We start from the raw sequence: 60,948 nt of genomic DNA on the forward strand, positions 1-60,948 counted from the left end.
CAACAACAGGTCTGTACATGAGGTCACAGTAGCAGATTCAGTGCAACTTAGTTGTTAGCATGAAGAGGCTGGATGCCCCTAGTGTGAGCTAAAGAATTTTCTAGAGTCTCCTGTCCAGAGTGTGCTTGAGCAGTTTAGACTGTTGTGGCTTTGGAGTCAATGAGAGAAAGAGAGACTCACATTGTAGAGACTGTCAGAGAGAACCCCTGCATGCCACATAACATAAGTTTACCTCCTAGCTGAGTGGCACTCAACACAAGAAAACGTAAACTGAGCCAGTGCCATCCCACAGCAAGAGCTGGCTGTGGCTAACGGCTGGCCTCCTACTGCAACAGCGGGGATCGGTGAGAACACTGTCAACCTCTTAAATTCCACAATCAATGTAGATCATGGCATGTAAAGGGTTCCTAGAAGGAGCGCTCTCTCTCTCTGTGATGTCGTTGACCATCTGCTATGTAATCGTGGAGGGACGATGAGTTGCCATGGCAACCGGACACCAGATAATATCGTCCGGGCCTGCCATGGCTTATTATTGCTATTGTATGTGATAATGCATTGTAGTACAAAAGCACTGCAATGCATTATTACAGTAATCATAACTTTTCTGGTTGAAGTCCCCTACAGGATTATAAAAAATGTACAAAAATAAATTAGCAAAAATACCGCCTTTTTGCACACTTTCTACTCCTAGTATAAAAGAAGTTATGCAAAAGAAACAAAACACATATTTGGTATCAACATATCCATAACAACCTGTACAATAAATTGAACACATTTATTATACTGCATGGCAAAAATTGTGAAAAAAACAACTGACCCAAAATGCTTTTCTTATTAATTTTGCCTCTCAAAAATATGCAATAAAATTGATCAAAAAAGCTGTATGTAACCCAATAAAAACTACAGCTCGTCACACAAAAAAAAGCCCTTACAGACCTCTGTTGATAGAAAAATAAAATAGTTATGGGACTTTGAATGGAGCGATGCAAATAAAAATAATAATTTCCACCAAAAAGAGTTTTTATTAAGCAAAAGTGGAAAAGCTTAAAAAAAAAAAAAAAAAAATGGTAACGTTGTAATTGTTATGTTCAATGGAAAATATTTATTATGTCATTTATGCTTTATGATTAACACTACAAAAAAAAAGAAAAATTACAGAATTTTTTAGAGAAAAATTTTTTTTAGAGACAAAATTAGAGAAGTTTTTTCTCCCTGCCCTCCATAAAAAAATACTATAAGTTTTACAATGCATTACATGGACGCAAAAAATGTTACCAATTAAAACTACAGTTTTTCACATAAAAAACAAGCCCTAATATGACTATGTAGACGAGAAAAACAAATGAGTTTTGAAAAGTGAAGATGAAACTACCAAAGATTGCATCAGTATCCAGTAAAAGTTAACTGTAGATGTACCACTAAAAAGGGATTTTTGATAGGATACGTCTTCATAACATCACTCCTGCCAGCAGGTCTGTTAATTACTAGAGATGAGCGAGCGTACTCGGATAAGCACTACTCGCTCGAGTAATTTGCTTTATCCGAGTACCGCTGTGCTCGGGGCTAAAGATTCGGGTGCCGGCACGGAGCGGGGAGCTGCAGGGGAGAGCGGGGAGGAACGGAGGTAAGATCTTTCTCTCCTTCTCTCCCGCCCGCTCTCCCCTGCTCCCCGCTGCGACTCACCTGTCAGCCGCAGCGGCACCCGAATCTTTAGCCCCGAGCACAGCGATACTCGGATAAAGCCAATTACTCGAGCGAGTAGTGCTTATCCGAGTACGCTCGCTCATCTCTATTAATTACCTAACAAGTCCTCTTTTCGCCTGTTTTTATTGAGGCCAGCAACACCTATGTTCGATGGTAGGAAGTTCGACCCTGGCTGCTGCTTTATACCACAGTCTTTGATTAAGAGTCCATAGAATTCCACATGGTCATTCTGCCATTGAAGCCACAATGATGACTCTCTCTCTCTTGTGCAGTTCAGCATACCTTTCATCCCCAATCATCAGTGCCCTTTCACAGTCTATATTCAGCCCCAAAGTCATCATGGACGTTTTGTTGTCTGGATTCATCTCCATGATCATCAAGGCACTTTCGCCATTACTATTCAGCACCTGTGGTCATCAAAACCCTTTTCAGTCCTTCTAGCTGGTCCTCAATCTTTGACCCCCCCCCCAGTCCTTGGGGCTTCCTTAGTGCACTGCTATCAGTGGCCACCACTGGCTGTAGGCCTCAATCACTGCTGCTTTGTCTGTTACTGATACTGCATCACCAACTTTTGTGGCACAGTTCTTCAGCTTTTTTAAACACCTACCCTAGTGTCTTCTAGCTCGATCTCTTGGGGACGGAGCTTAGCCCTGTTCACTTTCCCTGGGGGCCATCTTCACAGTGCTGAAACCCTAGCTGCATCACTGAGGTGGGGCTCCTCTTGTGGTGCTCCATAGTGCTTCAAGGCTCTCTGCTTCTTGCTGCTGTCCATGCATGGGAGTGGGGCTTTTACCTGGTGCTCCCAGAGCCTCCTCTCTTCCTTCCTTCCTTGGCTGTGTAACTTGGCCAGAGGAGGGAACTCTACTTGGCAAACTTAGCACCTGAATTCATATTGCTGACAAGTGCCACCCTCACCTTGTGTTCAGCCATTTTCTACTCTCCCCATCACCCTCCCAGGCAGGTCCCAGATTTGTGAAGGCAGAAGACCCACTGCTGGCTGTAAGGGGAAGCGGTATTAGTGTATCTTGACGCCACCAGGAAGTCCTAGTGGAGTCAAGATTGACAGGGGGTGAGACCCACTGTACTTGATTGGCTGCTGAAGTGGTTGGCCTCCAGGTCCTGGAAGCATACTAAGCATATCTTTGCAAGGCATACAGCAGTGGTTTCATCTGCAAGAGGCTTCCCGGCTTGCGCCCCAGAAGTAGGGAGGCCACTCAGTAATTATGAAGCGCACTGGAAATTCGGCAGCAGGGACTGCAAAGCTGCTTTACCAGTGACTACCGACAAACGGTGGCCTTCCTGTGGACTGCCTCTGCATTGCAAGCGGGGGCGCGGCGGTCATGCAGCAGTGAGGCGGCGGCCGACACCGACCTCACAGCACACAGCCAGTGGCCAGGACAGAGTCTCCACATGGACCGCGCGTGGCGTTGCCAGATACGACATTAGACGACATAGACAGCGGCTGGGAGCTGGGCAGCGGCGTTCAAACAGCACACAGGCGGTGCCCGTCAGTGACCTGAGACTACTGAGGCAGCGGGCGGGATGCAGCTGGGACTACGGGGGGACGGGGGATGGTGCAGGCACGTGCTGTAGTCACACTGCGGTCTTCAGCATGTGGATGACTTTCGCTGGCCCATGCACGATGCGGGTGAGGGTAACTTTGCTCATGTAAGCTGATAGCATCTTCTACACTTGACCCAATCGGGAGCTAGAGATGTGACAGGGGCGTTTTCCCTGTCAAACCCCTAGCTTCCCGTGGCGTCAAGATACACTAATAGCAGGGGAAGCATGGATCAGCACTTCCATCTTATACATTTGAATCCGAAGCTCATTTCAATCTCCAGTGTGCGTGCAGCGAGTCCACAGTGAAATGGATGGGGGACACTGGACCCCTATTCTCAGGATCAGCAGGAGTCTCAGCGGTAAGACCCCTTCCAATCATACTTTTATCATCCATCCTAGAGATAGTTGATAAAAATATATTGTGGAACACCATTTTAAAAAAAACTGAGAATATAAGCGACAGTATTTTACCCTGCGAGGGCAGTTGAGCTGGATATCTGTTGCAAGTGATGAACTTAGAATTACTTTACCAAAAGACTTTTTTAGTACAAAGAGTTTATTGTGCAGTTCAAAGACTGAATTTAAGTCTGAACTGACCATTAAGCCGATACACGGTTAGGCCTCAGTCAGACGGGCGTTTTTATGTGCGCATGTTTTGTGCGTTTGCGATTCGCATCTATATAGAACCAATGCTTTTCAATGGCAGCAGTCACAAGTCCGAATTTTACATGTGCATAAAATTCACATCTAGAAAAGATAGAACATATGGGTGGCAATGGACGTGGTAACATGTTTTGTTTTACGTGCGTAGTGCGATCTTTTTTACGCACGAATAAACACGCGAAGAAACACCCTTCTGACTGAGCCCTTAGGTTTCTTTCACACGAGCGCATATCGTCCAGCCTTTTTCACATCCGGTCAATGTACACTGTGATCTGATGCATTGGATTCCAATGCATCAGATCACATGGACATATTACTGAGACGTAAAAGCGCCCGGCAAGACCAATATAGCGCCAGGCGTTTTTACATTGGGCCCAAAAGATAGTCCTGGAACTATCTTTTGGGCCGGAATACGTCTGCAGCTGCATGGACTCCTATGGGAGCCCATAGCAGCAGCCGTAGGTGGGAGGGAGTTTAGCAACGTGGCTGCTAAACTGCTTCCCTCTGCTCTCCTTCCCCCTGTCTAGGCTCACCTCTCGTCTCCTCTCCGCTCTTTCTGTACAATGGAAGAGGGCAGGGGGGCGGAGCTAAGCGCCAGCCCATCCAGCCTCCCCCCATTGATGGCTATGGACAAGGGGCGGTTTAAGGGTGGAGCTAAGCTGCCACCTTTTCCCCTCCCCTTGTCCATAGCCATCAATGGGAGGAGGCGGGGCGGGCCGCCGCTTAGCTCCGCTCCGCCCCTTTCCATTGCAAAGGACGAGCGGGGAGGAGACAAGAGGTGAGCATGAGATGGTAAGGGAGGGGAAATGGGTGATGGCATGGTGAGCTCGGTGCATATGCACCGAGACCCATGCCAGGTGAACGGGCACACAAACGTTAGATTTGTGCGCCCGTTCATGAGCCTTTATGCCCCAGATGGAAGTGTATGTTGGCTGGAAGTGAAAACGCCGGCCAATATGCGCTCGTGTGAAAGAAGCCTAATGCATATCAGGCACCATCTTAAAATGTAGCTTTCACTTTCACAGCAATCCTATGATGCATCAGCACATCATTAGCTAGAGGCTGTACCATTTTTGCCTGCTGCGTGGACTGTTTAATTATCATTACCTTCTACAGTATATCCACCTAAATAGTGGTCAGGAGGATGAGCTGTGATCTCTTCCATTAAAACTGTGAGACAGGATCTGTGTGACCATCATCAGTAACTGTGACAGGAGTTTCTGTGTACCCCTCTAGTCAGTTTATGTGGTAGGGTCCATGTAATAGCCTCATACATAATGAGAAACTGACTAGAAACTGAACACATAACCCCAAGTAAACCTGAGCTGGTCAGAACTGAAAAAACTTGACCATCTGAGGAAAATGAGGCTGGATGTTCTAGATAGAAAAGAATAACTAACCAAGGTAATACTAGCTCACCTATATGTACTGAGGGATAGCGACATAATAAAGGGAAAAATACATTTTAATGAAGTGGAATTTTAAAGTGACCGTACCCCTATTCAACTCCCCAAAAAAGAATGTTATAACTTGATGCCTTGTGAGCTTCATCTCTTAACTCCTGCATGTTGTGTTTTGTGTGAAGTTATTTATCCCTTGTGATTTTTGAAAACCTCACATAACCCTGATCTTCCTAAATTTCTCTTCGCCTTTAGGTATTCAGAATGAGAAGAGCATTTCATGGGCTCACCTCCTCTTCCACAGTCTGGTGTGTGTCCTGTACTCTATACTCTTGCTCTATATAGTCCGTGACCTTAGGATGTTAAAAGAATTCTCATAAAGAGGACGGAAAAGAAAAAGGCTTCTGATATGAAGGAGGAAGAGTCAGCTCACACTAGTGCAAACCCTTTACAACTACTGGTGGAAATGCAGGACATAACAGTTTAAGCTTTACCGCTAGCAGCAACTAGCCTCTTGACATCATAGTCATGTCACAGTCAACGAGCCACCAGAAATCCACTATCGGGACACATGTGGTCTGCAGGCTGTATGTTGTGCAGCCCTGGTCTATTTCATGTATAGACTTATGTTCATCCTATAATCCTCTCCATCTATTGTATTTTAATTTCAGACCTATGTTCTACCTATTAGCTGGTTTTTATTCATAATCTTCTTCATTTTGTTCCATTCCCGCCCCTCCTTTCTTTTTTGCTCCACTCTTTAACTCCCCTTATATATCCTCTTGTTTCACTATTTTGTCATTTTTACTAATACTCTGTCATGTATTTTACTCCTGTAGAGCACTATCCCAGCCAAATTGATAAAGAGGCTCTGACCTCGAAATGCGTTTTTTTAGTGCTGGTTTCAAATTAATTTCAATAAAATTTGTTTTATCTTACATTTGCCTTGCACATGTATTTTGGGGAGTTGCACCCATACCAGTTTTTTTCCCGTCTCTTCCTATCCTGAGAATAGGCCATCAGAAGGAAATCCCCTTTATTTTAAAGCGTGTTGTACCTAAACTAATATAATGCCTGTAGTCACAATAGAAGAAAAAGGCTGTGGTATCCTGCTGCACTGTGGGTGCAGTACCTGACTGTTAGTGCTGGCCAGGGCAGATGGACAGGGAATCCCTACGTCAACCCTCTCCCGTGTCCCTACCTACTTGCCCCCCTGGGCTAGGCCCCAGGGTGACAACTGGGCGACGGTCTCTGCGATGCACTATTGTCAGGGACCCCAAGTAGGAGGGGCTGGGAGACAGACAGGTGGGAACGGTGAGCTGACTAGGACAACGATGCGCTAACCAGAGAATAGTCGAGACAACAGGCCGGGTCAAACCAAAAAGTCATGAGCGGAGTACAGGAGGACAACCTCTTGAGGATCGATTTGTGGAAAACTTTGTGGATTCTCCACGTGTCCAGTAGTGCTAGCTCGTATGCCATAGGACTAATCACTTTAGTGACAGGAAAAGGGCCCACAAATTGGGGAGCCAGCTTCAACAAAGGCACTTTTAACTTCAGGTTCTTGGAAGACAAGTACACCAACTGGCCCACAGACAAAGGTTCAGAGATAGTATGTGTACCTCAACTCCTCCTAAGCACCACATCCCTGGACTTCTCCAAGTTTCCATGCACCTTCTCCCACACATCCTGCAGGTCCTAAACCTGAGCGACTGCAGATGGATTGTTAGAGGAGCAGGGGAAGGACACCGCGAACGTGGAATTAAATCCAAAATTACAGAAAAAAGGAGACACACCAGACGTGGAATGTGTATGATTATTGATAGCAAATTCAGCCAACGCTAGATAATTGACTCAAAAAGTCTGACAATAGCTCACATACATTCTGAGGTACTGAACCAGTTCCTGGTTCATACGTTCTGTCTGCCCATTAGGGTGAAAGGCAGAGGAAAATGACAACCCGATACCGGTATTCTTACAAAAAGCCCTCCAAAACTGAGCAACAAATTGGACTCCCCAGTCGGAAACAATATCCTCAGGGACCCCATGCAGGCGCAAAAACTCCTTGATAATTATAGTGGCTAACCATATTTAGCAGTCACATGTCCTGGTCAGCAGCAACCAGGAAACAGAGTGGCTGTGCAGTAATTTTAAGCCATGGTAAAACCCCATTAAGCTGTGCTTGAGAGAGCTGAGTTGCTGCTGCCTGTGTGGGCAAGCTGCTAGAGCTCCAGAGAAAGACTGTGAGTGGAGACTGCCTGGAGTCCAGAGCCAAAAGAAAGCACCAGCATTGTGTCTCCAGGCTAGCGGGAAATCTGCACAGACAAGGATCTATGGAAATCATTGTGGACTAGCCAGAGTCAGTTGAAGTGAGTATTCCCCTGCAACATATTGTAAGTGAGGCTAGCCTCAATTTGACAATAGGTGTGCATACTTAGGAAAGGATTAAAGTTGTGTTAGCAGGCCTTCTTGAGAAGATAGAGGTCATATTGCAGACACTAATGTTGTGAAAGTTTCTAATGCTCAAACACGGGTTTTGCACTGTGTTATTAAAAGGGATGTCATAAATTAATTCAGGAACCAGCTTTTCTAAGAAACTGTATTGGAGTGTTAACTACTAATGGGAAGTTATGCCAAATACTCCATTACCGGACATTGTGTGAATCGGTGCTGTTAACAGTTGAGTATTACAGATTTTGTTCTTCTAGAATTACTTCCTATTGTGCACAAAGTTTTGTCTTTAGAATCTAGTTCTAAATTTGAAAATGTTTAATTGTGTAACCAGTTTTGCACCCCTAATGCTGCTCTATTTTTCTACTATGAGACTGTGATTTTGTGGGATCTAGAAATGCAGATCGTTTATAGAGCGTGCATTTTTTTCTTAAAGCTCACCCAATTGGAATTTTTGTAATGCTGCTGATATACTTGCTTTTCTCTATGTACATTTTTGCTATACTATTATTATTAATTTCATTTTCTGCGTTTATCAATAAATATTATACATTTTGGTTACTCCATCTGTTGCATCGTATCCTGAATCTTGCATTGTACTACCACCTGCGACATCTGAATGATGAGCCCTCATGTACTGCCCTATCATCATACCCCTGGGATTGGGGTATCTGATCCTCTGTGTCATGAGGCTTGCTTGGGGATTGCATATTAGGCTATTCCAGAGACATTACTTGAAGCTGCTGGAGTCTAATGCAAAATCTGTAACAGAGATCCCCCCAACTTTAATGCTTGGCTGATAACACAGGTATACTCATACGGGGAAAAAGGACCTAATGGGCCACCTAAGTTTCCAGGACATCAGTGCAACTGCACCCTCTGTGCCCATTGTAGTTATGCCCCTGGCCTATTCACTATTTGTTTCTAGCAGGAAGCTGGTTACCCCATGTGGTTTATTAACCCCTCATCCATGTCCTTGCAGTCAATAGGGGCTCTTTATCCCAGACATGAGTCGAGCTCTGGTGGGATATTGTTCATGGATGGACCATGTAATATGATGACTGCAGTCCGCCAGTTCTGCCTATTTCTCAGCAGAAGATTATAGGTGATATCCATAACTAGCAGTGATTGGCTGTTGGGTCAATGAACCATATCAGCCGTCGCTCCCTGTTCAGATCATATTATAGTTAGGCTCCATTTTTAGTCAAGCTCATCTCCCAGCTCCTTGTCATTTGATCTAGAGATCAACCAGAACTTAATTTGTCCTCTTACTTCTGCACTCCTTCTTTTTCTACTTTTTATTTACTGTAAAACATCTGTTCAAGGGAAAACTAAATTGCTGACTTTGTAATCAAACAAACAAATCAAGATGATTTCATCCCTTCGGCTGGTTTCATACAGACAAGAAAATACCGCAAGATGTGTGTGTTGCGAGACACACAAATCTCGCATGAATATGAACCCCATTCTACTGAATGGAGTCATATAAAATTACGACACGTCTTATCTTTTCGCGTTCATCGGAACACATTGCCCATTGTTTTCAAAGGGACTGTAAAACACATTGCACGACATGCAATGTACACGCGAGTTCAATGCAAGGTTCCCAATTGAAAACAATGGGAAACACTTGGCGATCTTCAAACACAGCTAAAAGGATCAAAGGATCGCAAATTCATAGAAATGATTGGAGACGTTTTTGCCCAAGAAATGCCTTGCATTGCTGTTGCGAGCGCAATATCGGGCCAAGTTTCTCGCTCTGATATTGCGCTCACCTATGTGTAGGTAGCTTTAAAGGGTAAAAAAAAAGTGTCTCCTGTTATTCCAGAAACTCAGCAACATCTGTCTTTGGCCATATCTGGTATTGTAGTTCTGCTACATTCACTTGAATACTGCAAAACCAGGACAGCCCATGGACCGATGTGGTACTGTTTCTGAAAAAACAGCTGATCCCTTTTTTCTAGAATTGGATCTACCACTGTAAGGACCAGGCATACAACATTTTTGAAGTTCCATCTTGACAATTTTTAACCATAAGCAAATTCACAGCTTCTTAAAAGGCCAGTGTTTCAACATGGCTTCCTCTTCTAACCTCGTTCTTTTATTTGCTGCCTACTTTTGCCTGACCTACAATTACAACTAAATTTCAACTGCCTCAATCTGTGCTTCATCTGACTATTAATATGCCCTAAGGAGATTATTCTGACGGCAACAACATGGGTATTCCTTGTGGGAAAGTCCATACCTCCTTGCAGAAGACAAGTGTGAAGCAAACACAATCCCTTAAGATCCTTTTATATGGGCCAATTATCGACCTAATGAAAAAAGGTTTGGTATGTGTTAGCCAGCAGAGCAAAATGTGATTGTTCCCAGCAAGAGAAACCAAGTAATCTTGTAGATATGATACCTTTTAATGGTAGAATTACCTATGGCAGAGTACTTTTCTAGTCACGGACACAACATAGAACACATGAAAGTTATTATAGATAATAGGCAATTTCAAATCACAAAGCCATAGAAGAATTTGGGAGTACAAATTTATAACAACGTTTGATACTTTCAACACAGAGTTAAATTCTTCAAGAGGATTCATGCTTGAATGGGAAGTATGAGAAATCTACAGCACAGATAAAACTGCTGGCCTGGTGACCCCCTAACACTAGTTCAGGGACCATAAAACCTTCACTCCCTTATCAGTGGACTATTCAAGTATTTATTTATTTCTCTACTCAACCTGTTGTGGTATTTTTTAAGTGCAAATTAATCACATCCATGTCTGTGCCTTGTCATAAGTATGTGTGTGTGTGTGTGTATATATATATATATATATATATACTTCTTTAGATCTATTTCATTATGCCTGAGGAAGGACCCTTAATAGGTTGGAAAGCTCGCTATAACATTAAGTATTTTTGTTCGCCATTAAAAGGTATCATATCTATTAGATTACTTGGTTTCTCTTGCTGGGAACAATCAAACTTATCGGGCCTGAACTTTCCTGTTCATCTGATAACCAGGCTGTGTAAAAGGACAATTAGCCGACAAAAGAACAAATGCTTGTTCATTGGCTGATTGTGTCATTAAGGTGAGCATAAACATGCTCACGGATCAGCTGCACATCTTCCTGTATACTGGGAGCTGTTGAGCTGTGCAGCTGATCAGTAAGAGCTCAAAGGGGACACACAATCATGATAACATTCGGTCATCCCTATAGAGCAAATAATCTGTTTGTCAGTCAGTGGTGATTAGCACAGGCAGATTATTTGCCCATATAAAAGGATCATTGGGCTCTGCTCCCTGGTTTAATCCATTAGCAGATCCATTTGGGCGTAGGCGGGGACGGCTTCAGGTTTATGGATGACAGAGTATCAGTTGGACCCTTTGGAGTGTGTCACGATACATGTGGCAGTAAATCTGCAACAGCGTAACCAGTGACCATATTGTAGTGGAAATCCAATATATCTATATTTTGGATAGTGGACAGTGGACCTGTTTTTATATGTTAATCATTCTGTATACCAAATGACAGTACTTTTCCATTGTTGTCTGTTTTCCTACGAATATAGATATATATTCTTTCATGTATCCAATATATCTACTTCCTCATATCTTGAAATAACCCAAGCAGTTTTACTGGAAACTTATGCAAATAACACGGGAAATTTATGCAATTAATAGTTCAAGCTGTAATATCCAATCATATCGGAGGAACCACACGTGGGTCCAAGACAACCCACTCATCTCGTCCTGCTACCACATGATGGCCAATAACAGATGACCGGAGGATGGAAAAATTTCAAGATGCTTATCCAATAATTAAACAATATGTTTTATCTATGTAATCTTTGACCTGCCCAGATGGGCAGATATGTTAAACTCTTTAAAAGAGGCTGCGCGCCCAACAATAAAGCAGAATTGAGGAAGCTTATACATGCTGAACCTGTGTCAGTGTGAAATCTTCTTATGCGCATAATCAATTCATAATTATTCTGGAAGGGTGTAAACATTCCTAATTGAGTAAGCTGTGGTTCCACAAAGGAAATCCATGACAGTTGGTGGCCCGTACGGGGAGTGGTCGATAGGATCTAGAGACAATCGGAAACAAGGCGCGGACATAGGCAACCTTGGACTTGGCGGGCCCAAAAAATCATCAGAACACGGTAAGATAAATTAATTATCTATACCTGTGTGGCTGACTCCAAGCTTGCCTATGTGCCATGTCAAGGCCGATCACTCTGGATCCGCACGACAGGTATTTTAAGTCTCGACCACTCATCAAAATCTGACATATATATATATATATATATATATATATATATAAAGAAAAGGAATGTTTGCATGCCTGTAGTCTTGAGAGCACTGGTCGACTGGCAAGGTCAATGAGTTGCCCTAAGGGGGGGTGAACCTGCGCAGGTATCCCTAGTCCGGTGAGGTTTGGCTACAAAACCTAAGACTAAGGGAACTGTCAGGGGAGTTTGAACAGGTATCGCTACTCGGGTGAGGTTTGGTTACAAAACCTAAGAGTAAGGGAACTGTCAAACGTCTGGACAGGTATCGCTACTTCGGAGAGTCTGGTAATAGACCTAGGAGAAAGGGAACTGGCAGACAGGATCCCAGGGGGCAGTGAGACTAAGCCAGCCGTACTGGTGTTCTGTCTATTTGTGTGTACGTCCCACCTCTATGTCTTGCCGGATCACTTGAGTCCAGGAGTTCTGGTCTGCTCTGCGCTATGTCGATTGGGTGTCCGCACTAAGTTTGGTATCAATATGGTGACTTTGGGGGAGCTCAGAGCCACCAGGTTGTCTAAGGAGGGTAGATTATTTAACTGTGTAGCGGCAGAAATGCTAGAGACCCTAGGGCGGGACATACTGTGTCCGGCGTCTGACACACCAAGGTCAATTCTTACACCCTCCAGAAAAGTGTGGAAGGTGTGGAGAGTCAAGTTATCATTGATTGATCAAGCAATCTTCCTGTGTGCTCAAAATGTCCTACCTGTCCTTTATATAAAGTTAGTGTGCTTGTCTGTTGTGTAGAGCTAATCCTGCTGAGTTGTTTATATAGAAATAGTCTGGTTATCTATCATATAGAATTAGTAGCAGTCCTACTCAAACTGTAAGAAGGGATTGTTGGCAATGAGAATGCATTGGCTGGGTTATAGCCAAGATTAATGCACCGTACACAGCGGCTCGCTGTGGGTTTGGACTTTATAGGTTAGATGTGCATTATTGGATCCCTTCTAGTAAAGGCAGACTGCTAAACTGTGTTCCTGTTGAGTTGTTTGCCCGTAGGCAGCAGAGAGAGAGAGAAAACTGTTACGTGACAAGGTGAGTAGGGGACAAGAGATATAAATAGATATATATATATATACGTAAGTGAATGTATACAAAGGGTTAACTGAGTTTGTTTTAGTGAGAGAGAAAGACTGCTCCCTCATTTTCCAGGAGGAAGCGATAGAAGAAAAAGCAAATTCATGTGCTGTGACAAATAACAACTACTGTTCGTATGTCTTGTTATGTAATCTAATCTTTGTTGTACGTCCTTCATACAAATGTAAGAGGTTATATGCCACTCACATCCTGTGGGGGGGCTTTTAAGAATACAAGGGTTACAAACTGTAACAAACTGCATAGCCCACCATGCCCACAAGAAAATACATCTATGTTTGCCAAGTCCCCAATGCAATTGTAACCACATACAATGTTAGGTGGTCACAGCTGTGACCGTAAAGTTAAAACATAGTAGTTATACATTAGACGTTAGAATTTCCCTGAATGTCAGTCAGAGGAAGAGAAGGCGGGCTGAAATGGCGTCGGTACCACGCATGCCAAAGACACCAGCGTTCAATATAACAGTTTAGTTGTATAATAGTTCAGTAAATAAGGAGATAGAATAATATCTCAGTCACTCAGCAACCTTTGGCACACAATATGTGAATTGCAGTACGTTACCAATCAGATGGAGATGCCTGGCATCTAAGACTACATCTGCTCCGGTCTCCGGAGGGACGACCAGGAACAAGTCTGGGACAAAACTGTTGTAAAAGTAAATTAGCCACGTTCTCCCTTATAATCCTGTTTATCTGTCTCTTCCATTCTGTGTTAGAGAAGGGAGGGGCTGTCACGGGAGGGAGAGATTTTAAAAAGAGGAAGTCACTGGTACTGCAGTCCCAGGGAAGATAAATTTGCAGACAGTATAAAAATAAATAAATTACAGGGAGTAAGAGGTAGATCTAAGTTAAGCAGAGAAGCCAAAGAATGGGAAACAAGCAGGTAACGATAAGGCCTGGTATCCACAGGAGGGACGGGGCAGTTTGACCCGTAAATTGTAAAATGTAAATTGTGTGATGCATAAGACTTTATTTGGTTGTGATGTGTATCCGAGGACTGCAAACGTTGAATGAGAAAATGAGGAAGCAAGTGACCAGCCAAATTCAGAGGGGTGGAGCTAGATGATGCAAGAATACCTAATAGGTCATCCCTCTCTTGTATAAGGAGGGGGTGAGAATCATAGATAGCCAGGAAAAGTTTTGTTTTTTTCTCCTGTCCCAAATTTGATGAGACATTGCAGGCAGGATCAGATTAAATTAATAATGAATCACATTTTAAATATGGCTGCCCGGATGGAAGGCATGTCTCTGTTATTGGCACTGATATTTTACAAGCTCTATCGGCATCCATCATCATGGCGCCAGATGGTTCGTTACGGGTTGGGACCTCAGGTATCATTTCAGAAAAACAATTTTGTAAATTAAACTGCTCTTTTGGTGGAGCTGGCTTATGTGCTTGGCCTGATAGCCGCTGCGGAAACTAAGCCTTCCACAGTTCCTGACAAATTATGAGCCACCTACAAGACAGATGTAGGGAAATTGAATGTACCCACTATGATAATATATATGAGACCCGGATACACACTCCTGGGTCAAACAGTATCCCCTTAGTGAAGAAAAAAAAAGGGGGGGTGAAGGGTTAGCCACACATGTTAGGTGCTGTGTGCTGATGATTTTGGAAAAACTGCCGACCGGCCACAATTTCACTGTTAATTTCCCTTGCAGAAGATGGCTGTAAGGCCTAGAGGCCTCCAAAGACAAACTCCAGTTCTGCAAGAAAGGTTGTTCTCCTGGATCATTGTTTAGCCAGGGAACTCGACATCTGACAGTGGAACAAAAGGCTGCTGTCCAGGCCATACCTGTACCTATATCCGTTGCCAAATTCTGCACCTTTCTGGCCTTGTTTCATACTGCCGCTCATGGAACAATTCTGGCCATGTGACGACAGTATTGACACAAAAGCACGGAGGACAACCACGGCCACTGGGATACTACTCCATGGGGTTGGATCCAGTGATTCGAGGAGCTCCCTCTTGTGTTTGTGCGGTGGCAGCAGTATAGGCAATGGTTGACAAATCTAAGTTTGGCAGATCAGCTATTTTTTAAAATTTTTAAATTCTTTGCAACAAGATTCTGATAAAAAAAACTGTTATTAGAACCCACTGTTAATAATGCATATTTTGAGTTTTCTTTTGTAGATGGTACCAGGGTGAGGATTGATGACTCCGAACCACATATGCAGAGGTCACACAACAAGATGTCCTAAACGCAGAAGCTCTGCCTCTGCATGTCTCAGTGCAAGAAGCGGAACCGAAGGCCCTCACTGGGGCGTGTAGAGTGGTAGAAGGTAAGATGGCAACCCTTTACACTGACTCCTGGTATGCATTTGGCATAGCTCATGATTACGGCCCAATATGGAAGGCCAGACAGCTTGTTATCTCAGTAGGACAGCCAATTAAAAATGGTGGAGCGGTGCAGAGTCTCATGGAGGCCCTACTACTACTACCTGGCAATGGAGAGCTCACACCGATTCCTACAATGAAGAAGCGAGAGACGACACCCTCGTCGACAGCACAGCAAAGGCAGCGGCCCTCAAGCCGTGGAAGAAAGAAGAAAAGATGCTGACAGCATGAGTCAGTGGCAAAAACTTTGGACATTGACAAAACTTTGGACATTGACAAAACTTTGGACAATGACAAAACTTTGGACATTGATATGCTAAGGACTTTACAGTTACAAGCCAATGAGAAAGGAAAGAAAAATGGGCTAAAAGATGGGAGCAACAGAACAGGACGGCGTATGGCAAACAGTCAGCAGAACTTGCCTACAGAGGTCCCTGTCCCCCATGATGGCCCAGCTGGTACACAGAATCAAAAGCAGCAATGACGTCGACACTGAACGAGAATGGGTGGCACCTGGGTTCTTTGTAGCTGCTGCATCATTTGTCCAGTTTGCATGATCTTTGCCATACGCGAGTCAGGACAGAAGTAAGGTGGCCATGTAAGACTTGCCTGCACCACTCTACCCAGTTCAGAGATTGCCAATTTGACCACATTCAGCTCACACCTGTTGGGGAGTATGAATATGTGCTTGTTGTTGCTGGAGTCTTTTTCAGGTTGGAGGCCCACCCTGATACTAAGGTAAATGAGCAGCTAACCACACAGAAGCTCATGAATGAGGTAATCTGCAGATACAGGGTACCGGAAGTGAATGAGTTAAACGAAGGTACACACTTCATAGGTGAAATAATGTGACATCATGTCTGCTCTGGGTGTATCCCTGGCCTTTTACACACTCTACCATCCTTAGAGTAGTGAAAAGGTGGAGAGACTTAGTGGCACGCTAAAAAGGGAGAAGTGGAAGAAGGAATACTCTATAACTACTTAAGTGTTTTGCACTAGAGAGAGTATTACTGACTACTCTGGAAACTACACCTGCCAGACAAATGGGCAGGGTGGAGGGAGATTTTTGAGGAACTCACTAACGGGTATTGCTCTTCCTACGGTACGATAGGAGGGGAATGGAAGTAGAATCAGGTCCAGTCCTTAGGAGACGTTTACTGGCTTTGTGGAGACATGAGGTGGAGGATCCGCCTGGAAGGTAATTGGACAGGGGAGTGTGCCTTAGTAAAGCCCTTATGGTCCTCCACATCCTGTCAGATAGCATTGAGGATAATGAGGTTACCCCCAATAGTTACTTTATCTCGATCCAACTCTGTCTGTGTTTTGTGGTTTTCTTGTCATGTTGGTCTATCCTTGTTTTCTGCATAGGTACGGCGGTTCCTTCCAGTCTTGTCACTAGGTAGTGTAGGGTCAGTGTTGGGGGCCTGGACCTGTCCACCTTCAGGGCTATCTCCAGGAAGGGAAATTGGTGTGGGTGAAGGTCAGGGAGTCCGTGCGTACCTGTGCACACTACTAGTATTGTAACCGTACACTAGAGTGAGAAGAGAGGCTCCTGGTGGTAGTTTTGACCTACACGTGTACATTGACGTCATAGGACAGCCAAGGAGGGTACCTGACGAGTTTTTTAAAAATTAGAGACCACGTTAAAGCTGGATTCGAGTCCATTTTTTCCTGATCATTATGGTAAATAAAATGTTGACTGGATTAATTATGTTTATTATAATTAGCAGCACTTTATAAATTATACTAGAGCTAACCTTTGGGACCAGTACTCGCCATGGATGAGCGGGTGGCAAAGGATCCTAGCTCAGATGGGCGTCGCTGTTGTATGTGAACTGATTTTGCTTTATTTTATCTGCAGTGCACTCTGCTCATGCCACGCAACATGCCGGCGTTACAATGCCCCCGATCCTGCTACCTTGCCGCCTCTGGAAAAGGGAAGGGGGAATAATCACCTTGTAGTTTTCCTTCCAGACTGATAGATATGATTATGCACTTACTAATGAGACAGAGGTTCAGTCATGTTGATCAGTCATTAGATAGCGCTAATTTTGCACTCTTTGTGGATGAATCGAGGTAGCGTCAAGAAGGCAGGTTCTACACAAGTTATGCAGTGTTTACCTGAAATAGTAAAAGCCGAACCTCTCCTAACCTAATATGCCTCGAGATCCCAGGTGGTAGCCTAGACTTCCACATGTACAGAGATGCCGTAAGGGTACCTATGAGGGTACCAGATGAATATAAAGCCAGAGATCAAGTTAAAGCAGAATGGTTCTGGTCCTGTGGTAATCTTTCCTACACAAATATCCCCACCAATATTCCAGGAGGGCCATGTGCACTGTCCCAGCTAAGTATCCTTATGTACCAAAGACCCGATTGCCATGAGCCCACAACCTTTGAGCCCACACCTAGGTATCAGAGGGGCATTTACAGCCTAAGCGACATTTGTGAAAGACCGCCACTCCACTGAGTTTTCAGAACATTCTACACTAGAGTTTATTCTGATAAAGAAGTTATTAATTATATTTGTCACCTTTATAGTCATCCTCATTTCTATTTGTTGTTGTTATGTACAGTGTATTCCATCCCCGATGACTACCTGTTCCACCCCGATGACTACCTGCTCCATTGTGTGCCCACCACGATCTGGGACGTCGAGGAGGGTCAATAGTTGAGAATGATATGTGGTAGTGTAGGAACACTTAGTGTAGTGAGTTCAGTGAAACAGATAGTTTCAAGGGGGGTTTGTAGTGGAAATCCAATATATCTATATTTTGGATAGTGGACAGTGGACCTGTTTTTATATGTTAAGCATTCTGTATACCAAATGACAGTACTTTTCCATTGTTGTCTGTTTTCCTATGAATATAGATATATATTCTTTCATGTATCCAATATATCTACTTCCTCATATCATGAAACTTTCCGCTTACTAAACTCTGTAAACAAAGCTAGCAGTTAGTAACTATAGCAGGGGTACATCAGACATAAGTAAGCACAGTCTGAAACTGCTACCGCAATAATAACCCAAGCAGCTTAACTGGAAACTTATGCAAATAACACGGGAAATTTATGCAATTAATAGTTCAAGCTGTAATATCCAATCATATCGGAGGAACCACAAGTGGGTCCAAGACAACACACTCATCTCGTCCTGCTACCACATGATGGCCAATAACAGATGACCGGAGGATGGAAGAATTTCAAGATGCTTATCCAATAATTAAACAATACGTTGTATCTATGTAATCTTTGACCTGCCCAGATGGGCAGATATGTTAAACTCTTTAAAAGAGGCTGCGTGCCCAACAATAAAGCAGAGTTGAGGAAGCTTATACATGCTGAACCTGTGTCAGTATGAAATCTTCTTATGCGCATAATCAATTCCTAATTAATCTGGAAGGGTGTAAACATTCCTAATTGAGTAAGCCGTGGTTCCACAAAGGAAATCCACGACAATATAACTGTAAATGCTAGCTATACACTGGTGCTTTGCATTTCATAGAAGTGATGATAGGTCCGTTATGTACAGTGATCACAGGTAATGTCCTCACTGACTGGAGTCATTCAGTTCCCTTTTCTTCTGTATCTTATGGCCCAGACTGCCATAACAACTTCTCCCGGCCACAACTTGTCTCTGCGGAATTTGACACATACATCTTTTTTGTCATCCTTGTTTTTCCAACACTTTTCCTATATTATCTAATCCTTGACACAATCCACCATTGTATAGTATCCAACATAGTAATAATGCCACCTGTGGTACCACACACAGCAGTACTATCCCTATTTTTGTGCCACTTGTAGATCACATAGTTTGCTATCATTTGATTCTGTTTTACAAGAAATGGCCCCTTTTAAAAGTAATGCTCCCATTTACCACCTTTTAGAAATAATGCCTGGCACTTTAATGTGCCTGGCAACCCTTAACCCCTTGAGTGGCACGCCCGGAAAATTTCCGGGAAGCTCCACTGCCCATAGTGATATACCCCGGAAGATTTCCGGGCTATGTATCACTATGGGAGCTGCAGAGCACAATGCCACAAGCTGTGACATTGTGCTCTGCCTGCACAGACCCACAGAGAACAAAGCAAGGGCTTTGAAAAACCAGCAGAAGATATTGCCGGCATATCGGCAATGTCCTGCTTTGTTTACAGGTTGCCATAGAGACCATCGGCTTGTCAGAAGCAAGCCGATGGTCTCTGTGGCAGGGAGAGCTGGTTGTTAGCTGTCAGAGGACAGCTAGGTACCTGCTCTTACAGCAGAGATCAGAGAAAACTTCCGATCTCTGCTGTGTTAACCCTTTACATGCTGCAGTCTATGTGACTGCAGCATGTAAAGGGCTGTCACCATCGGACCCCCGGAATGTGATCAGGGGTCCTGATGGGTCCCTGTGGAAGTCCCCTAAAGGGACAAAAAAAAAAAAAGTTAAAAAATTATTAAAAAAATAATAAAAACACTTGTCTCCCTTTACTTTGTAAAAAAATAAAAAATACAATCACACATGTGGTATCCATGCGTCGTAATGACCCAGAGAAGGAAGTTAATACATTATTTAACCCCTTAATGACATGGCCCCTTTTTTCTTTTTTTCCCATTTTTTTTTTCCTCCCCCCTGTTTAAAAAATCACAACTTGTCCCGCAAAAAACAAGCCCTCACATGGCCATGTCAATGGAAAAATGAAAAAGTTATGGCTCTTGAGACGCAACTGCAAAATTAGTTGAAATTCAATGATTAGACCATTTTAAAAAACCTGCCCTGGTGGGCACGACAGGGTGGTAGGAAACCCGCCACTCAAGGGGTTAAAGTGAAGCCATCACAGAAAGCAGTGAGCGGATGCAGGGATAACAGAACCTTAGAGGTGATGTCTTCATTTGTATACACCTGCAAAAATGTCTTCAGCCTGACACCAAGGTTAGGGTTCACTTATACAGGCGTATAGGGGCTGTGTATTATGTATGTATGTTTTACGCATGTAATACGCAGTCCTAAAAGTCTATTGATTTAAACTGTGACTTAAAACTACATCAGATTTTCACACAAGTCCTAAAAGTAGATAAAAAGAGCGAAACCAAACAAGTGAGTCAAAAATATGAGACTTCGTCATTTATTTATCAAGAAAATTATCCAATATGACATATCTGTGAGTGATAAAAGTATGTGAACCATTGCTCTCTGTTTCTGGTGTGATCCTTTTTGTGCAGCAATAACTGCATCGATATGTTTCTGGTAATTGTTGATTGGTCCTGCTCATCGGCTGGGAACAATTTTAACCCATTTCTCTGTACAAAACAGATTCAACTCTGTTACATTGGTGGGTTTCCTCCCATGAACCACTCGCTTCAGGTCCTTCCACAAAGTTTATATAGGATTAACGTCAGGAATTTGACTTGTCCATTCCAAAACTTTAATTCTATTTTTCTTTAACCCAATGATTTTTTTGGGATTTTCATTTCCACTTTTCAAAATCCCGAACTTTTTAATTTTTTTGTAGACATGGCCGTGTGAGGGCTTGTTTTTCGCATGGTGAATTGTGTAGTGGCTAGAGATGAGCGAGCACCAAAATGCTCGGGTGCTCGTTGATCGGGACGAAATTTTTGCGATGCTCGAGGGTTCGTTTCGAGTAACGAACCCCATTGAAGTCAAGCATTTTTGTATTTCGCCGATGCTCGCTAAGGTTTTCATGTGTGAAAATCTGGGCAATTCAAGAAAGTGATGGGAACGACACAGCAACGGATAGGGCAGGCGAGGGGCTACGTGTTGGGCTGCATCTCAAGTTCACAGGTCCCACTATTAAGCCACAATACCGACAAGAGTGCCCCCCCCCTCCCAACAACTTTTACTTCTGAAAAGCCCTCATTAGCAATGCATACCTTAGCTAAGCACCACACTACCTCCAACAAAGCACAATCACTGCCTGCATGACACTCCGCTGCCACTTCTCCTGGGTTACATGCTGACCAACCCCCCCCCCCCCCCCCACAGCGCACACCAAAGTGTCCCTGCGCAGCCTTCAGCTGCCCTCATGCCACACCACCCTCATGTCTATTTATAAGTGCGTCTGCCATGACGAGGAACCGCAGGCACACACTGCAGAGGGTTGGCACGGCTAGGCAGCGACCCTCTTTAAAAGGGGTGGGGCGATAGCCCACAATGCTGTACAGAAGCAATGAGAAATATAATCCTGTGCCACCGCCATCAGGAGCTGCACACGTGGGCATAGCAATGGGGAACCTATGTGCCACACACTATTCATTCTGTCAAGGTGTCTGCATGCCCCAGTCAGACCGCGGTTTTTAATTCATAGACACAGGCAGGTACAACTCCCTATTGTGAAAAATTATATGAGTGAGCCTTGTGGCCCTAAGAAAAATTGCCCGTTCGGCGTGATTACGTGAGGTTTCAGGAGGAGGAGCAGGAGGAGGAGGAGGAATATTATACACAGATTGATGAAGCAGAAATGTCCCCGTTTTGGATGGTGAGAGAGAACGATGCTTCCATCCGCGGGTGCAGCCTACGTATTGCTTAGGTATCGCTGCTGTCCGCTGGTGGAGAAGAGAAGTCTGGGGAAATCCAGGCTTTGTTCATCTTGATGAGTGTAAGCCTGTCGGCACTGTCGGTTGACAGGTGGGTACGCTTATCCGTGATGATTCCCCCAGCCACACTAAACACACTCTCTGACAAGACGCTAGCCGCAGGACAAGCAAGCACCTCCAGGGCATACAGCGCGAGTTCAGGCCACGTGTCCAGCTTCAACACCCAGTAGTTGTAGGTGGCAGAGGCGTCACGGAGGACGGTCGTGCGATCGGCTACGTACTCCCTCACCATCCTTTTACAGTGCTCCCGCCGACTCAGCTTTGACTGGGGAGCAGTGACACAGTCTTGCTGGGGAGCCATAAAGCTGGCAAAGGCCTTGGAGAATGTTCCCCTGCCTGCGCTGTACATGCTGCCTGATCTCTGCGCCTCCCCTGCTACCTGGCCCTCGGAACTGCGCCTTCGGCCACTAGCGCTGTCGGATGGGAAGTTTACCATCTGTTTGTCCACCAGCGCCCTGTGGTATAGCATCAGTCTCGAACCCCTTTCCTCTTCGGGAATGAGAGTGCAAAGGCTCTCCTTATACCGTGGATCGAGCAGTGTGTACACCCAGTAATCCGTAGTGGCCAGAATGCGTGTAACGCGAGGGTCACGAGAAAGGCATCCTAACATGAAGTCAGCCATGTGTGCCAGGGTACCTGTACGCAACACATGGCTGTCTTCACTAGGAAGATCACTTTCAGGATCCTCCTCCTCCTCCTCCTCCTCCTCCTCCTCTTCCTCCTCCTCAGGCCATACACGCTGAAAGGATGACAGGCAAGCAGCATGGGTACCGTCAGCAGTGGGCCAAGCTGTCTCTTCCCCCTCCTCCTCATCCTCCTCATGCTCCTCCTCCTCCTCCTGAACGCGCTGAGATATAGACAGGAGTGTGCTCTGACTATCCAGCGACATACTGTCTTCCCCCGGCTCTGTTTCCGAGCGCAAAGCGTCTGCCTTTATGCTTTGCAGGGAACTTCTCAAGATGCATAGCAGAGGAATGGTGATGCTAATGATTGCAGCATCGCCGCTCACCACCTGGGTAGACTCCTCAAATTTTCCAAGGACCTGGCAGATGGCTGCCAACCAGGCCCACTCTTCTGTAAATAATTGAGGAGGCTGACTCCCACTGCGCCGCGCAAGTTGGAGTTGGTATTTCACTATAGCTCTACGCTGCTCATAGAGTCTGGCCAACATGTGGAGCGTAGAGTTCCACTGTGTGGGCACGTCGCACAGCAGTCGGTGCACTGGCAGATTAAACCGATGTTGCAGGGTCCGCAGGGTGGCAGCGTGCGTGTGGGATTTGCGGAAATGTGCGCAGATCCGGCGCACCTTTCCGAGCAGGTATGACAAGTGGGGGTAGCTTTTCAGAAAGCGCTGAACCACCAAATTAAACACATGGGCCAGGCATGGCACGTGCGTGAGGCTGCTGAGCTGCAGAGCCGCCACCAGGTTACGGCCGTTGTCACACACGACCATGCCCGGTTGGAGGCTCAGCGGCGCAAGCCAGCGGTCGGTCTGCTCTGTCAGACCCTGCAGCAGTTCGTGGGCCGTGTGCCTCTTCTCTCCTAAGCTGAGTAGTTTCAGCACGGCCTGCTGACGCTTGCCCACCGCTGTGCTGCCACGCCGCGTGACACCGACTGCTGGCGACGTGCTGCTGCTGACACATCTTGATTGCGAGACAGAGGTTGCGTAGGAGGAGGAGGAGGGTGGTTTAGTGGAGGAAGCATACACCCCCGCAGATACCACCACCGAGCTGGGGCACGCAATTCGGGGGGTGGGTAGGACGTGAGTGGTCACAGGCTCTGACTCTGTCCCAGCCTCCACTAAATTAACCCAATGTGCCGTCAGGGAGATATAGTGGCCCTGCCCGCCTGTGCTTGTCCACGTGTCTGTTGTTAAGTGGACCTTGGCAGTAACCGCGTTGGTGAGGGCGCGTACAATGTTGCGGGAGACGTGGTCGTGCAGGCCTGGGACGGCACATCGGGAAAAGTAGTGGCGACTGGGAACCGAGTAGCGCGGGGCCGCCGCCGCCATCATGCTTTGAAAGCCTCCGTTTCCACAAGCCTATACGGCAGCATCTCTAGGCTGATCAATTTTGCAATGTGCACGTTTAACGCTTGAGCGTGCGGGTGCGTGGCGTCGTACTTGCGCTTGCGCTGAAACTGTGGCGCTAGCGACGTCTGGACGCTACGCTGAGAGACATTGCTGGATGGGGCCGAGGACAGCGGAGGTGAGGGTGTGGGTGCAGGCCAGGAGACGGTAGTGCCTGTGTCCTCAGAGGGGGGTTGGATCTCAGTGGCAGGTTGGGGCACAGGGGGAGAGGCAGTGGTGCAAACCGGAGGCGGTGAACGGGCATCGTCCCACCTTGTGGGGTGCTTGGCCATCATATGCCTGCGCATGCTGTTGGTGGTGCCTCCCCGGCTGATCTTGGCGCGACAAAGGTTGCACACCACTGTTCGTCGGTCGTCAGGCGTCTCTGTGAAAAACTGCCACACCGTAGAGCACCTTGACCTGTGCAGGGTGGCATGGCGCGAGGGGGCGCTTTGGGAAACAGTTGGTGGATTATTCGGTCTGGCCCTGCCTCTACCCCTGGCCACCGCACTGGCTCGGCCTGTGCCCACACCCTGACTTGGGCCTCCGCGTCCTCGCCCGCGTCCACGTCCTATAGGCCTACGCCTACCCCTCAGCGTGGTGTATTACCAGTGATTTGATTTCCCAGGCAGGAAAAAAATTGGCGCAAGCCTGCAGCCAAAATAGAATTCTTTCCCTTGTTTTTCAAAGGACAAGCCACACTGCGTGTATTCAATGAATACTACTAAGTTTAATAACTGTGTTGTGGCCCTGCAAATGTGTCAGAGAACTGCAGTGATGCAAAGTTATTCGCTACAGCAGATCAGGGATTTCCCATGCAGGAAAAAAATTGGCGCAAGCCTGCAGCCAAAATAGAATTTTTTCCCTTGTTTTTCAAAGGACAAGCCACACTGCGTGTATTCAATGAATACTACTAAGTTTAATAACTGTGTTGTGGCCCTGCAAATGTGTCAGAGAACTGCAGTGATGCAAAGTTATTCGCTACAGCAGATCAGGGATTTCCCATGCAGGAAAAAAATTGGCGCAAGCCTGCAGCCAAAATAGAATTTTTTCCCTTGTTTTTCAAAGGACAAGCCACACTGCGTGTATTCAATGAATACTACTAAGTTTAATAACTGTGTTGTGGCCCTGCAAATGTGTCAGAGAACTGCAGTGATGCAAAGTTATTCGCTACAGCAGATCAGGGATTTCCCATGCAGGAAAAAAATTGGCGCAAGCCTGCAGTAAAACGTAGCTGGGTGCGTCTGATTTTTTTTAACGTTCTGCACGCAGCACACACGTACCCAGAGCCCTGCGGACTGTCAGAGGCAGGCGAAATAGAATTTTTTCCCTTGTTTTTCAAAGGAAAAGCCACACTGCGTCTATTCAATGAATAATGTATGTCTTCTGGCCCTGCCTACACAATTCTATCCCTGTAGTATTAATGCCGGGTGCAATGGTCTGCACAGCCGGTTTTGAGGAAAAAAAAAAAATGCAACACTGCTAACAGCAGCCTGGACAGTACTGCACACGGATAGATGTGGCCCTAGAAAGGACCGTTGGGGTTCTTGAAGCCTACACTCACTGCTAACACTCTCCCTGCCTAACCACCACTTCTGTCCCTATTGCTGGGCGCAATGCTCTGCAGATCCAATTTTGAAAAAAAAAAAAAAATCCAGTGCTAACACAGTACTGCACACTATTAGATGTGGCCCTGAGAAGGACCGTTGGGGTTCTTGAAGCCTACACTAACTCCTAACGCTCTCCCTACAGCAGCTCCAGCACGATAGCACTTTCCCTCAGCTAACTCACAAGGCATCTGAGCCGAGCAGCGGAAGGGGCCGATTTTTATACTCGGGTGACACCTGATCTCGCCAGCCACTCACAGCAGGGGGGTGGTATAGGGCTTGAACGTCACAGGGGGAAGTTGTAATGCCTTCCCTGTCTTTCAATTGGCCAGAAAAGCGCGCTAACGTCTCAGAGAGGAAACTGAAAGTAACCAGAACACCGCGTGGTGCTCGTTACGAGTACCGAGCATCCCGAACACCCTAATATTCGCACGAATATCAAGCTCGGACGAGTACGTTCGCTCATCTCTAGTAGTGGCCCAGAATAACGGGGCTCTCTATTAGGGCTTTTACCCAATAGCGTTTTTTTAACACTGCGATAGTACTGCGTTTTTTTTTACTGCAAATGTCAATGGAATTTTCTAATGTTAAAAACGCTTCGCACAAAAAATGCAGAAGCGCCAACTTGCAATTTTTGCGCAATGCGATTTTAACATTAGAAAGTCCCATTGACATTTGCAGTAAAAAAAACACAGCGATATCGCAGCGTTAAAAAAACGCAAGTGGGTAAAAGCCCTAAGTATGAATGCATTTGTCTTGTGCCTATGTACTGCTAGTGTCTTCTATGTGAGTGAAATTGATGTGTATTGCATAGCTGCAGCACTAAATGGGTTAACTATCTGGGTTATGTCTAGAAAATGTATCTTGCGGTGTGTCATGTGACCATGTAATATAGATGTGATTGCAAAGTGTATGCAAGAGACTTTTTGGTCATAGTTCTTAGCCTGGGAAGATCTAAGAGACTTGGAGTGACTAGGAAAACTGTGTCTGGTCTTACAAGGAGCCCCAGCATGGAAGAGGCTAAGTCATTGCCTTGTGTGTGCTCTGGGCCCAATCTACCCGGGCCTTTATGCTAGTGACCTGGAGGACCACAAGTCTGCGAGAACCCGCCATGCAGCGCTGAGTGCATTTTCCTAGACGTGAGTGTGTACTGGTAGAGTGAGAGGAGTTTGTCAGGAACCGGGTTACGCAGATAACCCGACTGCGGATTGCCTGGAGCAACCCGAGAAAGGCTTCTTGTCACACCACTAATTTGCCTGCACCAGTGTCCTGATGCTGGATGTAACTTGTTTGGACTGTAATTGAAACTTCAAGTAAATGAGCTCTACCGACCGTTTTCGTTTTAGCTCTGAAACGTTAGCTCTGTGTGTGGACTCTTAATTGACACTTTATGGATTCACCACAGAGGACGGAATGGTGGCATCACGAGTGACAAGGACCGAGGGTAAACCACAGGTTGGATTACACTTTGAAAGGCCTGCCCTCAGTTACTTGGATGGATGCCTTGCTACCCTCAGGGTGAAAGATGGTAGAGCCCCTAGACAAGGCCCAAACTCTACCCGGCTGTCTCCTAGGCCGATGGCCTGCTCTTTGGGTGCTGCAAATTGATGTTTTTATTTGGTACCATTTTTGTGTACATATAATGTGTTGTAAAACTTTTTTTTGAGAGCAGGGAGAGAAAACACTTTAATTCTGCCATTTTTTTTACCACGTTAATCATACAGAATAAAAGAGACAATACATTTTTTCTGTGGGTCAGTACAATTACAATGATGCCAAAAATATTATAATTGTTTTAAGTTTTTCCACTTTTGCACAATACTCTTTTTTTATTTTTAATTATTATTTTTACATTGTTGCATTCAAAGTCCCATACTTTTTTTTTATTTTTCCATGGTCAGAGTTCAGTGAGGGCTTGATTTTTGCATGATAAATTGTAGTTTTTTCTGATACCATGTTGGGGTACATATGGCTCATTTGATCACTTTTATTGCTTTTTTTGGGAGGCAAAACGAAGAAAATAAGCATTTGCCTCCATTTTTTTGGGACGGGAGGAGGGTTTACAGTTTTTGCCATGCAGGATAAATAGTGTGTTAAATTTATTGTACATGTTGTTATGGTACCAAACATGTGTGATTTTAATTTTTTTTTATACACATAGTGAAAGAAAAAGAAAAATGTATCTAGCCTCCTGTTGCCATGCAACCCATCGACCTTCCGACAATAATGTCAGAGGGAGCGTGCTGGCCTAGATGCAGTAAGACATAGTAACATAGTAACATAGTACGTTAGGCCGAATGAAGACAATGTCCATTTAGTCCAGCCTGTCTATTCTCCTGTGTTGATCCAGAGGAAAGCAAAAAAAAAAAACCAAGAGCAGAAGCCAATTAGCCCTTTTGGGGAAAAAATTCCTTCCCGACTCCCTAATGGCAATCAGACTGTTCCCTGGATCAACCCCTAATAGTTCCTACCTTCCTATATACCCGGATTAACAATTAACCTAAGATTTATAACCTATAATATCCTTCCTCTTCAGAAAGACATCAAGTCCCCTTTTAAACTCCTCTATGGATTTTGCCATCACCACTTCCTCCGGCAGAGAGTTCCACAGTCTAACTGCTCTTACAGTAAAGAACCCCTTTCTATGTTGGTGATGAAACTTGCTTTCCTCTAAACGTAACGGATGCCCTCTTGTTGCCGTCATAGTCCTGGGTGTAAACAGATCATGGGAGAGATCCTTGTATTGTCCCCTCATGTATTTATACATAGTTATTTGGTCGCCCCTTAGCCTTCTTTTTTCTAGAGTAAATAATCCCCATTTGGATAGCCTCTCTGGGTATTCCAGTCCCGTCATTCCATGTATTAGTTTAGCTGCTCTTCTTTGAACCCCCTCCAGTACTGTAACATCTTTCCTGAGCACCGGTGACCAGAACTGTGCGCAGTATTCCCTGTGGGGCCTGACTAGTGCCTTATATAATGGAAGGATAATGTTCTCGTCCTTCGCCCGTATACCTCTTTTAATACACCCCAAGACTTTATTTGCCTTTGCAGCAGCTGACTGGCATTGGTTACTCCAGTTTAGTCTACTATCCACTAGTACCCCCAGGTCCTTTTCCATATCACTTTTCCCTAGTGGTACCCCATTAAGTGAATATTGGTGATATCCGTTTTTCCTGCCCATGTACATAATCTTACATTTTTCAATATTAAACTTCATTTTCCATTTTTCTGCCCAAGCCCCCAGCTTGTCTAGGTCCATTTGTATAATTTTGTGTCGTCAGCAAATATTGATATTTTGCTGTGCAGCCCCTCTATCAAGTCGTTGATAAATATATTAAACAGAATGGAGCCTAATACTGAACCCTGTGGCACCCCACTAGTGACTGTGGTCCAATCAGAGTACGAACCATTTATTACCACCCTCTGCTTTCTATCATTGAGCCAATTCTTTACCCAATGACACACGTTTTCCCCCAATCCGAGCAGCCTCATTTTGTATATTAACCTATTATGTGGCACAGTGTCAAAGGCTTTAGAGAAGTCCAGATATAAGAGATCAATAGATTCTCCCAGGTCCAGCTTAGAGCTTACTTCGTCGTAAAAACTGATCAGATTTGTCTGACATGAGCGACCCTTCATGAATCCATGCTGGTGAGGAGTTATTCCCTTGTTCTCCTTGAAGTACTCATCGATGGCGTCTCTCAGAATCCCCTCGAAAAGTTTTCCCTTTATTGAAGTGAGACTTACTGGCCTGTAGTTACCAGGCTCACTTTTTCTCCCCTTTTTGTAAATTGGAACCACGTTGGCAATGCGCCAATCCAATGGTACAACAACGGTCTTGATAGTGTCTAGAAATATTAGATATAGCGGCCTAGCTATCTCGTCACTTAGTTCCCTTAGAATCCTTGGGTGTATTCCAACTGGGCCTGGCGATTTATCGATTTTAGTCTTATTTAATCGCTTCCGCACTTCCTCTTGTGTTAGGTATGACATATTTTGTGAGGGGTTCATTTTATTCCCCTGCATCTCGTGTGGCATTTCCTTTTCGTTTGTGAATACACTTGAAAATAAACTATTTAATAGATTTTCCTTCCCTCCATCATCTTCAATGATTTCCCCTGCATTATTTGTTAAAGGGCCAGTGCTCTCCCTGCAAATCCTTTTGCTGTTAATATAGTTGAAAAATAGTTTTGGGTTGTTGCTCTCTTTGGCGATCAGTCCTTCTGCCTCCTCCTTTTGATCCTATCTTTGCATATTTTGTTTTTTTCCCTGTACGATTTTAGCGCTTCTTCACTGCCTTCTTGCTTTAGTAGTTTGAACGCTTTCTTTTTTTCGTTTATTGCCCCTCTTACCGTCTTGTCGAGCGAGCCACATTGGTTTCCTTTTAGTTGAGATTCTTTTATTTTTAAAGGGAATGAACTGCTCACATTAGGTGATTAGGATCCTTTTAAACTTTTCCCATTTCTCCTCCGTACTGATATTTTTGAGGGTGCTGTCCCAATTAATGTTACCGATAGTAGTTCTAAGCTGATCAAATTTTGCTTTACTAAAGTTTAGTTTTTTTGTCGTTCCCTGATAAGGCTTCCTATTGAATGACAGATGGAAGTTGATTATATTGTGGTCACCGTTCCCCAAGTGCCCCTCAACCTGTACCCCCTTTATCCGTTCCGGTTTGTTAGTTAGTACTAGGTCCAGAAGCGCCCTCCCTCTTGTTGGTTCTTGCACTAGTTGGTTTAGGTAATTATCTTTAATTACGCTCAAGAACTTATCACCCCTATGAGATTTGCAGGTTTCGTTCTCCCATGTTATACCTGGATAATTAAAGTCCCCCATGATAATTACTTCATTGCGGTTAGACACCTCTTCTATCTGCCTTAATAGTAAGTTTTCAGTTTCTTCTGTTGCTTTTGGTGGTCTATAGAAGACCCCTATCAGGATTTTGTTATTTTTTCCTCCCTGTATTTCTACCCACAGAGATTCCACCTGTTCTTCTCCTACTCCTATATCCAAACCAAACCATGATACTACCACCACCGTGTTTCACAGATGGCATGAGTTTCAATGTTGTAATGCTGCGCTTTTCTTTCACCATACAACACTTCTCATCTAAGCCAAAAATTTCTGTTTTGATCTCATCCATCCACAAAACATTGTTCCAGTAGCTTTCTGGCTTATCCAGGTGATCCTTAGCAAACTACAGACAAACAGCAATGTTCTTTTTGGAGAGCAGTGTCTCTCCTTACAATCCTGCCATGCACACCATTGTTGTTCAGTTTCTTCTGATGGTGGACCCATGAACAGTAATATTAGCTAATGTGAGAAAGGCCCTTAGTTGCTTAGAGGTTGCCTTGGGTTCCTTTGTGACCTTGTAGACTATTATATTGTTGGCATGATCTTTGTTGGTCAACCACTCCTGTATAAGGCAATAATGGTCTTGAATTTCTTCCATTTGTACACAATCTGTCTAACTGTGGATTGGTGGAGTCAAAACGCTTTAGAGATAATTTTGTAACTCTTTCCAGCCTGATGGGCATCAACAACTCTTCTTCTGAGGTCCTCAGAAATCTCCTTTGTTTCTGCCGTGATACACTTTCTCAAACGTGTGTTGTGAAGATCAGACTTTGATAGACCCCTGTCATTTTAATAAGGCAGGTCACCCACACACACTTGACCTTCAAATTATCTGCTAATCCTAAAAGTTCACATACTTTTGTTCCTCATATGTGATATTTGATCATTTTCTACAATAAATAAAAAAGTCTAATATTTTTTGACTCATTTGTTTGATTTGGTTCTCCAAGAAGAAAGTCCGATAGCAGCACAAATTGTGAGACCCCAACCAGGGGCTGGGCATACAGCATGCAATAGCCAAAGCGAAGTGACTGGATCCTTGTCACTACAAGAAGTGTATACCATAAAGAAGAAAAAGCTTCAGCAGCATCCAAGGTGCAAATTCAGTATCAAAAGGTTTTATTTTCCCATCACAAAAAACAAGCAGGCAACGTTTCGGCCATGTTGGCCTTTGTTGGCCATGAGCTTGACAAAGGCCAATATGGCCGAAACGTTGCCTGCTTGTTTTTTGTGATGGGAAAATAAAACCTTTTGGATACTGAATTTGCACCTTAGATGCTGCTGAAGCTTTTTCTTCTGTTTGATTTGGTTCTCTTTATCTGCTTCTAGGACTTGTGTGAAAATTTGATGTGGTTTTAAGTCAAATATACGCGGAAATATAGAAAATTCTGAAGCACCACTGTATATTTTTTTAGCAGAATGTGACCTCTTTAAAGTATGTGTAATGACCACTTCTGTAAATTGTTCCATTATGTTTAATTGAAAGTTATATTTTAAGTAATCACATACAAATTCAGAAGGTTTTGTCATATAATACTGTGTTTGTTTTGCTGGTAAAGAACAATAGTCAGTGGAGGGTTCATGTCTTTATTGATATGGAATATTAGCAACTGATAACTGGCTGCCACATTGTTTAGGATCAGTTATTACTTTTCACTCATAAAAGTAATTTAAATAATGTGTTGAACCAACAGAAAAAAATGTAAAGGTTGTCAGAGTTCGGATGATTTGGAAGAAAATAACCAGGAGGGTGCAATGTCCAGACGTAGGAAGGAGAGATGAGAGCAATGACCCAAGAATCAGGTTCATTTACTCTGGAAGGTGGTCAAGATTCAGCCATGTCCCAGGAATGATTGGAATGAGAATGTCAGGTCATATGTTGACCACGTCGATGGCTGGAGGTACAGTAGGTTATTAGCTCATCCTCACTGGAAGGTAGACAGAGCTTCTACGTCACGAACCTCCACCGCATTTATTTCTGGAAGCTGCATCTCAACCTCAGTATCTAGAACATAAAGAAATGAGGCCAAATCCTACAGTGATATGAAAAAGTAAGTGCCCCCATATATTTATCAGTACCATTAAGACCAACATTAGAATCTGGTGCAACAGATCGGATGTAATGAGGAAACCTGGGTAGAATGTTCTTATGTATTATTGCAAAATCTCAGTGAAACACCTTACCAGAGTAGGCTGCCCCGGCAAGATCAGCCGAAGAACACAAGATGCTTCACCTGGAAACCGACAGGAATCTTTCACCACTACTGAGGTCACGGAGTAGAAGGGAGCAATTAGAGAAAGGGGTACACATGGCATCTACATGGTGGAGAGGGAGGGCAGGAGGCAACCACTACTGTCCAGGAAGAACATTAGTGGAAAGCTAAATTACCCATGAATCCCTGGGACACAGCAGGAATTATCTAACAATGTGCTTTGGACAGGTGAGTTATGTGGGCAAAATATGGCATCCTGAGCAACTTTTGGCACTATTGGGGCTTTATTTGATTTTAAGTGGTCCATATCAGACTCTATAAATCTACAATATGAATCTATGTAGGCAATAAGGTATTGACTTAATAATAGAATAAAGCATTATAAATGGTCTAACTATAATATTGGCATTTTACAGCACTGTGCAACCGTTTTAGGCAGGTGTAAAAAAAATGCTGCATCCAAAAAAAGCCGTAAGAAAGCTTTCAAAAATAGAAGTGTTAATAGTTTATTTTTGTCAATGAACAAAATGCAAAGTGAATGAACAAAAGAGAAGTGTAAATCAAATCAATATTTGGTGTGATCACCCTTGCAGCTGTTCTGAGATCCGCACCTTGCTTTCAGGCCAGACCAGGATTTAGCAGTGTGTCTGCCTTTCCTGGGGCTGAGGGGTGTGGTGTCGGGTGAGTGATGTCAGTTCTCATCTGTCTCTAAGTGGCCCTGCCCTATATATTCTGTTCTTGTATTGACCTCAGTGTTGGTCAATTTCAGTTGCTCCTGGATTGCTGGTGAGGAGCACTGCCAGGCTCTGGAGCTCCATACCTTTGCTATAGACTACAGCACCAGCTACTTACCGCAGTTTATTTCCGTGCACTGTTCTGTTGTGTGTTCAGGGCTCCCTGGTAGGGATTTGTTAGTGGCCTAAGCACGAGTGTGGGCTGGCACCTATCAGAGCGGTCGGCCTGCCAATTAGGCAGGGTTCTCCCCCGTGGTAGGGTTTTTCAGGGAAAGGTTTTTCCTTAGTTTCTGTTTGTATTTCCATTGCACGGTCATGCTTATTGGTTGTGCTTATTCTTTTATTTGTGTATACCGCACGTCCAGTTAGGACCAACACTTTGTCTTTGGAATAGCATAAATACTTCTAGATATACTTGCACACAGTTTTTGAAGGAACTCAGGAGGGAGGTTGTTCCAAAACTCTTGGAGAACTAACCACAGATCTATGGATTCAGCTTTGCTCAAAACCTTCTGTCTCTTCATGTAATTCCAGACTGACTCCATAATGTTGGGATAAGGGCTCTGTGGGGCCATATCATCACTTCCAGGATTCCTTGTTCTTCTTTACTCTGATGATAGTTCTTAATGACATTGGCTGTATGTTTGGGGTCATTGTACTGCTGCAGAACAAATTTGGAGCTACCGTATTTTTCGCCTTATAAGACACACCCCCGTTTTAGAACGGGAAAATAGGGGAAAAAATCATTACTCACCTCCCCCGGCGTTCTGCGGAGCTGCTGCAGGCTGTCGCTCCCTCCTGGTCCCCGGCAGAGCATTGCTTTCTGGATGCAGTGCTTGAAATCCCCGTCTCCAGAAAGCTATTACTGTGATTGGCTAACACACGCCGTCAGCCAATCACAGCCATTCAATGACATCATTGAATGGCTGTGATTGGCTGAAGGCGCACGTGTTTTAGCCAATCACAGCCATTCAATGATGTTACTTCACAGTATTAGCTTTCTGGAGGCAGGGATTTCAAGCCCCGCGTCCAGAAAGCAATGCTCTGCCGGGGACCAGGAGGGAGCGACAGCCTAAAGCAGCACCGCAGAATGCCGGGGGAGGTGAGTAATATATTTTTTTTTTTTTGACAGAAGAGAAATCTTCTAACTGATCGCACATTTGTTCGTGCGATCGCGAATTTAACGCGCAATCGCGCTAAATAAATCGCGTCCGCACGTTAAATTCACGATCGCGCTAAAAATGGCGATCGGAACGAATTTTCGGCACATTCGCTTTATAAGACGCAGGAACTTTTCCCCCCCCGCTTTGGAGTCTTATAAAGCGAAAAATGCGGTAAGTAGATTTCTTCTATTTTTTAAACAATTCTTACTTTGCAGCATTTTTGCCAGACCTGGCTAAAAATTGGCACAGTACTGTATCATCAAATCCTTAAAAGGCTATACACATCATGTATTCTTGGACTTCTATCTATGACATCCTGTGCTATCATCGTATGCATCATCTTACTAATGAAATAATGTGCCTCTCTTTTCAGCTGGCAAAACTGCATGAACTTATTTAGACAGAACTGCATTGTTTCCCATATAGATCTACATAAAATTCTGAGAGAGGAGAGAAAAGGAGGAGTTCAGAGAATCATAGAATGGTAAAGCTGTAGAGGACCTCCAGGGTCATCGGGTGCAACCCCCTGCTCAATGCAGGATTCACTAAGTCATTCCAGACAGATGTCTGTTTAACCTATGTTTAAAGACTTCCATTGAAGGTAAACTCACCACCTCCTGTGGCAACCGGTTCGACTCATTGATCACCCTCACTGTCAGAAAGTTTTTACTAATAATTAATTTGTGTCTCCCCCTTTCAGTTTCATCCCATTGCTTCCACTCTTTCATTTTGCAAATGAGTGTATTGGCTGTAAGAAACAGCTGGCACCCACATTATATGGAATGGGATCGACTCCCGATCTCCCTCCAAAGAAACACTGAACTCCAGGACATATAAATACGTTCTCCAGCGTTTAGGGATTAAAGGGGATGTAAGACACTCATGTTTTATCACTCACCCTTACGATGGGTGATAAAACGCTAATCGGCAAGGAGGGGGTGGTGTCTCAGCCCTGAGACACTCACTGATCCCTAATCATAGAGTGGTGGAGTTGGAAGGAACCTGCAGGGTCATCGGGTTCAACCCTGTGCTCAATGCAGGATTCACTAAATCATCCCAAACAGATGTCTGTCCAGCCTATGTCGGAAAACTTCCTTTGAAGGAGAACTCACCACCTCCCATGTCAACCTGTTCTGCTCAATGATCACCCTGACTGTCAACAAGTTTTGTGTAATATGTAATCTGTGTCACCTCCCTTTCAGTTTCATACCATTACTTCTTGTGTATAGTCTTTCCTTGTGCAAATGAGAATAGGGCTGGTCCTTCTGCAATGTGAAAACCCTTCAGATATTTGTAGACAGCTATTGAGTCTCCTCCAAGCCTTCTTTTTTGCAAGCTAAATATTCCCAGATCCTTTAACCGTTCCTCTCCCTGATCCTATAACCGTTCCTCATAGGACATGGTTTGCAGAACACTCACCATCCTGGTAGCTCTTATCTGAACTTACTCGTTTGTTTATGTCTTTTTTAAATTCGGGTGCCCAGAACTGGACACAGTATAGCAGATGAGGTCTGACTAAGAAAGAGTAGGGGGGATAATTACCTCATGTAAGCTGGACTCGATGCTTCCCTTAATACATCCCAGAATTATATTTGCCTTTTTTGCTGCTGCATCACACTGTTGACTCATGTTCAGTTTGTGATCTATTAGTATACCCAGGTCTTTTTCACATATGCTGCTACTTAGCCTAATTTCTCAAATTCTGTATGTGCTTTTTTGGTTTTCTTCCTTATCTAGATTTATAAAAATGTTGAACACCACTGGGCCCGGGACAGTGCCTTTTAGTACCCTACTTGACACATTCTTCCAATTGGATGTGCAGCCATTTATAGCCAATCTAAGTACGATCACTCAGCTAGTTGGGAATCCACCTAACAGTTGCCTTGTCGATTCTATATTCCAGGATGGTATGAAGGACTTTGTCAAATACTTTACTAAAAACAAGATATACTATATCCACCACCATTTCCTGATCAACCCAGTCCAGGATTCTGTCATAAATCCTCCTCCCTTTGAAATAATTTACTCTGACTTCTCCTGTCTTCAACCTCACATATTCTGACTTCTCGTACCTATGATATTACTTGAACAGCTCCATTCAGCTTTTTTTCGGTTGTTGCTCCTGTGGATCTCAGTGTATGTGACGCTGTATTTCCCATCACCTGGAATTACATTATTCAGACTTGTTACTCATTACATTCATTATTATAAGCATTAGCATCATCACCCTCCGACTACATCAAGGCCTTTGACTGCATTGACCATGAAAAGCTATGGCATGCCCTATAAGGCTGGGTTCCCACACAGCGTATTCCCGGCATAAATGTTTGGCGCCAGCGAAAAACTGTGAGATTTCCGCCAGGAAAGCGCTGCTTCAAAACCCGCGGGTTTTGGAGCGTCTTGGCCGCATGCTTTTCCAATGCAGCCGGCGCTCCCATAGAGAAGAGCGCGGCCGCAACGGAATTAAAAAAAGAATGGATATTCTGCGGCCAGGGAATCCACGCCGCAATGCCAGTTTTGCCGCGACGGATTCGCCGTTCCGCGTGGATGAGATTTCTGAGAAATCTCGTCCACAAGGCCAGCTAATCCAGGGATTACCGGCCGTAGGCAGACTTGCCACGGCAAAATTCCGGACGGAATTTCCCCGGCAAATCCGCCCTGTGTAAACCCAGCCTTAAAGCTGGGTACATCAGCGCATTTAGTCAAGCTGATAAAATCACTTTATACTAATCAAGAAGCCACTGTAAGAACACAGTATGTGGACACAGATTGGTTTTGGATTGGCAAAGGGCTGTATCCTCTCACCCTTCTTGTTTAACCCCTTAAGGACCAGGCTGTTTATAGGGATTTTACTCATGTGGTGGTTTTACTGCCCTATTCTTTTTGCCCTAAATTGTTTTTGCTGCATTTTTTTTCCATGACATATAGGGCTATTTTTTTAATATCTTTTTCACTGACTTTTTTTTTCATTTTTTTGTTTTATTGGGGGTAAAAAGCTAAAAAAATGATTTAACATTTATAGTTTTTTTTTTAATTAGTATATTTATGCTAAAATAAAGTATAGGAATGGGTTCTTCATTTTGTTTCGGATGTTTTGATGTATTATATGTATGGTTTTGGATTAGGGCTTTTACCCACTAGAGTTTTTTTTAACACTGTGATATTGCTGCGCTTTTTTCAATGGGACTTTTTAATGTTAAAATCGCATCATACAAAAATCGCAAAAGCACAAACTTGCAATGCAACATTAACGTTAAAAAGTCCCATTGAAAAAAATGCAGCGATATTGCAATGTTAAAAAAAACGCTACTGGGTAAAAATGTTTACAGGGCGCATATAGCGACGGTTTTGGTTGGCGTCTGCTTTGGGTTACTTTCTTATGTATATATTGTTGTTCTGTAATTTTTTTACTCATGTATGTAACTATTTTTGTTACTATCTATGTCCCCCATGACATCATACAAGACCCCTGGGGGACATTCACATGTTTTGGGTTTTTTTTAATTTTACATTTTTCTACTGTAGCTGGAGCATCCATAGAAGCCCCAGTTACAGAGAGAAACATCCCCTGTTGTGACATTAGTCACTGGCAGAGCTCACCAGGGTCTTCTCGGACCCTGCAGCTCTGCTGTGCCAGAGGTCACCTGATCGTCACTGACTGCCAGCTTGTATAGTGGAAGAAAGATTTCCACTTTCACTTGTTAGTACATATCGCTCATTGACTACTGTGTACTAAACAAAGGAGGAGGCAGAAAGGGTTAAAACCCACTTCTCCCTCCTCCGGGTTATCAGCTGTAACTAACAGCTGACAACCCGTCCTGCTTCTGATTGATTGCAGAAACAGCAGGCTTTAATTCCTGTCGTAATTTTACATACGGCTGGGCTTCAAGCCCGGGACCAAGTGTCAAAAATTTACAGTGCTTGGTCCTTAATGGGTTAACCTATATGTGTAAGTGATCATGCAGAAAATGGACCTAGATAAATTGGACACCGGACTGAAAATAGGTGGCAGAAACATCAACAATCTCCTTTATGTGGATGACATAACTCTGCTTGCAACAGCAGAAGCAGGTCTGAAGCAGCTTATATGTAAGATTAAAACTCAAAGCGAGAAATGAGCCTTTACCTGAAGACAAAAATTATGACAACTGCAAAAAATGGCCAAATTCAAATCAAAATTGACAATGAGGCCATAGAATGCGTGCGAGACATCATCTACCTTAGTTCCAAAAATTTAGAATCTATGCCAGAGATAAAACGTAAGATAGCATTGGAGCGAAACGTGATGCTAAACTTGAGCAAAATCTGGAAAAGTAGGGATATTGGCATCGCAACTAAATGCAGGATAGTGCAAACCATCGTTTTTCCTATGGCCGCCTGTAGACGGCCGGGTCTGATCCTGCTGCGAGAATTCTCCCAGAGGGATGCAGTCCTGTGTCCCTGCAGAGGCCTGCGGCTCACCCATTCCCGGCGTCTTCTCTCTGCGCTGTGTGCCGCCCGCCGCACAGCCGGCACATGCGCAGAGAGGAGCCGGCCTGACATCGCTGACATTTCTGTGTGGGCCTCTGCGAGACGCGCACAGAAATAGGACATGCCATGATTTGTTTTCTGCGTGTGATTTCATACGGACAAATCGCATCCGTCTCCCTAGGATTGCGTTTTCTAATGCAATCCTATGGCAACAGCCACGGGCGGAAATTCTGCGGGAAATCCCAACGCAGAATTGCCGCCCGTGTGCAGGGGGACTATAGCCATATATAAATGTGAAAGCTGGACTGTGAAAAAAGCTGAAAGCTGAAGATTGATGCGTTCGAGCCGCGGTGCTACCGAAAGGCTGCTGCGTATGCCCTGGACAGCAAGAGTTACAAACAGAAAAGCCCTGAATTGTATAAGATCCGATATATCACTGGAGGGCAAGATGACCAGATTCAGACTCACAAATTTTGGCCATTTGATGCGCTAAGAAAACATTTTTTGATGCTTGAACAGATTAGTTGCATTGCAATCAGAATAAAGAAAAAAACACACACTTTAGCGCTCCGTTGAACTGTGTCAATACATGTAAAGGTCTTACTTGTTAGGGGGTGCCTGGACTCCTGGCACCCCTCACATCCAGAAAAGCAGAAAATCCAATTGAGAAAGGCGTATTCATTAACCAGGCAGCTACGGTCTTGGTCTTCCTTTTAACCTGCGCCCAGGTTTTCCTTATTGCTGCACTCAAGCTCCACTCCACTCGCTCACAGGACAATCACTGTGATTGACACCCCCTAACAAGTAAGACCTTTACATGTATTGACACAGTTCAACGGAGCGCTAAAATGTGTGTTTTTTTCTTTATTCTGATTGCATATTCTTTCCTCCTCAAACGCATTGTTTGGAGTCGCCTTCCAGCTGCTCTCCCTCCGGGATGTCCTAGGACCGTTGATTCTGATTTTACCACACTTTGATACAAGAGGCTCACGTGGATCAACAAGCTGACCGATTCCTAGTACGTAGGACCGGTTCAGTTGCGGTGAGTCCCCCCCTACACCAGTCCTTTCTTCACTATTTTCCATACACCATTGGAGCGCCGCTTCTGACCTATATTGTTTTATAGATCAGTTGCATTGTCATTATCATAACCACCATATTAGCCATCATCACATCATGATCCTCTAAACCATGTAGTAGATCATATGAGAGGAAACTCTTAATCTGACAGAATTTTACAGCTTCCATTCATTGGATAGGATCAGCTGCAGGAAAAGTACCCCAGAGTTAGGCTAGGTGCACACCAGCCTTAAGGGCGAGTTTTACCCGAGAGACTCGGATGCAACTCCCATCCGTTACCACACGGACACCAGTCCATGTGCCGTCCAATATAGGCTGCACAATGACAGACGTTGGCAATTCCTATTTGTTATCAATGAAACACACAGGAATAGGACATACCTTGTGTATAGCCCCATAGGCTATAATGGGGCCGTGTGAACCCGAAATACACAAGTTTGCCAAAGTATGACAAACTTGATGACAAATGGATTCAAGGAGATATCCTGATTTTACATCTATAATGTTTTTCTGACTATATATTTAGAATTAGGCACTGGCTATAGCAGCCATTGTTAAGTAAAGGTGAGGTGAGTCTGTGACAATTTCAAAGTGGTTGTCAGCAGTAATGGATGAATAGCTATCACTGTAGTATAACGTCTCATGGATGTCTGGTCAAGTAAAACATTGTACTAGTGACATCAGGGATAAGTAATAATATAACAGAGGTACTGCGTAAAGTAAGTTAAGTTATCATTAGAGATGAGCGAACGTACTTGTCCGAGCTTGATACTCGTTCGAGTATTAGCGTGTTCGAGATGCTCGTTACTAGAGGCGAGCACCACGCGATGTTCGAATTACTTTCACTTTCATCTCTGAGACGTTAGCGCGCTTTTCTGGCCAATAGAAAGACAGGGAAGGCATTACAACTTCCCCCTGCGACGTTCAAGCCCTATACCACCCCCCTGCAGTGAGTGGCTGGCGAGATCAGGTGTCACCCGAGTATATAAATCGGCCCCTCCCGCGGCTCGCCACAGATGCATTCTGACATAGCTCAGGGAAAGTGCTGTCTTGCTGGAGCTGCTATAGGGAGAGTGTTAGGAGTGATTTTAGGCTTCAAGAACCCCAAAGGTCCTTCTTAGGGCCACATCTGACTGTGTGCAGTACTGTTGAGGCTGCTTTTTGCAGTGTTGCACTTTTTTTTTTTTTTTTTTGTATATCGGCCGTGCAGAGCATTGCGTCCTCAGTCTGCAGTAATTTTACATAGTATAGGGCCAGTAGTGCTGAGGCAGGGACAGTGAAAAAGGTGAAAGACATATACTGTCTATATAGGCAGTGGGCTTTTCCAAAAAAATTTGGGACAAAAAAATCTATTTGGGCTGCCTGTGACCGTCCTGAGTGTACTGTGTCTCTGCTGGGGGTAGTTGTCCTAATTAATACGCAGCCAGCTAAGTGTTACAGCAGGCTTGCGGAAAATTCTTTCCTGGCTCTGCGTTGCCCGTTACATCACTGCTGTCATCCTGTCCAGAGGGAAACAGTCTGCAGTAATGTTACATAGTATAGGGCAAGTAGTGGTGAGGCAGGGACAGTGAAAAAGGTGAAAGACGTATACTGTCTATATAGGCAGTGGGCTTTTCCCAAAAAATTTGGGAAAAAACATTCTATTTGGGCTGCCTGTGACTGTCCTGAGTGTACTGCGTCTCTGCTGGGGGTAGTAGTCCTAATTAATACGCAGCCAGCTAAGTGTTACAGCAGGCTTGCGCAAAATTCTTTCCTGGCTCTGCGTTGCCCGTTACATCACCGCTGTCATCCTGTCCAGAGGGAAACAGTCTGCAGTAATTTTACATAGTATAGGGCCAGTAGTGCTGAGGCAGGGACAGTGAAAAAGGTGAAAGACATATACTGTCTATATAGGCAGTGGGCATTTCCCAAAAAATTTGGGGAAAAACATTCTATTTGGGCTGCCTGTGACCGTCCTAAGTGTACTGCGTCTCTGCTGGGGGTAGTAGTCCTAATTAATACGCAGCCAGCTAAGTGTTACAGCAGGCTTGCGTAAAATTCTTTCCTGGCTCTGCGTTGCCCGTTACATCACCGCTGTCATCCTGTCCAGAGGGAAACAGTCTGCAGTAATTTTACATAGTATAGGGCCAGTAGTGCTGAGGCAGGGACAGTGAAAAAGGTGAAAGACATATACTGTCTATATAGGCAGTGGGCTTTTCCCAAAAAATTTGGGACAAAAAAATCTATTTGGGCTGCCTGTGACCGTCCTGAGTGTACTGCGTCTCTGCTGGGGGTAGTAGTCCTAATTAATACGCAGCCAGCTAAGTGTTACAGCAGGCTTGCGCAAAATTCTTTCCTGGCTCTGCTGTGCGTTCCGTAAGCGAAGTCAGCCTCCAACCACAGGCCAAAAAGCAGCACATTTAATTACAGCGTTCTGTTTCTGCACTACTGGTAATACACCATGCTGAGGGGTAGGGGTAGGCCTAGAGGACGTGGATGCAGGCGAGGACGTGGAGGCCCAAGTCAGGGTGTGGGCACAGGCCGAGCTCCTGATCCAGGTGTATCGCAGCTGACTGCTGCGGGATTAGGAGAAAGGCACGTCTCTGGCGTCCCCACATTCATCTCACAATTAATGGGTCCACGCGGTAGACCTTTATTAGAAAATGAGCAGCGTGAACAGGTCCTGTCGTGGATGGCAGAAAGCGCATCCAGCAATCTATCGACCACCCAGAGTTCTGCGCCGTCCACTGCTGCAACTCTGAATCCTCTGGCTGCTGCTCCTCCTTCCTCCCAGCCTCCTCACTCCATTACAATGACACATTCTGAGGAGCAGGTAGACTCCCAGGAACTGTTGTCGGGCCCCTGCCCAGAATGGGCAGCAATAGTTCCTCTCCCACCGGAGGAGTTTGTCGTGACCGATGCCCAACCTTTGGAAAGTTCCCGGGGTCCGGGGGATGAGGCTGGGGACTTCCGGCAACTGTCTCAAGAGCTTTCAGTGGGTGAGGAGGACGATGACGATGAGACACAGTTGTCTATCACTCAGGTAGTAGTAATTGCAGTAAGTCCGAGGGAGGAGAGCACAGAGGATTCGGAGGAAGAGCAGCAGGACGATCAGGTGACTGACCCCACCTGGTTTGCTAAGCCTACTGAGGACAGGTCTTCAGAGGGGGAGGCAAGTGCAGCAGCAGGGCAGGTTGGAAGAGCCAGTGCGGTGGCCAGGGGTAGAGGCAGGGCCAGACCGAATAATCCACCAACTGTTTCCCAAAGCGCCCCCTCGCGCCATGCCACCCTGCAGAGGCCGAGGTGCTCAAAGGTCTGGCAGTTTTTCACTGAGAGTGCAGACGACCGACGAACAGTGGTGTGCAACCTTTGTCGTGCCAAGATCAGCCGGGAAGCCACCACCAACAGCATGCGCAGACATATGATGGCCAAGCACCCCACAAGGTGGGACGAAGGCCGTTCACCGCCTCCGGTTTGCACCACTGCCTCTCCCCCTGTGCCCCAACCTGCCACTGAGATCCAACCCCCCTCTCAGGACACAGGCACTACCGTCTCCTGGCCTGCACCCACACCCTCCGCTGTCCTCGGCCCCATCCACCAATGTCTCTCAGCGCACCGTCCAGCCGTCGCTAGCGCAAGTGTTTGAGCGCAAGCGCAAGTACGCCGCCACGCACCTGCACGCTCAAGCGTTAAACGTGCACATAGCCAAAATAATCAGCCTGGAGATGCTGCCGTATAGGCTTGTGGAAATGGCGGCTTTCAAAAGCATGATGGCGGCGGCCCCGCGCTACTCGGTTCCCAGTCGCCACTACTTTTCCCGATGTGCCGTCCCAGCCCTGCACGACCACGTCTCCCGCAACATTGTACGCGCCCTCACCAACGCGGTTACTGCCAAGGTCCACTTAACAACGGACACGTGGACAAGCACAGGCGGGCGGGGCCACTATATCTCCCTGACGGCACATTGGGTGAATTTAGTGGAGGCTGGGACAGAGTCAGAGCCTGGGACCACTCACATCCTACCCACCCCCAGAATTGCGGGCCCCAGCTCGGTGGTGGTATCTGCGGCGGTGTATGCTTCCTCCACTAAACCACCCTCCTCCTCCTGGCCCATGTCTTTAATTTGGTGGTTCAGCGCTTTCTGAAAAGCTACCCATGCTTGTCAGACCTGCTCGGAAAGGTGCGCCGGCTCTGCGAACGTTTCCGCAAGTCCCACACGGACGCTGCCACCCTGCGCACCCTGCAGCATTGGTTTCATCTGCCAGTGCACCGACTGCTGTGCGACGTGCCCACACGGTGGAACTCTACGCTCCACTTGTTGGCCAGGCTCTATGAGCAGCGTAGAGCTATAGTGAAATACCAACTCCAACATGGGCGGCGCAGTGGGAGTCAGCCTCCTCAATTCTTTACAGAAGAGTGGGCCTGGTTGGCAGACATCTGCCAGGTCCTTGGAAACTTTCAGGAGTCTACCCAGATGGTGAGCGGCGATGCTGCAATCATTAGCGTCACCATTCCTCTGCTGTGCCTCTTGAGAAGTTCCCTGCAAAGCATAAAGGCAGACGCTTTGCGCTCGGAAACGGAGGCGGGGGAAGACAGTATGTCGCTGGATAGTCAGAGCACCCTCCTGTCTATATCTCAGCGCGTTGAGGAGGAGGAGGAGGAGGTGGAGGAGCATGAGGAGGAGGGGGAAGAGACAGCTTGGCCAACTGCTGAGGGTACCCATGCTGCTTGCCTGTCATCCTTTCAGCGTGTGTGGCCTGAGGAGGAGGAGGATCCTGAAAGTGATCTTCCTAGTGAGGACAGCCATGTGTTGCGTACAGGTACCCTGGCACACATGGCTGACTTCATGTTAGGATGCCTTTCTCATGACCCTCGCGTTACACGCATTCTGGCCACTATGGATTACTGGGTGTACACACTGCTCGACCCACGGTATAAGGAGAACCTTTCCACTCTCATACCCGAAGAGGAAAGGGGTTCGAGAGTGATGCTATACCACAGGACCCTGGCGGACAAGCTGATGGTAAAATTCCCATCCGACAGCGCTAGTGGCAGAAGGCGCAGTTCCAAGGGCCAGGTAGCAGGGGAGGCACGGAGATCAGGCAGCATGTACAGCACAGGCAGGGGAACACTCTCTAAGGCCTTTGACAGCTTTCTGGCTCCCCAGCAAGACTGTGTCACCACTCCCCAGTCAAGGCTGAGTCGGCGGGAGCACTGTAAAAGGATGGTGAGGGAGTACGTAGCCGATCGCACGACCGTCCTCCGTGACGCCTCTGCCACCTACAACTACTGGGTGTCGAAGCTGGACACATGGCCTGAACTCGCGCTCTATGCCCTAGAGGTGCTTGCTTGTCCTGTGGCTAGCGTCTTGTCAGAGAGGGTGTTTAGTGCAGCTGGGGGAATCATCACGGATAAGCATACCCGCCTGTCAACCGACAGTGCCGACAGGCTTACACTCATAAAGATGAACAAAGCCTGGATTTCCCCAGACTTTTCTTCTCCACCAGCGGACAGCAGCGATACCTAAACAATATGTAGCCTGCACCCGCGGATGGAAGCATCGTTCTCTATCACCATAAAAAACGGGGACCTTTTAGCTTCATCAATCTCTGTATAATATTCATCCTCCTCCTCCTTCTCCTCCTCCTGAAACCTCATGTAATCACGCCGAATGGGCAATTTTTCTTAGGCCCACAAGGCTCAGTCATATAATTTTTGTAAACAATTTTTATACGTTTCAATGCTCATTAAAGCGTTGAAACGCACCTGAACCAATTTTTATTTTAACTGGGCTGCCTCCAGGCCTAGTTACAAATTAAGCCAAATTAACCAAAGCGATTAATGGGTTTCACCTGCCCTCTTGGTTGGGCATGGGCAATTTTTCTGATGTACATTAGTACTGTTGGTACACCAATTTTTTGGGGCCCTCGCCTACAGTGTAATCCAATTAATTTTTTGCCCACCTGCATTAAAGCTGACGTTACATCAGCTGTGCTGGGCACTGCAATGGGATATATTTATGTACCGCCGGTGGCTTCCTAGCACCCACCCATGCTGTCGGTCCACACGGAGTTGTAACTGCATGTGTCCACTTCTAAAGAACCCCAGTCTGACTGGGGCATGCAGTGTGGGCCGAAGCCCACCTGCATTTAACATGACATTACCTCAGCTGTGATGGGCAATGCAATTGGATATATTTATGTACCGCCGGTGGGTTCCAGGGAGCCACCCATGCTGTCAGTCCACACGGAGTTGTAACTGCATGTGTCCACTTCTAAAGAACCCCAGTCTGACTGGGGCATGCAGTGTGGGCCGAAGCCCACCTGCATTAAACATGACATTACCTCAGCTGTGCTGGGCACTGCAATGGGATATATTTATGTACCGCCGGTGGCTTCCTGGCACCCACCCATGCTGTCGGTCCACACGGAGTTGTAACTGCATGTGTCCACTTCTAAAGAACCCCAGTCTGACTGGGGCATGCAGTGTGGGCCGAAGCCCACCTGCATTTAACATGACATTACCTCAGCTGTGATGGGCAATGCAATGGGATATATTTATGTACCGCCGGTGGGTTCCAGGGAGCCACCCATGCTGTCAGTCCACACGGAGTTGTAACTGCATGTGTCCACTTCTAAAGAACCCCAGTCTGACTGGGGCATGCAGTGTGGGCCGAAGCCCACCTGCATTAAACATGACATTACCTCAGCTGTGCTGGGCACTGCAATGGGATATATTTTTGTACCGCCGGTGGCTTCCTGGCACCCACCCATGCTGTCGGTCCACACGGAGTTGTAACTGCATGTGTCCACTTCTAAAGAACCCCAGTCTGACTGGGGCATGAGGTGTGCGCCGAAGCCCACCTGCATTAAGCATGACATTACCTCAGCTGTGCTGGGCACTGCAATGGGATATATTTATGTACCGCCGGTGGGTTCCAGGGAGCCACCCATGCTGTGGGTCCACAGGGACTTCACAATAGGGAGTTGTACCTGCCTGTGTCTATGAATTAAAAACCCCGGTCAGGTTGGGGCATGCAGTGTGGGACGAAGCCCACCTGCATTTAATCTGACGTTAGCTCTGCTGTCCAGGGCACTGCAATGGGATACATTTATGTACAGCCGGTGGGTTCCAGGGAGCCACCCATGCTGTGGGTGCACACGGAATTCCCATTGCGGAGTTGTACCTGCCTGTGACTATTTATAAAAAACCGTGGTCTGACTGGGGCATGCAGACACCTTGACAGAATGAATAGTGTGTGGCACATAGGTTCCCCATTGCTATGCCCACGTGTGCAGCTCCTGATGGAGGTGGCACAGGATTGGATTTCTCATTGCTTCTGTACAGCATTGTGGGCTATCGCCCCGCCCCTTTTAAAGAGGGTCGCTGCCTAGCCATGCCAACCCTCTGCAGTGTGTGCCTGCGGTTCCTCCTCATGGCAGACGCACTTATAAATAGACATGAGGGTGGTGTGGCATGAGGGCAGCTGAAGGCTGCGCAGGGACAATTTGGTGTGCGCTGTGGACACTGGGTCGTGCAGGGGGCGGGGGTTGGGCAGCATGTAACCCAGGAGAAGTGGCAGCGGAGTGTCATGCAGGCAGTGATTGTGCTTTGTTGGAGGTAGTGTGGTGCTTAGCTAAGGTATGCATTGCTAATGAGGGCTTTTCAGAAGTAAAAATTGTTGGGGGGGGTCCCACTCTTGCCGCTATTGTGGCTTAATAGTGGGACCTGGGTACTTGAGATGCAGCCCAACATGTAGCCCCTCGCCTGCCCTATCCGTTTCTGTGTCGTTCCCATCACTTTCTTGAATTGCCCAGATTTTCACAAATGGAAACCTTAGAGAGCATCGGCGATATACAAAAATGCTCGGGTCGCCCATTGACTTCAATGGGGATCGTTATTCGAAACGAACCCTCGAGCATCGCGAAAATTTCGTCCCGACTAACGAGCACCCGAGCATTTTGGTGCTCGCTCATCTCTAGTTATCATCTCATATCAGGACATACAACTCAGAGATGTTAAGTTTGATCCCTCCTCAACAGACATACAATGACTACTACTTTCATTCACATGACATGGATGGAATTTGCTGGAGACTAGAACACCCGGAGATAGCATTTCAGAATTCTGCACGTTGAGTAGAGTCACATTCTACACTCTCCATGTGATGTCTTGGTCGCAGTTACCTGCTGTCTTCTGATTTCTCAATTTCCACAGGAATCTTCCCACAGTAATGACAATGATTACACCCAGGCAGGATACAGTTATCACACCAATGAAGATGACGAAGTATACCGACAGACTCTGACTTTTGGTGGCCTCGACCTCTGAAACTGAATCATAAAAATTGGTGAAGTGTAGCTCCCATACCATATAACATTATTTCTAGCTGCTGCTTTTCTCCTGGAAATTCAGCGGAATGGAAATCCCACATATCCAAATCAATATTCCCAGGTTCCAGATAAGTGGTTCTGCCCAGTTATAGACTTAGTATGCACTGTAGGAGTAGGACAAGGGATTAACAACTGCACTGAGTTCATTTTTTCCTTCAACTGTGGTTGCCTGAGATGAAAAAAAACATACCTGATCCATTGCAGGTCTAGCAATGCCAAAGCTTCAATTTCCAACTCGGTTCCACCACATGGCTGATGCAGAGACAAAGAAAAGGGCCGGCATTGCCGTTAATATGGGCCAGCCAGCCCCCAGCAATGATGTCGCAGACAACAAGAGGGGAAGAAGAAGCGACACTGCATGACCTAATGCTGGAACCAGGCTGGAAGTGGAGGTACCAGAACTGCTAGACCTATACTGGATCATGTACGTTTTTTCCCTCCTTGGCAACCCTTTTAAATGTCTTAAAAGGGATTTCCAAAATTTAGAAAAAATTGCCCCATTTTAAGGTAGGTAAATGGTTATTACTCATCCTCTCACATTTCCTCTCTCCAGTACCCCTGACCCGGTTCCTTGAACTTGTTCCTAACTGTTGTGACCTGGGTTGCCTGACTATGCTCCTGGCTACTGTTTCTGTATTGCATGCCCAACTCTACTCCATCACTGTTGGCAAATCCTGGATTTGTCTGAATTCTCTCCTGACCACTGGAACTAAATCATATATCTACCACAGCTGCATCACTATTTTTGTTTTGTATTACGTAACTTCATTACTTCTAATTCTAGTTACATGTTATTGGACTTGCGGCTGGTCACCTTAGTGCGGCATGCTAGAGGGCGCTACGGATGGTGAGAGTGGCAGTACGTAACTTGGATCATGGTGGTTATCACCAACACTTTCCTGAACCAATAGCACCTGCAGCAGGTTGAAATGGGTGTTTATGCTTTTTACTGTAAATGATAATCGTGACGCCAGTGCTGTGTAGCACAATGATGTAATAGTAGCAATGATGCAGAAGCAGAGAGTAAGGCTGAATCAATAGTGTTCACTTTTACTAACAATTGTAGATATTCACTGATTTTATAAAAGTACATTTGCATGGAGACCAGTAAACAGCAGTATATTTGTATACAAGCAGAAATGGTGCAAGACTACAGACTGTGGAGAGATTTAATATTAATCCACTGACTGTGGGCCCAATTGGATTTTTCAAATAGGGAAGAGCAGTGTTTACATGCAGAAGTAGTCTTTGTGCACAGGGCGACCTGTGAGCTGCTCTCCAGCCTTCTTGTTTGAGTACAGGGACTGACACCCCTTTTCTAGACTAGGTGCTAAGTAGCACTTTCATTCATTGCTCCGGATTCGGATTTGGTTGCTCCAGGTCCTGAGGCTTGGCTGAGGACTCTGGATACCTTCTGACCTACTTTACACGCTTCTAATCCACTTTTCCCACTCTGTTTGGGTATTATGTCTTTTCTCACTATAACTCTCCAGTAATAAGATCGCTTATGGGATCTTCTGTCGCCACTCTGGCAGTAGCAGGCGTCTCCGCAATCACTTGCTTGTAGCTTAGGCCACTCTCACAGATGCGCTTTTTACTGCGATTACTGCGGCACGATAATAACGGTACAATGCTTCTATTGATTTCAACGGGGCCTCACAGACCTGCGCTCGAACGCATCGTTTTCTAACAATGCAATTTTCAAGCACTGCCTGCTCTATTTTGGCACATTTTTGCAATTTTTAATACAGCTCATCAATCATCCATCAGAAAAATGGAGTGCGTTAAAAAAAAGCTGTCAAACGAAGATGAAAATCACGGTAAAATACTGCGATCAAAACTGCGGCATTTTACTGACACTGTGTGTGAGAGTGGCTTTAGGCTGCTTGCAGGATTCACTTTTAAGGCCCAAAGTCCAACCCTGCCTGTGGCCGAGGACACTGCTAACCTATCTTTTGCTTACCTATTTGGGTCTTCCATTTTCAGATATGTGCGGAGTCTATCATACCCTGTAGCTGGGCAGACTTGCTTACTCATCAGTGGCACTGCTATAACCCATTCCTGGACCTGAAGTAAGTGCGCAAACTACCTCAGTTTCTCATTCTGGGTCAGTACTAGAGATGAGCGAACGTACTCGGTAAGGGCGATTTCGCAATCGAGCACCGCGATTTTCGAGTACTTCACTACTCGGGTGAAAAGTACTCGGGTGCGCTGTGGGGTTGCAGAGGGGAGTGGGGGGTAGCAGCGGGGAACAGGGGGGAGCCCTCTCTCCCTCTCCCCCCCCCACTCCCCGCTGCAACCCCCCGCTCACCCACAGCACACCCGAGTACTTTTCAGCCTAAGCCTAAGCCCTCAGCTACCACCAAAAATGGAACAGATCTGCAGAAGTTTAATCTTTATACTTTCTGTAAAATTTCTACAAGACTATGATTCAGTCTTATATGAATGGATTTGAATTGCGGATTCTGCAATCACCGTCCACGCAGAAGATCGGTACTATAACGTGGCTATTGAAAGACATGTATTTTTGAATTTTCGTTCAGACTGGGTATGAATCGAGTATTGGATGAGCAGAAGAAAAGTCGCAGAATGCTCTATTTTAGGGTGGATTCTGCACAAATGGCCGCCATTGAAGTCAATGGATGCATGTGTCCCACAGCCCATAAGGAATGAAAATTGCGTATCAGCAGTGGAATGGCTCGGAACTAGCAATAAAAATATATAGAAAAGCCTGGCTAGACACGAGGGAGAAAATTCGAATGAATTTCCACCTGGACGGATGCCTGTGCAATGTTCTAATGTCAATCCCTGATTCCCTACTTGCGAGTTTTCTTGTGCGTGGATGATACGCTGTACATCCGTCCGGAGAATTGCATGCATTCGCGATCTTCTGCGACCATTTGTAATTACTTTACATGATGGATCGCAGGTCTTCCGCTGCAGATATCCGCATACGGAGTCTGACCCATTTGTGTGAGCCCAGCCTCAGGATCCTGCAGAACATGCTGCAAACTGACAGTGATGGCAAGATTATCTCATACATAGGGTGGGGTCATCTGTGTTGGGGATACCGGTTTCCTGCTCAGTTCAGTGAGCAGGAAAAGGGAATCCCCATGGCCAAATGGCTTCGTCTGAGAATGGAACCAAAGAGCATCAAACAGACTCCATTGAGTATAAAGGGGTCCACCCACTTTCCACCTAGTTGCCCAGCTTGTGAACAATAGAAAAAGCGCTGTATGCATTGAATGAGGTTCGATAGTCACACACTGACAAGGGTGCCCCTGATGCCCCCAAGTCACATAGGGACAAGGAAAGACATCAATATACCTTGGAAAATGGAAGAATGTCATCTGGAGTGATGAGTCCCATTATCTGCTGAACCATACGGATGGCTAGTGTAAACAGCAAGAAACCATATCCCACAGATGTACCGTTGGGGTTCTATAGGCCAGTGGAGGTGGTGTCATTGTCTGGGGAGTGTTTTCTTGCCATAGCCTAGCACCATTGGTTGTTATACCACAGTCCTTGAATGGTGAAGTTTAATGTTTCAGGGAAAAGGAACTGGTAGGATTGCAGACTGTGTGCGCTGAAGAGGATACATTGTACGATGGAATGAATGAATGAATCTTACCATTCACATATAGGAGGATATCAGTATGGTGGATAGGAAGCGAGGAAGCGTTAAAGACCGATGCCGAGTACATGCCTTCATCTGCTTTTTGTACATGCTTCAAGAAGAAGCTGCCATTACTGAAGACGTGAGACCTCTCATTACAGCCAAGGATGCAATTCCCCATGATAACATTCCCTACGGTCTCTCCTCCCTTCCTCCATTGAACATGTTTAGGGTGATAAGTTGCTCTGTTTTCCAGGCTGATGTCAAACATATAATCTGCAAAGACATCTAAATAGAATATGTTAATAAATGCTGAGGGATTGCATTGTATGTACTGTAGGCTCAATAAACTGCAGTTATTATACATGGAGCCAATGCATATGAATCTCAACTCTTGTTGATGAGATATGGGGCCCTCTGATGAAGGGAAGGGCCACATTTGGCACCAGTTCACACCCCTACTGCTCTGATTCACTGAATTGGATGCAGATGATGAACATAAACATACGTATGAAAAAAAGTCTAAAAAAAAAATGAGCTAAAATGTTCTAGTGGAAATTTCTACAACACGATCCAATCTTGTCTGTTCCCGGAGTGATGGCTGAATGTACTGCGCTGTCTATGGCTAGTGGAACACTAAGCCTTCAGATACCTACCTACAACCTGCAGGCTGATCTCAGCACGGTGGATGTGGATTCCAGATGCATTAAACACATCGGCCATGTATGGTCCCTCGTCTTCTCTCTGTACACTGCTCAGGAGGAGACTCCCATTGGGAAGCACAGAAGACGTCTCACTACAGCCGTAAGTACATTGTCCACCACGAATTCTTCCCAGCAGCTTATTCCCTTTCTTCCACGACACTTGGAAAGGGAGGTCCTGGGTCTGAAGACCAAGTGGAATCAAAAGTGACTTTCCAAAATCTCTTGAGTTCAACAATGATCTGGTATTTGGTAGATCTGGTAGATACACAAAAAACAGGTTGATCATAGCGTCTGGAGACTTGACACCAGTCTATATATATTTGCGTACACATGAGTGTAGCATTTTTGCGTGCTTATCAGCACACTTTACATTACTTTTTGCATCCGCAAGACATGTTTATATGCATGCGGCAAACTAAAATGCACCAATTGAAATGGCTAATTAGCCTTAATGAGTTCCAGATATGTTCTTTTTCTAGCAGAATTCTGCAGTGTTTTATGCATCTCCTTGCATATTATGCACTCATTTGCGCACCCCTATTGACTTTCATGGGGACCTTTGGTGCGCAAATACGCAGAAAAATAGGGTATCCTGTACTTTTTTGCACGGCCAGGGAGGGGGGCAAACAAGGTGCGCAGGAGCGCCATGCTGAAGTGCACAATTTAGTCATGGCCTCTCTGAGGCTATGTGAGGGATGCCCCACCTCCCCAAGAGTGGTGCAAGCAGTGACATGAATAGCGCATCACCGCTCAGAAGAGCAGCTCCACTATTAGGGAAATAGTGAGGTCTTTGGCCAAGCCCCTGTCCGCTGCACTAAGCATGGGAGTTTTTTAGCACCATACGTGCCAAATATAAAAGGGTCTGTGCTGACTCACAAGCAGCACAGAGAGTACTAGTGAGAGACGCAGAAGCAGAGAGTGCAGAGTCAGCAGCACCAGCGGGCCTAATATTTCATGGAGGTGACCATTTGGAAAGGCTTTAGAGTGGGCAGTCTCTCCATGCTGGGGCAGATGCCCACGAAAAGAAAGACCAAAGGGTCCCTGCGTCCCTGGGGGCCAAAGATGGTGACCTGGCCACATTCCTGGGGTGAAGCACCCTTCCTGCATCACCAGACATCATAGTGACAATGCCGAAGATGAGCACCAGATATCGTATAAAATCCTTGGCCATGGTGGGCATAAATGGCTCACAGGACTCTAATAAGATGCTAGTGTAATGGGTTAAATAATGGCGCCATGTTAGGGTTATGGTAATTGAGGAAATATTATATGCAGTGTGATGTTATAATGTTATGTATAAAGGGTTAATGATAACTGTAATGAACTTGATGTGATGTAATCAAAATACTAACTACAACTTGTCCGTCTGTGCGTGAGTAGTGAGTGGGTTTGTGAGTGACTTACATGCTTCGCCCCTGATCACATGGTGGTGATATTATCACAGGTCCTGTACGCACACGGCTGCTGTCCTGCTAGGTGTTTGCTAGTATTCCATAGAGGGGGTTTGTAGTCTGCCCATAATCTGCACAAGGATACAGGACCTCTGATGACGTCACCATCATGTGATTACAAGTGGAGCATGTAAGTCATTTACTCGGGATGAGCATCACCATCATGTAATCAGGAGGGAGCATGACGGTGACATCATCACAGGTCCTTCATCTCCACTGCTGTGCTGCTTCTAATCCCTGTATTGGATGAACAATGTATGCAGCAGTGCTGTGTGTGTGAGATGTGCATGTAGCAGAGCTGTATATGATGTACATGAAGCAGAGCTGTGTTCGTGACATGCATGTAGTAGAGCTGTGTGGCGCATTACGCCACTAGAAAAACTGGTACTATAATTTCCTAATAATTACTAGTAGAATGTAATAATGATGAGGTGTAATGGTGCAGATAGGCATATGGCATAGACTGTATATGGAATCGAGTAATGTAATGTGGGAATGAGACCTCTGGATTTTAGTACATTCAAGACATGTGACACATTCAGTAGGTAAGAACGCTGCTCCTACGGGGCCTTTGAGGTTGAGGCCTTTGGCCATAAAGAATGATGATTATGTTTGTAGCAGTTATGCTGCAAGTAATAAGATGTAGAATGATGCTGATAAAATATGAAGAACACCATGTGCCTTACTGCTGCCAGGAGGAACCGATGAGGAACCAATGTAAATGTTGGTGAGAGACGCCGCGTGGTGAAAATGTTTATTTACTGTTGCTTTAAAGGGGTTGTCCCGCGCCAAAACGGGGTTTTGTTTTTTTTTCAACAGCCCCCCCGTTTGGCGCGAGACAACCCCGATGCAGGGGTTAAACAAGAACACCGGACAGCGCTTACCTGAATCCCCGCGCTCCGGTGACTTCTTACTTACCTGCTGAAGATGGCCGCCGGGATCTTCTCCCTCGGTGGACCGCAGGGCTTCTGTGCGGTCCATTGCCGATTCCAGCCTCCTGATTGGCTGGAATCGGCACGTGACGGGGCGGAGCTACACGGAGCTACACGGAGCCCCATTGAGAAAAGAAGAAGACCGGACTGCGCAAGCGCGTCTAATCTGGCGATTAGACGCTGAAAATTAGACGGCTCCATGGAAACGAGGACGCTAGCAACGGAACAGGTAAGTGAAAAATTTCTGATAACTTCTGTATGGTTCATAATTAATGCACAATGTACATTACAAAGTGCATTAATATGGCCATACAGAAGTGTATAGACCCACTTTGTTTCGCGGGACAACCCCTTTAAGCGTACTATTACTTTAAGTGAGCGTTTATGCAACCCATTTTCATTACGCAGCGCTAAAATACACAACCCCTCCCATGGAGCGCCATACTGTTTATTATGCAACTATTCAGTAAAGTTATCTTTTTTAAGAATAGAATGTCACCTCTGTCTTTCTTTGTTATCGCCACGCCATCCTGAATCTGTGTCACACCACCAACAGCAACCGGCTACATCAACTTATCACCATTATGGGTATTGAATATGTCAGTAATATTGTTAATGTCACATTGTAGCCAGTGGACATGGCCATAACTCAAGGCTACAACCACCAGCTCACCCCTAGGGGTCACAGGGGTAACAATTGTGACCCGGCCCTTTAGCAAACGCCATATGCCGGAGGGTAGAGCCGCTACCTGGGGAGCCAGCAGCCAATTACAGGCTGCAAACTTCCCGGGCACGTGCTCCTCCGATCCACTGAGAGACTGTAGTTGTGATTAGTCACAACTAGAGATGAGCGAGTATACTAGCTAAGGCACATTACTCGAGAGAGTAGTGCCTTAGCCGAGTATCTCCCCGCTCGTCTCTAAAGATTCGGGGGCCGGCGGGGAGCGGCGGGGGACAGCGGGGAGGAACGGAGGGGAGATCTCTCTCTCCCTCTCCCCCCCCCCCCCCCCCGCTCCCCCCTGCTCCCCGCCGCAACTCACCTGTCACTGGCGCCGGCCCCCGAATCTTTAGAGACGAGCGGGGAGATACTCAGCTAAGGCACTACTCACTCGAGTAATGTGCCTTAACAAGTATACTCGCTCATCTCTAGTCACAACTGCATTCTGTCAGTGCACTGCTAGGCACGTGATTGGTCCGGCCAGCAATGGCTGATAGCAGAAGAGTAGAGCGGAGACAGTGGACCATGCGATAAAGTGAGGTATGTACTGCATGTAATCTTGTATGTATAGTTGGTATGAGTTATACCAGCTGTACATATATAATTATATACAGGGGATATCAGGTTATACCAGCGTTGTCCATATCACTATATACAGGACATGTATGTACATCTCCTGTATATAGTGATATGGAGCATGCTGGTATAACCTGGTATATCACTATATACAGGATGTATAGCTTATAGCAGCTGTACATATATAATTATATACAGTAGATACCCAGATTAGGGTGCTTTCACATCTGCATTGGGGATTCCACTTTTCTGCTCCATTCAGGAAGCAGGAAAGGGGAATCCCTACAGCCGAACAGATCTGTGTCTGGATGGAACCGAACAGCACCGGATGGAAACGGACTACATTGATTATATTGGGGTCTCTATATTGGGGATGGAAACGGACTACATTGATTGTATTGGGGTCTCTCTGCTTTTCGCCCTTCTGCTAGGCTTTCGGACAGCAGAAAAAGCACTGCATACAGGGCTATTTCTTTAAGTATTTTGAGCCAGATCTGTGGCAGAACCTCCGACCGAAGTTTCTGATGCAGCTGTGAAATCGGCATTACTGCAGAATTGTCAGTATCACTGTATACAGGAGTTGACTATACATCTCCCTGTATATAGTGTAAATTTGTTTTGCAGCTGTAGGCAACACAGTTTAGATATGGGTACCCATACAGGTGGGGGGGGGGAGCAAGCTGAACTTTTGCACCCCGGCCCTAAGTCTTTAGTTACACCCGTTGCTACAACGGAGAGCCACATGTAACACCTGAGTCACTATTTGGGAGCACTGCATTAGGGGGTACAGGGGAATATTGGACATCTTAACCCATAAACTATCCATAAAGACTTGTCAGATAATAGACTCCATGTTGTGTCGGCTCAAGTTACAGTATTTCCCAGCTCTGTATTATATAATGACTCTTATGACACATACAGATGTTGAATGATGGTGCTTGCTCCCCAGTAAAGGTCCACTTACCACAGGACAGCAGGACGAGGCAGCATAGCATGAACATGGTCCTCCAAGGACAGACACAGTGACAATGAGAGACGTTTCTTGCTGTAGCCGCGCGTGGTCACTTATTTCCTGCTGTGATAGATGAGACTCAGTGACCAACACTTCTGAACTCATCTTCCTGATGTCATATATGAAGTATAAATAAATATAAGTATAAATAAATCAGGTTACAGTTTATGTTGCATGAAGCACCTATTACAGGGACTATTAACCCTCTCCAATCCACTGTCTGATCTCTGAAAACACTATGATTTAAGGCTGTACAGCTCCGATGTTAAAAGACATCCATCGGGGTTCTCTTACTGTATATTGCCAGCCTCTCTGCTGTCGGAGCCTATCCAACGTATCACCTCATGCAGTACTGACTTTAGCCAGCATATAGTGCTGTTGTATAATGGCAGAAAAAGAGTAAGCCCCCTAGGAAAACCAGGATAGAAATTGGATTGGAAAGGGTTAATAATAAAGATGTAGAAGGGAATAAATCACCTTCCTCCTCCGTCTGCAACATCCTCAGGTGAAGATATAACCCACGACTGTCTAGTTTACTGCAAACAGCTCCACAGAGCAAGAGCAACAGAGAAAACCTCTGGGATGACACCCTGCGGCTGATCTGCTGTAACCACATGCTGATCCATGCTAATTGCCACAAAGCACCCGGAATTACTATTTAAGTCCAGGTGCTGTCCTGGGAATTAGTGGTGCTCCATATTTGGTTGCAGAATATCACCACAGGGTGCATGGCACCCCTGAAAGTCCAGGAATAAGAAAGATAGAAAGTGGACAGAGCTCTGTTGAAGTATTGTTGTCCACAAAGTGGGATGATCATGGAAGACAGTCCTATATGCAGCTGTCTACAACATCTACAGTACTGTACCTAAACAGGCAAGTCATCATCATCATCAACCCGAAGACACAAGTCCTCCTCATCATCATCCACTGTACCTGAAGAGGCACGTCCTCATTAACAACATAACCATCTATCAGAAGATACCTCCTCCTCATCATCATCATTATCAACCTAAAGTGATAAGTCCTCAACATTGTAATCTACTACACCTGAAGATGTAATAGTATATTTAGATGAGACGATCTCCCCGTCTAAACGACTGAACAAGAGGTGATGTAACCGCTAGTTGTTAGCGCTCGTGCACAGTATTTAGACGGGCAGATCAGCGCTGACTATTGCTGACTTCCCACTCAGCATTTCACATTCTATGGGAGGCGCTGAGCAGGGAGCATTTACACTCAGCGAGAAGTCAGCGATCAAACGATGATTTATATGCTGGTTGAAAGTCATCATTAACAAAAAGTAAACAAATTGTAAACGATTTTATTGCATATGGACGTAACGATTATGGTTCATTTTTGTTCGTTTGTTCCAACAAATTTTGAGCAATAATCGTCCCGTGTAAATGGCCCTTAGGTCTTCTTCACCATTGTCACCATGATCTACACGAAAAGACATGTCCTTATTATCAACACCAGTTCATATATTTGTGATGAAGTCAGCACTCTGGGATTCCTCTTAAATAGATAAAAATCTTTATTCCTCCATATAGACCTGCAACATTTCGACCTTTAAAAGGTCTTTATCATGATAAAGACCTTTTAAAGGTCGAAATGTCGCAGCTCTATATGGAGATATAAAGATTTTTATCTATTTAAGAGGAATCCCGGAGTGCTGACTTCACCACAAATATATGAACTGGTAATTATGTCCTTTTGGGCTCAATAAGTCCGGACCCAGTATTGAAGTCCTTGCATTTGCTTTTGTAAAGGCTCCTCCTCATAGTGGTTTATTTAAAGTGTGCTGCTGCCCATCTACTTATATTTGGCTTATTATCAACACCATCATACACCTGTATATACAAGTGCTCATCATCAACAACCTAAAGAGATAGGTTGATCATTATCATCATCATCTGCCTGAAGAAATAAGTCCTCCTCCTCAACATCTACCCGAAAAGATAAGAGTTCATCATCATCATCAAAATCATCATCTTCCTGTAAAATCAAGTCCTCACAATCAACATCAACATTTACCTCAAGATATAAATCCTCATCATTGTCTACCTAAAGAGATAAATCCTTATCATCATCTACCTGCAGAGATAAGTCCTCATTGTCATAATCATCCTCCTCCTCCTCTACCTAAAGAGACAAAACTTCATAATCACATTATCATCATCAACACAATTATCAAACTCAAGGTAAAAGTCCTTGTCATCATCATCTACTTAAAGTGTCAAGTGTTTGTATCATCTTCATCATCATCTGCCTGAAGAAACAAGTTCTCCTCTTCATTTACCTGCTTTGACAAGTCTCCATCAGCATTTTCCAGGTGAGATCATTAACATCAGCCAGGTGGATTCTTCTAGCCTTCCTCCAGTAGATACACAGCCAGATATGCAGAATACATGCAGTATCCCAAGGAGGTTCCCGTGTGATTCTGCGCTCCTCCTTGGTATCCTATAGTATGTCTTCTACAGTATATGTCACCTAATGATGAGAAGTCATTCTGTGGTCATCTCCAGGCACTGCACATCTTCAGCAGATAAAGGAACTGAGCTCCAGGTGAGGACAGAGATGACTAACACTATAGAACCAGTCCCACCATTAACCCTTCACCAACTCCTCTACATCCAAAGCATGGGGAGAGGTCTGTGTAGCGCTTAATTTTTCAACATTAGCTTTTTTTTCTTAATATTTTATTTTGTTTTTTTCTGCAAAAATTATATATATAACACAGGCACATAAGCATTCAAGCACCCAAACTGCCAACACTTTATACTTCTTAGGAAATACCGCTGCCATGAAGAGCGGTACTTGGCCTGTACTTGACCCATACTGAGTATATTGCCATGCTAAAACCACCTCCCAACCCCAGTACCACAGGTACATTCCCTATGAAACTGGCAATGGGTTTCAGCATTCTTCGGATAGAACCCATGGTCATTTTCATAGGTATGAGAAATATTATGCCCCCCAACCCAGCACCACCTCAAGTCGCCTCTCATTTACAAACCTTCCCCCACAGCCTGGACCAATTGCAATGGGAAGAGCTCAAATGCCTGAGGCGCTTGACCCACAGTCCACAGAGATGTTCTTCAAGGACATATGTACTTTTTTTGAACATTTTGGGTGATGATTTTGGCACTTTAAAGTTGAATGTATGCACATAATGTTACTAGACTTTTCCTTTAAAAAAAAAAAAGGTTAAAGAAGCTGCGTTGTTGTACTTTATTGACTCCACCTGGTAAACAGTTGGATGTATAAAGTTTAGC

The 60,948-nt window shown here is 45.3% G+C and overlaps 1 protein-coding gene across 1 annotated transcript; it reads right to left on the reverse strand.

Moving 5' to 3' along the window:
* Nucleotides 1–32,351: 32,351 nt before the first annotated feature.
* LOC136624615 (uncharacterized) lies at nt 32,352–57,699 on the reverse strand. The gene is made up of 6 exons (XM_066598573.1): nt 57,626–57,699; nt 52,937–53,239; nt 52,296–52,568; nt 48,458–48,604; nt 36,815–36,904; nt 32,352–32,637 (listed from the first exon to the last, which is right to left on the reverse strand). The coding sequence occupies exons 1-6, from the start codon at nt 57,660–57,662 to the stop codon at nt 32,558–32,560; spliced, it is 930 nt and encodes a 309-aa protein (XP_066454670.1). The 5' UTR covers nt 57,663–57,699; the 3' UTR covers nt 32,352–32,557.
* Nucleotides 57,700–60,948: the final 3,249 nt, after the last annotated feature.

The sequence above is a fragment of the Eleutherodactylus coqui genome, chromosome 4, assembly GCF_035609145.1.
Source record: "Eleutherodactylus coqui strain aEleCoq1 chromosome 4, aEleCoq1.hap1, whole genome shotgun sequence".
NCBI lineage: Eukaryota > Metazoa > Chordata > Amphibia > Anura > Eleutherodactylidae > Eleutherodactylus > Eleutherodactylus coqui.

Coding starts and splice junctions, on each gene's coding strand:
- LOC136624615 (XM_066598573.1), bottom strand. CDS start 57,662: ATGTTCATGCTATGCTGCCTCGTCCTGCTGTCCTGTG. Junction 52,569..52,936: donor GATCAGCCTGCAGGTTGTAG/GTAGGTATCTGA, acceptor TATTCTATTTAG/ATGTCTTTGCAGATTATATG. Junction 36,905..48,457: donor GAGAAATCAGAAGACAGCAG/GTAACTGCGACC, acceptor ATGTAATTCCAG/GTGATGGGAAATACAGCGTC.